The sequence below is a fragment of the Prunus persica genome, chromosome G5, assembly GCF_000346465.2.
Source record: "Prunus persica cultivar Lovell chromosome G5, Prunus_persica_NCBIv2, whole genome shotgun sequence".
NCBI classification, from domain to species: Eukaryota; Viridiplantae; Streptophyta; class Magnoliopsida; order Rosales; family Rosaceae; genus Prunus; species Prunus persica.
Genome location: NC_034013.1, coordinates 368211 through 431073, shown reverse-complemented (window position 1 = coordinate 431073; position 62863 = coordinate 368211). Strand labels below are relative to the sequence as shown.

Sequence of the window (62863 nt, the reverse complement as noted above, 5' to 3'; positions counted from 1 at the left end):
CCCCACCACCCACACCCCCACACCATCCCCCCCCCCCCCAAACAAAAAAAAAACTCTCTTTCCCATTCGAGCTCAAGGAAGGGTAAGGGTGAAGTGGGTAGGCCCCTCTATTTATTAAAATTATTTATTTATTTATTTTAGATTTTATTTTATTTTATTTTATAGTATGTAATTATTTTAACATATATATGACCAATTTGCCCTCATATTTAACCGCAAATTGGATAGATGAGGGAATTGGCAATAAAAATTAGTTCGTGTACTTCATTTTCTAAATAAAAAAAGTTGAGGGTGTAAATTGAAAGTAGCATACAAGTTCAGGGAGTAAATTGATAGTTAACCCTGAAAACTCATATTTTTTAAAAGAACAATAGTTTTTTAATTTACTTTTTTGAATAGAATACCGAACGTGCCCTAAATTTTTCTTTCTTTTGAACTCTTCAAATAAAACATTCTTCAGTGAAAGAAAAAGCATGTGTGCATGAAAACAGATAAAATAATTTAATCTTTAGTTCGAGGTTTCTTTATCAAGCATTGAGCTACATTTTTACAAACTATATACGAAGTGAGAATTTATTTGTCAACGGTGAAAGGAAAGGTTGTATTTTTGGCAGACTGAAATAAGAAATTCTAAAGCAGATTAAAAGGTGTTCTCTTTGCATACACAAACAGTATCATAAACGTAAAAACTCTGTCAAACAAACATATATCACAGGCCATAAGTCTGTTTGCCGATGACTTTCTCAACCTTGAAAAGTAAACACAACCTTAACGTATCCAACTTGAAATTGAAATTCCTAAGCATGTGTAACGCTTTAGAGATAAAGCGTTGATTAAAGAATGTATCACGCAACACTGCTACAAGCAAAATGTTTTTTGCTGTCATCTAGGAAGGCTGTTGGAAGGGAAATTGCGTAAGGGGTCCTCCCGCAACAAATCCGTTTCCCTGCCACAAAGCAACAAAAGCAAATGCTTCTTAGCAGCTTATCAGATTCAAACCAAATGTCTCAACAAACCAGTTCGCTTACCTTTTGAGAGCTCGCTCTTCCTCCTGTCGAAGCTGCAAGGCTGAAGATTTGGCACTCTCAACATTCTTTCTATGTGTCCTGGTAACGAAACTGTAACAAGTCAACAAGGTGATAATAGACCTTAAAAGATTGACTTGCAACCTCCACGTTTGAAAGAGCTTTTAATCAAGAGTTTGGGAACTAAAATGCAGTACCACAGAACAGAAGCTGCTCTAGATTGTTGCCACAACTTAACATGACTTTCGGTTTTTTAAAAAGTACCCAAAATGGGATAAAAAAAAACTAATTGTTGAACTTATAGAAGTCTGTCACATTACTCACTCTTCACATTCTTCATCAACAAAAACCTCAATACAGGCACTACTAGCACCTGCTCCTCCAGTTCTAGATCCAGGTCTCTGTGGAATCTGAAAGAATTAAACCAAGTTTACGGTTGGATAACTCACTGTGAGGATATCAAAGTATCAACTATATATTGGAGCAGGGGAGAGGAGGAAACCTTGTATGATCTCCACTTGGTAGGGATTGCATTATTTTCTTTGTTTCTCTCTGCCCTAGGTCCAAGGCTGTGCCAAGAATTTACGTCTGGCTTTGACACATCTGGATGGTGATGAGAGCCAATATCAGCAGAATTTGAATCCTTATAAATGTTAATGTTAATCGGAGCCAGAACACGATCCCTATAAAACCAGGGCAACATAAGATCTCACGCACCAGTTTGCTAACAGGTCATCAACGCAATAGCATGTCCGCAGGCAAAACAAAGTATGTGCATATATTCACTAATCCACTGAAGGGAAGAAGATTGATAAAAAGAAGAACAAGAAAGAGAGATGACTATGGAATGTACAGAGTCGTGAATAATACGAAGCACAACAAAGCAAAAGGAAGTTTATATGTCCAGAGATAAAAATTGTGAAATAAGTTATGAAAATGGAAAATTTAAATAACCAGAAAAGCTAAATAGATACTTAATTGATCTGCCACTTAGTTGTACAAAGTTATCTATTGCAAAAATATAAATCATGTTATGATTAATTAATGGCATGAAGATGTGTTCAAAATCACTTTCGTTGTACATTACAGAAACCAAACAAAGAAAGCTGAGTTTCTGTGCTATGCTATGCGCATTACTATCAATTTCCATTTTCAAGAAAAAGAAACTGATCAAAACTAAAAACCCATTAACCACCTTCTTTTCAAATCTAATTGCTTGTGCAAAAATTGGCATATTGAACTGATAATGAACATACAGCTTATTTGGGTTTACAGGATACATTAACAAGTTCTTGAGGTTCATTACAGGTCAGTCAAATACTTTTACTCAGAATACTCCAACCAACCTAGAGAAAATAAAGCATTTAAAAAACTATATATGCTCACCCTTTTGGCTTTGAATCCTTCTTAGAAAGATCAGAGCTGTCCAAAGTCTGCATTCCTGCAACATGGCGAGGACATAAATAATGCACTAATATAATAATCCAAAAAATAGCAAGGAAACTTACTATTTTCTCCCCTGGAAAGGACAGTTCCAAAGCTTCGGATGGGTAAGCGTTTCTCCATTGAATCCTCCTACAAGTTCAATAAGATTGAACAGTAAATGGCTTGCAGAAAACAAAACTATAATATGTCCTGCATTAACAGTAAATGGGTTTGCGCACCTCTGAAGCTTTTGGTCTGCTCATTGAGCGAGCAATAAATTTCCTATATGCATCCTTCAATTTTTCTATGGGGCGAGCATTCCTGTAAAGTGGAATAGTTAATGCAGGTCTACAATGTGTAAGAAACATGAGAAGGAGATACCAAAAGCAACATAAGGTAACCTGGAAATTCCAAGATTAAATATTTCATTGGCAGCTTTCATCTTGTTCTTGGATTCCATGACCAAAGCATATGATATGTAGAACACAGAATGTGTCTTCCCAATTTCATTTGCATCGAGAAAACTGTATATGACTTGAGCATCCGCACAATTTTCAGCCTGCAGAACCAATTTCAATCGCAACGTTACTTATTAGACAATTGAGGATCTGAAACTTGCACCTACAAGTGGACGGCTAGAACTAAAAACAAACTAATCTTAGATATGAATATGGGAAAGAAAAAGAACTCACATATTCCAACCAGACTTTGAGATAGCGGAGATCATCCTTGTAGCGGTCTGAATGCCAAAATGTACGCACACATTGCTCGTACATCACAACCAACCCTGAGCAATCTCCACCAGGTGGAAATGCTTCCTGAACCCACTTGATACACCTTTAAGAGAGAGACGGAGAAATTTAAGGAAAATATAAAGGACTGTCTCAAACAAGAACAAAAAATCCTACATCTTTATTTTTTTTCTTTCCTGCAACAAGAACCCATTTACGAAATCGAAAAAATGGAAATGAAATTATTCATAAAATTGAAAATTGAAAGTAGAGAGTAGTCAGTCAGTAGTACTCACTCAAGCCATGGGTGGAGAGGGTCTTCTCCTTTATACTCGTCAATCGCTTGAATCAATCGCCTAATGAGGATTAAATTTTAAAAAAAATTTAAGCTAAACAGGCACACGCATAGAAAAGCATATAAAGATTTGAACTTTGAAGAAGGAAGACCTTCGTTGGTCAAAGAGGGACTTCTTGATGTCATTGTCGTTGTGAGCTTTGAGAGCGTCGTTTAAGATGGCGATTTTGCGGCCTCTCTTCAGGGGCCTTACATTTTCCTTAAACAGCTCCCACTCGTTCCCCGTCTCTCGCTTCGATGCCAGAAACTCCGTCTCTGGATCCAACATCTCTACTTTCTCTATCTCTGTTCCAATATCCGCCATCATCACTCACCCAGTCGCTAGGTCACTGCATAATTTTAAAAGTTAATTTAGATAAATAAATATAACTTCAAAATCCATTCCCTAAAGAAGAATTTAATCTCGAGGGGAAAAAAAAAAAAACCGCTCCTTTTTCTTACCGGGACATAATCAAAATTATTTCAGTAATAAGTTCATGCTTTGTTTCACAAATTTCAACAGTCACGGAAAATGGAGAAATTTTAGTGAAACGTGAAGCTTACCTGCGGACAGGCCAAAAAGGAATCCAACCAAAACTCAGGAATGAAAGATCTGAGAAAAGAGAGAAGAGTGAAGTATCGGACTTTCCGGGAGTGGATAACGACTTGAAACCTCTGGATGGCGGAAGAAAGGATGAGCTTAGATTAGAGATTGATAGGGGCGGTGGGCTGGAAGCCTGAAGAATGTGTGTATGTGTGTGTTTTATTTTTTATTTGTTAATTTGAACTTTGAATAATTTTATGACCGTTTTAAATTGAAAGTTCAAATCCTATACCGCTATCCCGCTCCAACGCTTGATGCCTTTTCTTATGTCTACGGGAGGTCCGTTTTGGTAAACTGCCCTTGGTTAGGTCAAATGTCAAAACATAATGTTCTCGTTTGGTTTGGTTCGGGGGAAGCTTTCCTCCAAACCAAACTTTAGGCCCCATTTGGTTCATAGAATGAATTTGAGGAGAAATCATTTCTCATGTCATTCCTCAAGGAATGGGAAAGAAAGATTCATTTTCCACGTTTGGTAATACTTGGGAAAATAACCGGGAAATATCATTTTATTTCCTTTCCCATGTTTGTTTTGAGTATAAATGAAAAACAAAATTTGTATAAATTTTCAATTATACCCATATTAAATCAAATAAAAAAAAGAATGCATTTAATGATATATTGTAATTCTAAATTGTTAATGGGAATAAAATGATCATAAAAAATATGTATTTAATATTAGCTCATTTTCCCAAACTTTCCCATGATGAGGGAAAACAAAACCCAAGTTGAGAGAATAGCTTCACTTTCCCCCCTACTTTCCCATGAGCCAGGCAACGATTTCCCATACCTAGACTTACCAAACATGGGAAAGCAATTAATTTCTCATTCCCAAGTTTCCTTTCCCGTGAACCAAACTGGCTTGATCTTCCCAAGGGATGGAAAATGTTATTTTTCATGTTTAGTAATGCTGGGAAAGTAACTAGGAAACATCACTTTATTTCCTTTTCCATGTTTGGTTTGTATAGGAATGTAAAACAAATGTTTGTAATTTATCAAATATAAAAAGAACGCATTTAATGTTATATTGTAATTCTAAATTGTTAATGGGGACAAAATGGTCATAAAAATGTGCATTTAATGCTGGCCCATTTTTCCAAAATTTCCCATGGGAATGGAAAATGAAACCCAAGGGGGGAGGAGTGTTATATTTTTCCCCTTATATTCTCATGTGCCAGGCAATTATTTCCCATGCTTGGACTTACCAAACATGGAAAATCAATTAATTTCTCATCCCTAAGCCTCATTTCCCATGAACCAAACATAACCAATGAGTGAATAGCAATCTTACTCGCCAACTATCACGCTAATATGACGTTACCTCTCGATTATCTTCTACCAATTTAATACTCAAACTTATAAGAAATAGCAAATTCTGCCCCTATCAAGTTTTTCGAATTCCAACCAATTTTCTATCAAAAAGCCACACACACTTCTCACATGCGCTATAGTTTTTAAAATTACAAATTACAAATTGTAAATTAAGTAACAAATAAAAAAAGCAGAAGCCCACCCCCAACCTTAACCAGTCCCGACATCCCCTCCCATGCACACGCACCCCTTCCCCCTAACCCTTATACCCGCCGCCACCCTTCCCATCCCCGATATCCCACCAACCTTCCTATCATCAATATCCCATGAACCTTCCCAACCCGATATCCCACCAACCTTGAAGAAGTAGAAGAAAAAGTTGTGAGGACAGGAATGATTTCACTAGTCCCACACACATGGACAGAAGGAATATAATACAATCTTTGAAGGATGTTAATCAATAGGAGAAGATAACCACACACAAAAGTAGTTGCAATTCCTATTTCATCCCCTATGCTCTAATCTAAACACTTTTCCTTACAATAGGTTCCCAGTCCCAAACCCACCACCTCCACAATAATATTAACTTTCAAATCGGATGAGTAATTCTAGAGCAAGAAAAAATATATATATGATGAAATGAATCTCGTGTCTTTTCTTGGACTTTTCTATTGGATTTTTCGCATAACCCCTCCACACACTTATCCTCAAAGCCCTGCTCCTGCACCCTACATGATCCCTAAAAAGTGATGGGTTTCCCTCATTAGTGGAGGAGAGAAAAAGAAGGAAAAATAAATAGTAAAATAAAATGAAAGAAAGGACGGGAGAATTTGAAAAAAAAAAAAAAGAATGGAAGAGAAAATGAGAAAAACTCTCATTCATGCATAGCCACCAATTAGTTAGGAATGTTGGCTATAAAAGGAGTTGCCTTCTTTCAGTTCAATGTATCCCTTAGAAAACCAAAACTTAGAGAGTTCTGAGAGATAAGAAAACCTCACTTGTGTGAGAAAGAAAATCCTCTTAAGAGAAAAACCAAGGGAGTTTAGCCACCGGTGTTTGGTGAGATTATTATTGTATTCCCATTATTTTCATAATGGAAAATATTTAGTGCTATTTTTGCCCTTTTTTTTTACACAAGGCTGGAAAAAGTCAAATCCTGCGACTGCCAAATTTATTTATTGTCTCTTTTATTTTTCACCATCTTTCCCAACAAGTGGTATTAGAGCTTCGGCTTAAAAATTATATTCTTGTGTAATTTAAGATAGAGGAGTCGTGGTCATCATCGTCAGCAACAATGTTAAGATTGACTGCATCTAATTACTCCATTTGGAAGCCAAGAATTGAGGACATCCGTTACTGCAAGGATTTGTATGAGCCCCTTCAATTGCTGGGACAAAAAGCAGAAGGGAAGTCAGACGATATATGGAGCATTCTGAATAGAAAAGCTGTCGGACAAATCCGACAATGGGTGGATCAAAGTGTGTTCCACCATGTGGCATAAGAGATGGATGCATATAAATTATGGACAAAATTATCGTCCATGTAAGAGCAGAAGACCGCTCAAAATAAAGCCTCAGTTATCCGACGGTTGGTAAACCTCAAGTACAAAGATAGTCGAAGTGTTACCAAGCATCTTAGTAACTTCCAAGGTTTGATCAACCAGTTGACGAATATGCAGATGGTGCTTGATGATGGGTTACAAGCACTAGTGTTACTCAGCTCTTTGCCTGATAGCTGGGATACACTAGTAGTGTCCTTAAGCAATTCAGCTCCTCAAGGCGTTCTTACATTGGACATAGTTAAAGATAGCATGTTTAATGAAGAAGCAAGGAGGAAAGAACAAGGTGTAATAGTCAAGTCAGAAGCCCTCATCTCAGAGTATCGTGGAAGAACTAGCTATAGAAAATTTCACATGGGAGACAAGTTAAAGGGCATGTCAAGAGATGGCTCCAGATGGAGGTCCAAGACAAGAAAAGACCTAGAATGTTACCATTGTGGCGAGATAGATCACATGAAAAGAGAGTGCATTCTGTTTAAACGAGAGCAAGATAGAGGTAAAGAAAAGAGCGATGCCAAGCACACAATCGCAACTACCTCTGGTGGAAATGAGGTAATTATTCTATGTGGTGATGGCTTCATTAATTTTTCCTCTCAAGATGCATGCTAGATAGTGGATTTTTGTGCATCATTTCATGTCACCTCACGAAAAGACTTATTTACATCTTACACCAATGGAGATTTTGGTAATGTGAAGATGGGAAATGACAAATTGTCCAAGATCGTGGGAAAATGAGATGTTTTCTTTAAAACCAACACAAGTTGTCACTTGGTTCCCAAGGATGTGAGATATGTTCCAAACATGCGTCTCAATCTAATCTCCACTGGATTACATGATGATGAAAGATACATCAATGTCTTTACTGAAGGGAAATAGAAACTCAGCAAGAACTCTTTTATCCTAGGACGAGAGAAGAAAGAGAACACCCTATACATGATACATGCAAAAGTCAATAATGGGTATGTAAATGCTCTCACAGAAGACTCGATCAAGCTATGACATAAATGGCTTGGTCACATGAGTGAGAAAGGATTGCAAATTCTAGCCAAAAGAGAGGTACTGACTGGGATGAAGAAAGGCATGCCTCTAAAATCATGCATGCATTGCTTGGCTGGAAAGCAGCATATAGCTTTGTTTCAACATGGACCTGCACAATGAAAACTCAATCTATCAGATGTTATGTACTCTGATGTTTTAGTACTCTTGGTGGTGCAAGATATTTTGTTACCTTCATTGACGATCAATCTAGAAAGGTATGGGCTTACGCACTTAGAACAAAAGATCAAGTGTATGAAGTTTTCAAACGGTTTAATGCTAGCGTTAAACGAGATACTGGTAGAAGCTTGAAATGGATTCGCACTAATAACGAAGAAGAATATATGGGGGCGTTCCGAAACTACTGTAGAAGTAATGGAATCAGGCATGAACAATCTATTCCGAAGACTCCTCAGCGTAATGGCATATCTGAGAGAATGAACAGAACAATTGTTAAAAGAATAAGAACAATGTTATCTCATGCCAAGCTACCCAAAAGCTTTTTGGGTGAAGCCCTAATGACTGTGGTTGATCTGTTCAACCTTTCTCCTTAAGCTCTTTTTGAATGGTGATGTCTCGAACAAGTTCTGATCAGGAAAAGACGTTTTCTACAATCATATGAAAGTGTTTAGTTGTAGAGTTTTTGTTCATATTCCTAAAGACAAGAGATCTAAGCTCGATGCAAAGTCGAAAGAATGTATCTTCGTCAGATATGGGAATGAAGAATTCGGTTACAGTTTATGGGAACCTGTAGCTAGAAAGATTATTAGAAGTAGAGATGTTGTCTTCTTTGAAGGGCAGAACATTGAAGACATTCAAAGAGGTGATAAACCTGATAATCCTAGAGAATATCCAGCTAACTTGGATCCAGTTCCTCCTCCATTGGAGCACAATGACAGGCAAGATGAATCTAATGATACTGATAATCCAGCTAATGATCCTATTATTAATGAACCAGTTGATGATGATGTGAGTGATGATCATACAACTGATGGTATAGTAGATGATGTAGCTGATGATGGACTAGAAGCACAAGCCCGCCGAATTCCAACTCAGAAGATCGACCAGGATTTGGAGACCTTCGAGTAGGTATTCTCTAGATGATTACATTATCCTAATAGATGGGGGAGAACCAGAATGCTATGGAGAAGCATTAACTCATGGTCAACAAGATAAGTGGTTAAAAGCCATGCATGAAGAGATGCAATCTCTGCAGATGAACCACACATATGATCTGGTGAACCTACCAAAAGATAGAAGAGCACTCAAGAACAAATAGGTGTATTGACTGAAGACGGAAGAAAATAACTCCAAGCCCAGGTTTAAGGCAAGGCTAGTTGTGAAAAGTTTCAGTCCTAAGAGAGGAATTGACTTTGAAGAGATTTTCTCACCTGTAGTGAGGATGTCATCCATACGAGTTGTACTCGGTTTGACTGCAAGCCTGAATCTCGAGAAGAAACAGCTAGATGTGAAGACAACTTTTCTCTATAGAGATCTTGAAGAAGAAATCTACATGGAGCAGCCAGAAGGATTCAAAGTCAACGACAAAGAAGATTTGGTATACCGTCTGAATAAGAGCTTATATGGACTCAAGCAAGCACCTCGACAATGGTACAAGAAGTTTGATTCCTTCATGATTGAACACAGATGTCGGAGGACTACTTCAGACCATTGTGTATTTGGAAAAGATTTGATGATGGTGAATTCATCATATTTCTTCTCTATGTTGATGACATGTTGATAGTAGGACAAAACAGTGACAAGATCAGCAAGCTGAAGAAAAAGATAAGCAAGTATTTTGCTATGAAAGACTTAGGACTCGTAAAACGAATCCTCGGTATGAGTATATCCCGTGATTGAAAAAATCGGAAGTTGAGGTGTTATATTAAGAAGGTACTAAAGCGGTTTAACATGGATAAAGCAAAACTAATTTCTACTCCATTTCCTAATCACTTCAAGCTTAGTTCGAAGCAGAGCCCTACAAGTGAGAAAGAAAAACAAAACATGCTATGATACCATATTCCTCAACTGTTGGTAGTCTGATGTATGCAATGATTTGCATAAGACCAGACATAACGCACACAATTGGCATTGTAAACAGATTCATATCTAAACCAGGCAAAGAGAATTAGAATATTGTGAAGTGGATTCTCAGATATCTTAGGGGTACTTCCAAAATGAGTTTGTGCTTTGGAGGTGGAAAATCTGAATTGATTGGCTACATAGATGCAGACATGGCAGGAGATCTTGATTCCAGAAAATCTACTTCAGGATACCTAATTACATTTTCAGGGGGAGCAGTTTTGTGGCAATCAAAGTTACAGAAATGTGTTGCTTTATCAACTACAGAGGCAGAGTTTATTGTAGCCACTTAAGCGTGCAAAGAAATGCTCTAGATAAAGCGATTCCTACAAGAATTAGGGCAAGGGCAGCATAAATACATTTTGCATTGTGATAGTCAGAGCGCGATCCACTTAAGCAAGAATCCAAGTTTTTACTCAAGGTCGAAGCACATTGATGTGCGATATCACTGGATACGTGATGTGTTGGAGTCCAAGAAATTACAACTTGAGAATATCCAAACTAATGACAATAGTTCAGATATGATGACCAAGTCCTTACCTAAGGACAATTACGAATTTTGTAGAAGAACAGTTGGACAGTTGGAGCCTTCCACCTAAGTCAGGAGGGGAAGATTGATGGGTTTCCCTCATTAGTAGAGAAGAGAAAAAGAAGGAAAAATAAATAGTAAAATAAAATAAAATAAAGGACGAGAGAATTTGAAGAAAACGAATGGAAGAGAAAAGGTGAAAAACTCTCCTTCATGCATGGCCACCAATTATTTAGGAATGTTGGCTATAAAAGCAGTTGCCTTCTTTCAATTCAATGTATAACTTAGAGAGTTTTGAGAGATAAGAAAACCTCACTTATGTGAGAGAGAAAATCCTCTTGAGAGAAAAACCAAGAGAGAGTTTAGCCACAGGTGTTTGGTGAAATTATTATTGTATTCTCATTATTTTCATAGTGGAAAATATTATGTGTTATTTTTGCCCATTTTATTTACACAAAGTTGGGAAAAGTCAATTCCTGGGACTGCCAAATTTATTTATTGGCTCTTTTATTTTTCACCATCTTTCCCAACAAAAAGCCCCCCAAATCCTATTTGTATCATCAACTTTTAGGACTCCAAGATCTTCTGTCTATACCCCCAATTCAACCATAGAGCGAACCAAAATAAACCCAAGACTAGAATGACAGTTAGGATGAGAATGACAAAGAAGACGACGACCTACAACCATATGAGAAGACTAAACCAGGTTTGTAACTTTGACCAAAAACAAAACTAGGTTCATCATCCACTCAACCTCTTTTTGGGTATTTCAATTTTTTTTAAAATTTTTCACATTTTCTATGTTTTTATTATCAATTTTCCCGGTATTTTACCTTGTACGATGAAAAAGTTTCCCTTAGGCCATCTCCAACTCAAATAGGGCTAAACTCATATTTCTCCCCTAAAAAATATAACTATTCATGTATTGCCTGGACTAGAATTGTTTTTTTCCTCCAACCATGCATACTTATAATTTGAGCCCGCAACTTTATTAAAATTATTTTAAAATGGTTAAACCCTAATTTTTATTTTGTTAATTTTTCTTAACATTATTTTTGTTTCAACATTCATGATTTAATTTTCTGAACACTTTAACCTTAAAAAAATCCAAAATTCAAAACATAAATAATTTCACTTAAAAATCAAAACATATTAAGATAAACTACAATTACAATTAAGATAAATGATATTATTTTGGGTTGACTTTGATTTAGATTAATTGTAAAAATTAATTTTGCCGTTGGATTTAAATTTTAACCATTGAATGTGAATTTTTCCCATTGAGATTGCTTAAAAATATCCTAGCCATTGATTATATGTAGAATGAAAAATAAAAATTGACACAGCAACTTAACGCAGCCGTTGGATTGAAACAAATAGTTATTCTGGGTTGGACAAGTGACGCAAGCAGCATGGGTAAGTTGGCAACAGGTGGTCCATGTAGATGTGGACTTCACATGGTTCCTTGGTTTGATGCAAATTGGGGCCCACAACAATTCCACCTGGACTAGAAAGCTAGGCCAAATATCGCCCAAGATTTTAGTTTGCCCAAAATTCTCCCCCTCCGTATACATGCGTTGGAGATGAAATTGGGCCTAATTTTAGGATTTTTTTGGGTTTAGCCCCATGGTTGGAGAATGCCATATAGTTGAAAGCAAATTGGATGACATTTGATAAATTTTTCGGTAAGGACGAATTGGCTATTTTTAATAAGTAACTGCCGTTTTGCCCCAAACTATTGTCAATTTCCCCCTAAACAATGTTTTCAATAAATTATGGATTTCAACTATATAAAATAGGCCAATTCGGGACTCCCAATCAATTTTTTGGATGTCCATCTAAATTTTAGTCACGTGACTTGCACATGGTCAGTTTTTTAGGAAAAAAATGTCAGAAAAATGAGAAGAAAAATATTAAATAAAAGTTAAAAGAAAAAAGGCAAAAAGTCACACGGTAAAAGTTATCGGGTTGGGACTTTGACCTTATCTCCTAATAGGACGTGGTCTGCACAAAAGAACATAACTGGTCACCCAAGAGGCACCGATGTTATATCGTCCAAGCCCTCCCAAGTTTGAATCCCTCTAGCTTGTACAAAAGAAAAATCACATTAAGTTTTTTTTTTTTTTTTGGGGTCAAACGGTAGGGAGATTTTATATATAAATTATTCCATGAGGGCACTACAAATACAAGGGCCACTACAACTACCCACAAATGAGTTAAGGGGTTACAACCAATGCAAATGGATCCATTGGCAACGTTGAACTCATACAATATACCTCCATTCAAAGCCACATAAGGTTAAAGACAATCCACCATAAACGTCTATCTAGAAAAGCCAAGTATAGCAGCCACATTGCAAACTATAAACGCAATCCTATATAAAGACCACATCAAAGTCAAAAGAGTTGATGTGCTTATTCAATACCAAACAACTCACACCCTAGCAAAGACAATCCAAGCCCACAACTAAGGCTCGGAAGAAGGCAAACTAGCAAAAAAACAAAAGAACAGCCTATCCACCGTTGCTGCAGTTTGGACAAGGTAAACAACGAAACTGCTGCAACCCAAGAACCTACAACAACAAACTAAAAACCAGGGTCCAAAGTTCATAGTACAAGACACATTAACAAGTTCTTGAGGTTCATTATAGGTCAGTCAAATACTTTTACTCAGAAAACTCCAACCAACCTAGAGAAAATAAAGCATTTAAAAAACTATAAATGCTTACCTTTTTGGCTATGAATCCTTCCTAGAAAGATAAGAGTTGTTCAAAGTCTGCATTCCTGCAACATCATGAGGACATAAATAATGCACCAATATAATTATCCAAAAATAGCAAGGACACTTACTATTTTCTCTCCTGAAATGACAGTTCTGAAGCTTTGGATAAGATCGGGTCGACCATCAAGCCAAAATTAAGATTGAGTCTTTGATAAATAGACGGGCAATCTCCTTTGGTGTGGTCGGTGCCTACTAGTTGGTAAGTGCCACATGTCAAGCTATTATTGGGCAGACTGGGCTTGGTTACTACCTTGCGCCAACAAAAAGGAAAAATGAGAGTCCCAACTGTTTGCGTGACTTGTGGATATTGACTTACTTTCCTTACACACCAAGAATTCTTATTATAATTGTAATTGATTTACTTTAATTCCTGATTTCCTACTGCAAATAGATTTAGGAATTTATTATTTACTTACCCATTCAGGTTTCGTTGTATTATAAATATGACCTCCTACAAGGAGAAGAATACACAGAAAATTCCCACAAATAAATATTCTCTCATAGTTTTCATATTTTAGCATGGTATCAGAGCGGCGATCTTGAAATTGCTGACTCTAGTTTCAAACCCCCGTCGCTGCTATGGGGGTTGATGATTTTTTCAACCCTCATGGAGGTAGCACCACCAACTCCTTCTCTCATTCTCCACCAACCATCGTTGAGTTGAGTGCCCAGATGGCTCCGCTCCTACAGATGCAGACTTTGACTCCGAACTCGATCCAGAATCAGGATCCTCTTTTGACGACCCCGACCCCGACTATGACGACGACGACCTCGACCCCGACTCCGAAGACGACCCCGACCCCCACTCCGATGATGACCCCAACCCCGAATTTGTCTCTGATTCAGACCCTGATCCCGATTTCGACTCCGACTCCGGCCCCGACTCAGGCTCAGATTCCGATCCCAATTCCTACTCAACCTGTATCCTATGCATCTTCCGCTGCACAGATTATGACTTCTAGACTAACGACCCCGACACATGGACCAGATTGCGCATATTATGGTGATCCGAGACACACTTGTGAGACTTGTTTTAAATCGCATGGCTACCCCAATTGGTGGGCTACTCTTATAGATCGAGGACAATGCAATATGACCAGTAATGGTACTGGTTATGGATTCCATACTTCCGATAAGATTGATTCCAGGAGCTGGATAATTGATTCCGGTGCAACTGATCATATGACGTTTGATCCTGATGATTTTCTGAATACTACACAACCTCGACGAACCTGTATTGCAAATGCCAATGGTGTTACTTATCCTGTGACAGGGGCTGACACTGTTGCACTCTCATCCTCTCTCACACTGTCTAATACTTTACTTGTTCCATCTTTATCCACTAAATTGTTGTCAGTTAGTCAGCTTACTGAACAATTGAATTGTTGTGTACTCATTTACCCGAGTTTTTGTTTGCTTCAGGATATTCACACTAAGGAGATTTTTGGTCGTGGTACTAAGAGAGGGGGGCTATATTATGTCGATGACTTCAGTCCCGGCATGGCTAACAGCGTGACACATCCCTTTGATAGCAAACAAAAGCAAATCTGGTTGTGGCACCGTCGATTGGGACATCCGTCTTTTAGTTATATGAAGCATCTTATACCAGATTTATTCTCAGGTTTCAAGGACTCTGACTTCACATGTGATACTTGTATTTTGGCCAAGAGTCACCGTGTGCCCTACCCGTTGAGTACGAACAAGTGTACTACTCTATTTACGTTAATTCACTCTGATGTCTGGGGACCTTCTCCTATCACTGCTCCTTCTGGTGTTCGATGGTTTGTCATATTCATCGATGATTGTACACGGATGACATGGCTTTATTTGCTGAAGAATAAAAACGAAGTGTTTTCCTGTTTTCAGTCCTTCCACAAATAGATGAAAACTCAAATCCAGATTCTTCGCTCAGACAATGGTGGAGAATTTGTCAATCATGACTTTTAGACTTACTTCCAACAACATGGAATTATCCATGAGACGACTTGTCCTCAGACACCACAACAAAATGGTGTTGCTGAACGAAAGAATCGACATCTTCTTGAAACCGCCCGAGCACTTCTGATTGGCGCTCATGTTCCTCGCCATCACTGGGATGATGCTATTGTCACCGCAGTTCATCTAATCAACCGCATGCCTTTTGGTGTACTGACCTTTAAAACTCCCTTACAGGTGCTTGCACAACACAGACCTCTGCCTTCTGTTTTGGTACTCATACCCCGAATCTTTGGATGTGTGGCTTTCGTTCATCTCCACAAAAATCAACGTAGCAAACTTGATCCCTGTGCGCTTCGTTGTGTTTTTGTGGGTTATGCCACTCATCAGAAAGGCTACCGCTGTTATCACCCTCATACCCAACGAACCTATGTCACTTTGGATGTGACCTTTCTGGAATCAGAGCTGTTCTTCCATGACCCATCATCCAATTCTACACTTCAGGAGGAGATACGAAGTGAAGAGCAGAATTGGAGCAACTTGAAAAATAAAGAAATTCTCCTTTGTACAGAAATGATTGATCATTCCGAGTCTGGAGCACGAGATTACTCTCTGTCGAAAAGCGACCAATCGCCCATTCATAGCGATCAATTGCCTGACCCACCTGATCCATGCGAAGATATTTCTGATCCGAGTTTCACACCTACAGACAATACAGAACAACAAGATGAAGACCCCCCTCTAACTCAACAGTACCAACAGACCAATCTCCTGAGAATATCCTTGAGGTAACTACTCCTACTAGACTTATGCATTTAGATGATAAAACTATTGGATATCAATTACCTTTCAGGCAAAATTGTGGGAAGCCACCAAACCGTTATTCACCTGATATTGGCAAGACATCCAAGTATCCAATTGCAAATCATGTATCCACTGAGAAGCTGTCTGAACCGCTCAAGGCTTTTGTGCATCAGTTGTCTGCTATCCATATTCCAACTAAGGTCTCTGAAGCATTGAAAGATCCTAAATGGGTCCAAGCTATAAAAGAGGAGATGAAAGCCCTTGAGAAAAATCAAACTTGGACATTGGAGACTATACCCCGAGGAAAAAAGACAATCGGATGTAGATGGGTGTTTACTATAAAACACAATGCAGATGGATCTATCGAGCGATACAAGGCAAGACTTGTGGCAAAAGGGTACACACAGACCTATGGTATAGACTATGAAGAAACATTTGCTCCAGTTGCAAAGTTAAACACCGTCAGAGTCTTATTGTCCCTTGCAGCTAATTTGGATTGGCCACTACACCAGTTTGATGTAAAGAATGCTTTTCTACATGGCGAACTCACGGAGGAGGTGTACATGGACATTCCTCCTGGATATAATACTACTCAAACTGGAGCAGTTTGCAAGTTACGAAAAGCATTGTATGGATTGAAACAGTCACCACATGCATGGTTTGGACAGTTCACCATGGCAATGAAGAACAATGGTTTCAAACAGTGCAACTCAGATCATACTCTGTTCTTGAAACATCGAAAAGGGAAGGTAACAGCATTAATAATCTATGTTGATGACATGATTATTACTGGGAATGATAAACAGGAAATATCACAGCTACAAGACTATCTAGCTACGGAGTTTGAGATGAAGGATCTAGGTGGACTCAAGTATTTCTTGGAAATTGAGGTGGCTCGATCGCAGCAAGGCATATTTCTATCTCAAAGGAAATATGTCTTAGACTTGTTGACAGACACAGGAATGCTAGATTGTAAACCTGCGGACACTCCTATTGTTCAGAATCATCATCTTGGAGAATATCCGGATCAAGTTCCAACTAACAAAGAAAGATACCAAAGGTTAGTGGGAAAATTGATCTATTTGTCACATACTCGACTAGACATTGCTTATGCGGTGAGCGTTGTCAGTCAATTTATGCACTCTCCAAGTGAAGACCATATGAATGCAGTTCTTCGGATACTTAGATATTTGAAGTCTGCACCTGGAAAAAGACTTATGTTCTCAAAGCATGGTCATCTAAATATTGATGGTTATTCAGATGCAGATTGGGCAGGTAATGTAACAGATAGAAAATCCACATCGGGTTACTTCACATTCGTGGGAGGTAATTTGGTGACATGGAGAAGCAAGAAACAAAATGTAGTAGCTTTATCTAGTGCAGAAGCCGAGTTCAGAGGCATGACTAAAGGGATTTGTGAACTTCTTTGGTTAAGAAAGTTGCTTACTGAACTTGGGTATAAACCTACATCCACAATGAATCTCTTTTGTGACAACAAGGCTGCTATAGCCATTGCACAGAATCCAGTTCAGCATGATCGTACTAAACATGTTGAGGTAGATCGACACTTCATCAAACAAAAGCTTGAGGCTAAAGTGTTTCAGTTTCCTTTTGTGAAATCCGAGGATCAATTGGCGGATATTTTGACAAAGGCGATTTCCAATAAAGCATTCCACAATTCACTAGATCAGTTGGGCATTGGCGACATCTATGCACCAACGTGAGGAGGAGTGTTGGCGTGACTTGTGGATATTGACTTACTTTCCTTACACACCAAGAATTCCTATTATAATTGTAATTGATTTACTTTAATTCCTGATTTCCTACTGCAAATAGATTTAGGAATTTATTATTTACTTGCCCATTCAGGTTTCGTTGTATTATAAATATGACCTCTACAAGGAGAAGAATACACAGAAAATTCCCACAAACAAATATTCTCTCATAGTTTTCATATTTTAGCACCAACGACAAGTCCCACTGTTTTCCATGGCCGCTAGTCTTCTCTTACTCTTCCTTCCACTGTTTGCCGACCATGTCATGCCTGAGCATCAATCTCATAATAGTCATAGACCAGTTGGAGATTATCATGTGGCAGTCATGATGATTTCATACTGTTTCATAGGGGTGGTGTGCAAAATAGCTTATGACCCCATCACATCTTGTCTTAGGACGAGTTGTATGTCTACACGTGGAATTGAAGGTGACTGGAACAGTGGTTTTGAAGGACAATGTACTGTCCTCATTCAAGATGGGTCTTGTCATCAACGTGGACCTTTTATGGCCAAGGGTGATGGCATGAACTCTTAGCTAAGACGCCGAGCAGAGAGATTTGTGCGTGTCGATGGATAAGATCGAGTCGACCACCGAGCTAAAATAAAGATAATAGACGAGCGGTTTGCTTTGGTGTGGTCGGTGGTATATCCCTACTGGTCTATAAGTGCCACTTGTCAAGCTATTATTGGGTATACTGGGCTTGGTTACTACCTTGGGTCAACAAAGAGGAAAAATGAGAGTCCCAACAAGAAGTCCCATTGTTTTCCTTGGCCTCCAGTCTTTTCTTCCTCTTCCTTCTCCTTTATCTCTCTCTTATCCCCAAAATTTTATTTAATCTTTCCGCTGCAAATGAAATAGGCTTACTTTTGGTTCATTTGTTCATTTTCTTTGAATTGCAATGATGAGAGAGGGGAGAATTAGAGAAAGAGAAAGGAATAAAAAGAGAAGGAAGAGCGGCGGACCATCGGTCATGGCAAACACGTTGCGGTTGGTGGTTAGGTTGGGAGGGTGTGGTTTCTGGTAGGGGTGGGTTCAGTTTGACCGAACCGAGAGGCACAAACTGACTACCTAACCAACAGTGGTCGGAATGCTAAAAAGGTCACCGCCACTGATGAGGGCAGATTGCCAATTGTCAGTTGGACCATTGGTTTCGGTGTGAGTGGTTCGACGGCCGAAAAACCCGAAAGGCAGAAGAGATGGAGAGAGAAGGAGAGGCGGAGATAGTAGTGGCACTGTAGATCTGAAGCCTTCGCGACGGCGTGGTGGAGCTACAAATCTGGAGTTACCTTGGAAAGAAAGGAACTCGAGATCAAACCAGACGGTCCGGTTTGATCGGTTTCCCGATTCCAATTTGGTTTTTGGTCAAAAATCCCAACCCTAGTTGCTGGAACTCTTATCTTTTTATTTTTATATTTATATTTTATTTTTCTAATTTTAATTTAAATGATAAATATGAAGTGTCAAATCCAACTATAAAAAAAATAATAAAAAAGACAAGTGACAATATTTGAGTGGGACTATCACACACTAACATAGTATATTCGTACTATTATATAATTTCTCCTAAGTTTGAGTCCCCACGACATTTAAAAATAAAAAACCAACCTTGAAATGAAAATTAATGTTAGCATTTAAGTAACTTTGTACTCAAAACTTAGAGCATGTTAAATCCATTGTGGCACTTTTAACAGGTAGAGAAAAAAAAAGCTTAGACTCACTCCAACCAAAATGTTAAGATAATGCTACTCTTACCACATTTATATACCACATCCTATACCATCTTATGTGGCACTTAAGATGGACAGCCACATTAATTAAAATTATTTAATTATTTCTTTTCTTTTATGATTTATTCCAGTATTTGTTTTTCTAATTGTCTTAATTAAAATACACTTCATTGATTTAATTAATGTAGCATATAATATAGACATGCCAGATCAAGTGGTACATAAATGTGGGATAAAAATGTGGTAAGTGTAGCATTACTCAAATGTTAACTCCTACGTGGATTAACATTTCTCTCCCTTGCTGTTATTTTTGGTTGTTTGACCTTGTGATGTTATTTTATTATTTTATTATTATTTTTGAATTAATGTACCTTTATTGTAGTAAACCAATAATAATATGTAATAAAATAATATTTTATTTGACATATCGGGTGAAATGTAAAACTCTATTATATGTCAAATTTTCACACAAGCCATCAAATTAAAATTTAATGTTTGAAGGTTTTTAAATTAAATGGTCCCCAAACTTATACACAATTTACATTTTAGTCCCTCAACTAAATTATTCGTTCAAATAGTCCACATACTCTTTATTATTCGATCATTTGGTTCCACCATAATTTTTTGTCAAATTTAATCAGCACATGCAAAATTTTGTTGGTATATAGGAATTTAATTACCCCAAAAGAAAACCCATCCCACCCCTAACCCAATCTCATTCTCCCCAACTCTGATCCCAACTCCCTAACCCCATCCCCTAGCACATGCAAAATGGATTCAGCTCCAAACCCTCAGATTTATCAGCCATAACTTGAAGCACCATGAACCCAGCTATAACTAAGCAAATTAGACCAAGTCTAGCCACTGACTTGAGAATTGGGAAATTGGGATATTATTGCTTTTGCTTTTGAATATGACGCTATTGCTAAACGACTTAGATTGATGTGGAAGGATGGTCATCTCTCCCCGCCCCTTTCTCTTTCTGAACCTCTAGCTTATTAGTTGGGTTTGATTGATTTTTTAAGTTTGGGAAGATGATGACCTTGTTAGCTGGGGAAGATGATGGCTGGCTAGGAATAAGGATGGATGTTGATGAGGATGTGGGGTTTTACTCTTACATTTGAAGACAACATTGGTGGGACCAAGTGCCCGAATAATAAAGAATATGTGGACCATTTGAACGAATAATTTAGTTAAGGAACTAAAATGCAAATCGTGTATAAATTTAGGGACCATTTGAATTAAAAACCCTAATACTTGGTTTTTAATGTTTGTTTTTTTATATATTTTTTATTGGGAAATCTAATGTTTGATATTTGAGTCTTTAGAAAACAAATAAATAGAAGGGGTCACCCAAAAACCGTGGGCTTTTTTTTGTTTTTTGATTTTTGGTCTATAAAAACCGTGGGCTTTTGTGGGCGCCTGGTTATTAAATGGGATAACAGGAGCACAAGAAAAAAGAGAAGGGAACTTTTTTGTGTTGTGTGATTGGAAGATTTCATCGTGGACTTTATATGAGCAGCTAGAGTTTGTTGTTGTAGATAAGGATATTGCTTGCTTGGTGTCTTGTGACAAATAATGGAATGAACAACCTTATCCTATGCCTGCCATAGGACGTACCAATGATACCCTACCGGAAACAGAGAAAGATAAAAGGAAAGATGTATTTTATTGGGGTATTTAGGTAAATCCGTCAAGGGCCCACTTATTTGAGTAGGGAGCAGGGCACTCAGGTTTAATTAATTAATAGGCCCGTGGAAATTGTTTGTTTGTTTGTTTGGTTGCTGTAGGTAGGAGGCCGCATAGAAGAAGTGAAGTTTGAAGGTTCAATCAGATCAGCAGATGGCTTCTTGTTTATCAGGAGGATCGGGTGTGATGTGTTTGTCTGAAACTTATTTGAAGAAGAAGATTAATGATTTATCATCGCCTTCTTCTTCCTCTTTGTGCCTGAGATCGGACAATAATAATAAGAATAGGATGATAAAATGTGGGACGAAAAGTGGTGGGGTGCAGGGGAAGTTCAAAGGGACGCAGATGAGGGAGAAGCAACTGACGGAGATGATAGAGAAGAAAGTGATGGAAGCAAAGCAAGTGTGCGAGGGAGATCCCATCGCCGACGAGTGCAAGGTCGCCTGGGACGAGGTGGAGGAGGTCAGCCAAGCCAAGGCCGATCTCAGGCTCAAATTGGAGACCAACAAAGATCCTCTCGAGTCCTTCTGTCAAGACAACCCTGAAACCGACGAGTGCCGGATCTACGAAGATTAAAATTGTTTAATTAAGTAGCATGTTGAATTCCCGATCATCATCCACCTTTGTGTTGTATTAATTTCTATGCCCTCTATAGCTAGTATGTGTTTATGTAAGCGTCTTCCTTTGTATGCGTAATGCCCAAATATCCTAATTAGAAATCTGTATTCTATGTTTGGTTGGTGTCCTTGTTTATGATGCCCATTATTGTACATGGATGGATTGGTGTTACATTACAGTTTGCTAACAGTTACTGCCCATCCTTTGTTTTACTCATTAATCTAATCTACGAAGAAAGAAGAAAGGTGGCGGATCCAGGAATATTTCTTGATGGGGCGAAATTAAATGCTGATTAAGCTTTCAACTATTTTTTACATAAGCTGCTGATACTAAAACTAAAAGCACTATGCTAAAGCTAGATGCAGTATCTCATTCATATTTTATTAGCCTTGATAAAAGCTTTTATACAATCAAATTGCATAACGCAACATGTTAATAGTGGAACATGTGGTGTGGGCAGCAATATGCCAATACTTGAATATTGGGGATGTAATCTGTTAGGTTTGCCCTTGTATCAGCCTCCTCCTTTGAGACATTTAGTCGAACACCTTACAGGCTTTTTTCCATTCTTCAAGAAAATAAAAGGGACTTAAATTTGAATGTAAGGACGGACACGCTGCCTTATTTGCAAAATTTGAAGGATTTAAGTAGGCATATAGGAGGCAGGGGTTGAAATCTGTCCAAGTCAAGTCTTGCAAAATCAAACAAAACCGAACAAAAATGCTCTTCCATTTCCACCACCCGCATAACATAACTTATATTTTGATTAAAAAAACAAAACTTAACTTATAAACTTAACTCCGACTAGAATGACAGCATGGCGCTGCTTCAGCCACGAGCTTCGCCTTGTTCAGTTTCCTCTTTCATTCATCATCCTCACTCTCTGGCTCTAAAATCCCCCACCAACCTCACATTTACTAAGCCTCGTTCTTCTGTTTGCAAAGCTTCATGGCAAGAGGTCCGCTCCGCTCTCCCTTTCTGTTATCAGTACCAATTTTTTTGCTATAATTCTTTTTCTTAATTACGTTGCATATGTTTATTGGTGTGAAGCTTGTGGGAGTTGTGGTGTTCTCGGCGATTCCATTCACGGCTGTGAAAGCCATAGCCAACAGCGCAGTCGGAGAGTCGCTGCAGAGGCGATTGGAGGAAAGGAAGAAAGTTGCAGTTGAGAATTCTTCCAGGTTTAGGGGCTTGGCCGAAAAGGCTCGAAAACAGAGGTAATTTTCGGGTAAGCCATTCTCTATTTCTCTACGGAGATAAAATTATCATCACCAGAGACAGTTGTTGGATCCCAATTATCACTTGCAATAGTAGGACATGCCCATCGTTGTAGCCAGCCAATGCCATATAAAAGAGTGTTTGCACTCTGATGGAAAAATGAAATCATGTGTTCTCTCTAGTAGTAGTGACAAGTCTCTCCTATACAAACCCATCGATGATTTATGGAAGCATAGTATCAGTAGCTATTGAGCCTATTTTTGGTGCACATTTCTATCTAAGAATTGGCCTAATCATTTTCTGTATGTCATTTGCTCAGGTCTCATAAAAATATGTCATCATATGGAAAACTAACCATTTGCTGTTTTCATTGAGTACCTTGTTTTGGGGACTAACAAGTATGCTAACTATTAACTGTATATTGACCAAAACAAAAACATTGTGGTTTTAGAAATAAAAATAAAATTATTAATATTATTCGCGAGCTTATGTCAAATTAGAAGATCAGTATAGAATTTGTAACTTATTGTAAACACTGATTCACTATATGGTATATTTTCTGTTTCACAGCTTGTGGTATGGAGAAGAGCGTCCCCGCTGGCTTGGTCCAATTCCTTATGATTATCCTGCATATCTGACTGGAGAACTACCTGGGGATTATGGTTTTGATGTTGTAGGTCTGAGCAGGGATCCTGTGGCTTTCCAAAAATATTTTAAGTAAGTCAGAGTTACTTGGGTCCCTTTATGACACAGGGAATCATCTTGAATATAATCTTCTCACTGAATATCTGTTTCAATTTTACTCCAGAATCCCATATAACTGTTATGCTAATTTTCACAATTTTGAACTTCGGAATAGAATTAGGGTGACAAACTCTTGTACGTTGATTTAGGCTTTGGTAACCATAGTGTTATAAGATATATCCCTTCAACTTTCCCGAATCGCAATATTGTATAGATCTTGTCTAAGTGCTTTCGTATTACTCTGGAGGGTTAAATGTCCAGTTCTGCAATGATTCATCTAAAGGAAGACTGTTTTCAAAGTGTTTTACCATGCTAACTATGTCATTGGTTGTAAATGGCTTTAAATAAATATGTAATGTACCCTGCAGCTTCGAAATACTCCATGCTCGTTGGGCCATGCTAGCAGCCCTTGGTGCCTTGATTCCTGAAATTTTGGACCTCTTAGGAGCCTTTCACTTTGTTGAACCTGTATGGTGGCGAGTTGGCTATTCAAAACTTAAGGTTAGTATTTTCTGCGTTGGACTAACCTTTTTATTGATCAATTTTCTTGGCAAGTATTATTTGGGCCGGCTGTATCATCCCTTTTCTTGTATAATCTAATCATAGGCCACGGCATAGGTTTGCTCAAGAAAATGGAGGCCAGCTTGAGCCTACTGAACCTTGATTTTTCTAGGATGATGACTATATCTACGGAAATGATAGGTGTATAAAATATAAATAAAATAAAATAACTTATGCCAATTTGGTCCAAATTCATGGATAATCAAATAGAGAGTCATTTATGGTGGAGATAGTTTCCAAATGATTTTCAACTGCTAATACATTGGTAGCTTAGTCACAATATGTTTTAGGTTATCAGTTTTCCGGTTTCTGTTTCATCCTACCATGGCGTAGACATAATGTCACAAGTTTTTTAGGTTTGTAAGTCCCTACCTTTTGCAGAGATTTATGGTTTAAATAGTGTTTCATTTGTCTCCAAGCCCTGATTTTGTCTTTTGCAAACTGTTTGTAACTTATTTGTCAGTGTAAGATCCTTACAACATATGGTCAAATGTTTGTGGTAAGGCTCACATGCAGGTATTGTTAAAAGTTGGCATAGAAATGGTAGGGTAGGTCCTTACCAGGCTTGTGATATATCTTGGCATAATTTGCAAGTAGATTGCGGTGGGTTAAGTTTCTCCCTGAAGTGAATAACAGCTGAAAATGCTCAACTATTTCCGATCTATTATAGCTAGGGGATAATTGTTCCTGTATACCCCTGATTTGACTGTCATCTGTCTTACGAGTTTAAATAAACCTCTTATTTAATTTGGGTATGAACATATGTGAGGTGAACTGTTTTTATTAACTTTATTTTCCTTTTGGCTTATCAATGTTCACCAGGGAGATACACTGGACTACCTAGGCATCCCGGGACTGCACGTAGCTGGAAGCCAAGGAGTGATTGTTATAGCCATATGCCAAGCCCTCCTGATGGTAATGAAATTTTAAAGCCCCCATCTTGTCTTACATATTCATGGACTGTACCATATTCCCCTAGAAAGAGCTAGATTTTCAGATTCCATCATTTTAACCAGGTGTTTCCAATTATGCTTAGTTGATGTTAGTTTGCCTGGAATGGGCCTCTTGAAGCTCATTCAAGAACCTGAAAAAACTTATTCTTAAGGATATTGTTCATTCATTTCTGTGATAGAAAATAGCGTGCATAATGTTGGAAATGGAAATTGTTTCCTTGCATAGTCCAGAAAAATTCATTGTCCCACAGGGGAGATTGTCTTTACAGCATAGTCCGGAAGAGTTCATTTTCATGCTTTGTTGATCACATTTACATGCAAAGATTGTGTGTGCATGCTTCTCTGCATTTATGACAACCACACCATTCCAAAGTTGAACCATTCATGGTGTTAAATAGGTAATCTGATAAAAAGGATGAATTGTTAACTAGCTTAATTATCTGAGGTTTTAGGTTCTAAAACCTTTTTCTACTGGCCAAAAGATATAGCCCTGCTTTACAGATTTGCTTCTCATATTTCTGATTGAAGCATGTCTTTCGCAACTTGAAATGTGGACATGTTTTTCATTTATTTCAAACATTTGACGGTGACTAGGTTGGACCAGAATATGCAAGATATTGTGGGATTGAAGCATTAGAGCCTCTGGGAATTTACCTTCCAGGTGATGTTAATTATCCAGGAGGAGAGCTTTTTGATCCCTTGAACCTCTCCCGAGACCCAGTAGCTTTTGAAGAGCTGAAGGTGAAAGAGATCAAAAATGGGCGGCTAGCGATGGTAGCCTGGTTAGGCTTCTACAGTCAAGCAGCATTGACAGGTAAAGGTCCTGTACAGAACCTCCTTGAACACATTTCTGATCCCCTACACAACAACGTGCTTTCAGTACTCAAATTTATGTAATCCTCTTTGGCTTGTATTATTATGTAAATGCTATAAACAACTTTGCAAGTCCAAACGACTGTCGAAAACACAGCAATAGTTTCTGTTGTATAGTCAATAATTAGTAAATTCCTCCCATATCACTGGCATTATTAGATGGTATGAAGTTAATTATCGAAAAGCTTATAGTTTCCCAGCATCCTTATCTTAGAAGAATATGCAACAGGATTATTACTGGTGGCGTGAGTTTTGCAGGCCCACCATAATATGTCCTAAGCCAAGGCCCATGGAATTGTAGACAAGCACTTTGTTCAGATTTTTTATACAAAGCCCGAACCAACCTCTATTGGGCCCAATGTTATGTAGAATTTTAAGATCCAATGTTCCGTACAGCAGGGAAAAACAGCTTAAGCTTGGCCAAGTTGAGGGAAAAGGAAGGCGAGCTTATTGTTTAGGGTTACTTGTAGTTCAAGTATTTAAGAGCATTTATCCATGCACCGAGGGTCTAAGTTCGGTTCCTCATTCTCCAATAATAGCAAAGTTGGCCTACCTATTTACAACAAAAGCAAAATACTCTATGCAAATCTTTTGTATACACTAGTCATCTTCTTCTTTGTCTTCATAATTTTCAGTTATTAGTAATTACATTACATGTGGTTTCATGTGGGAAGCAAGCTTTGGTAGGTTGCTTGCTGCTGCTATTTTCCTTCTGAGACCTAATTTTGTTTTTCCAGCTGTTAATTATCATGCAAATGGGTTTGCGTGCCAGCTTCTATATTTTTTGTTTTGTTTTTATATTGGTATTAGTATAGATAAAGAATAGACTACGCTATATATAGTCTGACTGAGTAAGTGATAGAGTATTTATTTACCTGACTGACGCGGCACGCGGTTACCTATCTTTCACTCTACGATTCTCAATTTCTGTTTCTTATTGTTTGTTGTCCTTCTCTCGCATTTGAAATTGCATGCTACGCATACGCGTTCATTCCCCCATCAATTCTTTTTCTTCTTTTTTGGTTTTATCGAAACATTCTCATCAATTAATTAGCAACTAGCACTGTTAATAGTATCTAGTCCAGTGAAAAATATCTTAATTTACAAATTGGTGGTCTCAAATTTAATCCTTATGATACTGTGTGTTTGAAAAAACCCATCTACCCAAAACACCTCTACCCCTTCCTAATTTTGCCAACCAGAAAAAAGATAGAGGAGAGTCTTTATGCATTAAGCAAGGGACAGAAGGGATTGAGATTTGATTGCAAATACAATTCCCACCTCACCCAAATAATTTGATTTTGATGTTTATTTTTATTTTTTTTTGGTAGAAGCCGTGAGTTTGTATTTATCCTTTTGGGTTATTCGTTTTATTAGTTCCTGAATTTAGACCCGATTTGTATTTGAGTCCCTCAATTTTCAAAATCGTTCCCCTAGTCCTTCAACTTTAGTTTTGTTAGAACAAAAAGTCATACCGTCAATTTTGTTAATTTTTCAGTTAAATGCATGTGTAAAATGGTATTTTTTTATATTTTTATAATTTAAAATTGATTAAAATATGAATAAAATATTAAAAACCAAAAAAAAATTCAAGTTTTTAGGAATACGAACTAATTTTTAATTTTTAGTTTGACTGAGGATTGGAATAAGATTTTTTAATTTTTAATTTTATTTTTTGGGTGAAAGGAATATTCAAAAATTAGAAATTAAAAATAATACAAAAATACTATTTTATTCTTGCATTTAACATAAAAAGTTAACAAAATTGACAGTAAGACCATTTGTCCCTTTTTTTTCGAATAATCAAATACTTTTATTAAAGGCGAACACGAATATTAGCATCTCCAGCTAAGGTATTAAACAACTAATCTTGAGGTACAAAATCCCAATAGTAACTACCACCTACCTTGCACACAAAAGTTGCAATCTCATGAGCAGCTTTGTTGCAGCTGCGAGGTGCAAAAATAAAAATTACTTCTGGAATTCTCGAATCGCTGTCTGGATGTCGAAGAGAATACTATCTACCTCCACAGCCACCACCCTCTCCCCCTTCACCATCTTGATGGAAACTTGGGAATTAGACTCCACCACCACCTGTGAGAAACCCCCATGTTGACAAGCAAACAGAACTGTCCTTATAGCGTCCATCTCTATCATGAGAGCCGACCCATAAAGCATATCTGAAACTTGACATATATTGACATTCCAGGATGGTGTGACATCACCTGAAACTTATAAGGTTTTGGGAACCAACGGTTGCCTTGGATCTTTATGCTTTCTCCATTGCCGACACTCCACCTTACCCTAGCCTCAACGTTACGACTAGGGGTGGGCACTCAAACCGGCGAACCGGAAATCCAAACCAAACCGCACTGAACCAAACCGGAAAAAAACCGAGTTGACCAAAAAGTCAAAAACCGGTCAAAAACCGAACCGAACCGGTTTGGACCGGTTCCAGATCCGGTTCCATGTCTTCAAAAACCGAACCGGGCCGAACTGAACCGGTGAAACTAAAAAAATATATAATTTCAATATATATTTATATTTAATGCTATATTTTTAATTTCACTAAAAAAAACATAATATTTATCCAAGTTCAATGTCAAAATATCTCTATTTTCTCACTTTAATATTTATTTTTTATATGAAATTGAATAATTTGTTAATTTTCAAGTAAAAAAATAATATTTCAGTTGAGAATTGTATTAAAAAGTAATTTAAAAAAATAATTTTTATAATCCGGTTCAAAACCAAACCGAACCGGAACCGGACCGAAACCGGTTCAAACCGAACCGGACAATTTTTGAAATTTTTTTTATTAAAACCGAACCGAACCAAACCGGATGAATAGTATTGGATCGGTTCTAATTTGAGGCAAAAACCGGTCCAAACCGAACCGTGCCCACCCCTAGTTACGACGTCCTTCAATAATTCCTTTCCAGCCCCAAGACGCACCACGACCTACTTTTGCCGATCAAAAGTCAAGTCTAAAAAAATATTTTTCAAATTGAGTCAAAATTTAAGGGCTAATAAAAAGAATAATTCAATTTCAATGAATTGAAAAATTCAAACAATACCCATTTCCAAAATAGCAAGCGTATGAATAAAAATTTTGAGAAAGTCTTTTATTTGCCTATCATTATAGACAATACCTTTCATATTATCTATGAAATTCAAACCCTATTTACGATTTTTTTTTTTTTTCTATCTCATTGGTCCTTATTCTATTCTTTTAGATAATTAAATAGTTGATTTGTTTGTTTGTAAGGTAATAAATGGGTCAAGATTAAAGTTACGTGCTCAATGAGTCAATGTCAATATTAAAGAAGCTACATCATGACCCCACATCTCGTGAACGTGCAGTCGGATCGGCCGATGCCAGATGCCAAAGGCCAAATGCCAATATCAAATATCTTACCAAAAGGTTCCCCAAGCCCCTCCCATGGATTGGAATTTTTAGATGGATCATGGGCGTTGGATATAACGTACAAGGATGGGCACGCTTGCTTAAGAATGGACGATTAAGCAACCCCTTCTTTTAAAAAGAAAAAACGTCTGCCTCATCTGTACAAGTCGCATCCATTGGCTTCTTCCTTAACTTGAAATTATACCCTTTTCTTTTTTTTCTTTTTTTTTTAGCAAGAAACTTGTAGTTAAATTGATCAAGAATATTTACTCTTACAACCGATGTTCTAGATTTGATTTCTCCACTTCCAAAATCGCTTTATCAATAAAAAAGAATACATCAATATTTCTTCAGAAAAAAAACACCACGTTATAATTGGTCTCCTATCAACAAAGCATGAAGTTGGCCTGACGTATGTGCACAAATAATATAAATGAATGAAATAGTGACAGGTGGCAGCGTGTTACACTGACACCTACGTTTTAGGTCAAAAATCAAATGGTTCATATCCAATCATAATGCTTTTTGAAAAAGTCAGCATCTTAAAGTGAGCACTATAACTATAGGACGGACATGCTTGTGGGTCCACTTTCTGAATCAATCATGGCGCTAGCTGTGTGTGCCTGTGCCCATCATCAAACAAATAAGTTTTCAAGCGAAATAAGGATTTTAAGTCATTCCGATGATGACCACAAGGCACAAGTGCTTGCTCATGCTTCAAAAATTTACCTTTTCTTTTTTGTTTTTTCGGAGCCTTAAAAAGTGTGTGTTGTTTTCTGTCTCTTAACTTGTGTATTTGAAAATTTCGTTTATTTTTTTTTTCAATACCAAAAAGAAAAAGAAAAATGCCCTTGAGACAAATTGTTGGTCATTTTTTCTGTCCGTTGTTCCTTTCCGCCGCACACGGGGGTCAGCTCTGCTCTAAGGAACGGAGAAATTCGTTGAATCAACACCAATGCCCCGATCAGATGGTGTCTCTTGGCTTAAAGGGAAAAGATGAGGGTCTGATTTTTACAATTTGGGCCCTCTTATTGATTTATCCTAAAAAGCCCATTAGGGAAAAGATGACATTTTAAGAAAAGACAAACGCTAATGGGTCTGGCTTTATCTTTAAAATATTATTTTAACATTTCAGACCATTTTTGGTCCGTTTACCAAAATTGGGTACAAACACAAATAGTATGATTTACAACCAAAACAAATCATATACAGAAATAGAGAAGAGGTCGGCCCTGGTATGATGCAAGTGAGGCTACTACACAGGGTCCATCGATTTTTGAGGGCTTCTGAAATATTTTTACTTTATAGTATATATATTAATATTATAAAAGTGGTATATATACTCTAGTGTGCAGCACTTTGACACAAAAGTTTCTAGTGCATATTTCTCGGTACAAGGCCCAGGTTCGAGTCATAGTCTTGTCATTATATTTGTATTTTTTATTCTTTTTTCATTATAACAACAAAAATTAAATTAGTTTTTTTAAAAAAAAAAATAGAAGCACGTGAAAAAATACAAAGAGGGAAGATCCAACTAAACTACGTTTGGGAGTGATTCTGAAAGTGCTAAAAGCGTTTTCTGACAACCAAAAACGATTCTTACAGCGTTTGACAGAAAAGTTTAGAAGTGCTTCTAAAGCACCTGTCATGTACTTCTTCAGGAAGCACTCCCAAGTACTTTTCCATGAAGCACTTCCATTTCTTATGAAAATTTCAACATTTTTATAATAAAAGTGTTTTTGCTAGAAGCCCTTTTTAAGTAGAAGTGCTTCCTACATAAGCAGTCCCAAACGAGCCCTAACATTAGTATATATCACATTCATCCGCTTTCTCCTAAAAAACGTACTTTCTTCATACATTAAAAAAAATGTATGAATTTGATTTGTGATTGTTATTACATGCTAACTGATGATGAATTTTAGTTATAAAAAATTATTTTATGACATTAAGTCATGGCAAATTTTTTTATTTATTAGTAATTTTATATTAGATTAGGCTTAGGAATGGGTTGTGTCGTGTCGGGATAATAAACGTGTCAAGAATGCTCAACCCGAACCCGACTCATTTAATAAACGTGTCATGTTGGGTTCGGGTCGTCTTAAACAGGTTACTTGGTTAATAACCTATTTACTCATTCGTAGTTTCCAATAGATTTGTACATTTGCAGGTATTTATAGTTGGATGATAAGTACATTAATATGTGTCATTAAAATTAAAAGAATAAAAAAATAATAAACATATTTATTTCACCTTTAAAAAAAGAGGAAACAAGGGACTAAATGTTAGATCCTACATCAAACCAACGGAGAGGGGGTAATGTGCCTTATATGTGCACACCCGCATCCATCTAGCACGAGGCCTTTTGGGAGTTCACTGGTTTCGGAGTCGTAGGAACTCCGAAGTTAAGCGAGTTGGGGGCTAGAACAATCCCAGGATGGGTGACCCACCGGGAAGTTGCTCATGAGCTCCCAGAAACAAAACCGTGAGGGCCAGAAAGGGGAGGCCCAAAGAGGACAATATCATGCTACGGCGGAGTTGATCCCAGGATGTAACAATTTGGTATCAGAGCCACTCTGCAGTGTGGTGCGAGTGTGCCGACGAGGATGTCAGGCCCTTAAGGGGGTGGATTGTAAAATCCTACATCAAACCCAACGGAGAGGGGGTAATGTGCCTTATATGTGCACACCCGCATCCATCTAGCACGAGGCCTTTTGGGAGCTCACTGGCTTCGGAGTTGTAGGAACTCCGAAGTTAAGCGAGTTGGGGGCTAGAGCAATCCCAGGATGGGTGACCCACTGGGAAGTTGCTCATGAGCTCCCAGAAACAAAACCGTGAATGCCAGAGAGGAGGGCCTAAAGCGGACAATATCGTGCTACGGCGGAGTTGATCCCAGGATGTGACACTAAATTAATTTTTTTTAAAACAACAACATGGCGCGCTTCGTGATTCAACAATAGGAGACTTTAGTTTGGCCTTCTGGATCTCCCCTCTCGGGTTTTCAAGCACCGCTTCTTGGGACTCATCACTTGAGCTTCCAAACATCACTTTCTTAGCTTTAACAAAACTTGGATCTCTTCACACACATTTACCCAGTCAATCCAAGGCCTCGAGCTCCTCCCATATTTGATAGCTTTTGATTCTCTTCCTGCAATATTTCAAGCTGGTATAGCATCTCCTCCAACGTCTTTGCCCTCTCCCTTTTCAATCACCTTATAACACTCTAACAATCTTCAACCAAATTCCATTCTGTCACCAATTGAGCTTTTAGCATTTGCACCTCATGGAATTTCAAAATGAGGTGATGACCCACACTTGCAACTGAAGCCGCACTTTGCACGCTCAGTGCCATGACATCACTTACCACCTAGTTACCATCCATTGTTCCTAGCATGCGCACATCCCTAGGAGTCACCAAACTCTTTGCAACTCAAATGGCAACATCGTTTGTCTAGGAGTAATGAATCGTTTACAATAACTGGTCCTCATGAGAAAGCAAAGTAAGGCATCCATATTGGTGCAGCCCTTTGCCTCCATGTCTGTGTTGGCGAAGCTAAGTTTAGATTGAGAGAAAATGTGAATGAAGAGGCCATTTTATTTCTAAGTTGGAGGAGATAGGTTTAGATTGAGAGAAATGGGAAGGAAGAAAACTGGTAGAGCTAAGTGTTTTGTTTTCTAAGTTGTGATTTTTTTCTCTCATTGTTTCTTTTTATAGCCATCCATTATGACACCCGTTTCTAATTTTTTTCTCCACACCTCCGTAATTTTCGCTCTATAATTTCCGATTCGGAATTTACAGGTGAGGAAACAACTGTCATAATTTTTAATATAATTAATATATAAAAAAAAGTTAATAGTCATAATTTTTAATTTAATTAGCGGGGCGGCTCCGTAAAAAAAAAAGAAAAAAAAAAAGAGGAGATAAATTCTGAGGTCAGCCAAAACGAATATTCATAGATAAATTAGATGCCTGAATATTCGAAGATGCCTGAATGAGGTCAAGCAAAACGCTTGTCGCGCTGTCAAATGTTAGTCCACATATCTACCATATATTTCCTGTATGTTAGGCTGCCACTGGTAGTCATATTATCAAAAAATTCATCATCAATCGCAACAATTAGCTGGATGGCAACTTTGGCCAGGCCAGGCCGATATGTGTGGCTAAGAGCAGTATTAGACTAGTTCAACCTTTGCCAAAACTATACTTGGTTTAAGATTCCTCCTAGGGTATATCCACTTGACTTGAGTTCAGATCTTCCCTTTTCTTTTTTTCTTTTTTTCTTTTTTCCTTTCTTTCTGGGTAAATATAAAACCCACTGGATCAATCAACTTGGTCTTCCCAGTCTTCCATCCCTGCTGTCTGTCAACCACATGGATCATGCTCTAATTCAGACTTAAATATTCAATTGGCAAGACCTGAATTTTTAAAAAAAACATATAGACTTCTGGAGACATGAATTGGCAAGACCTCAAACTGTCAAAAGATTAACCACGCAGGCGCACACACACAGAACCGCTCCAGCCTCAGCCCTCATGAGGTTTTCTCTCTGCTGCATGTATGCTTATAACTGATGATGAAGAGACCTTAGTGGTAAATTATAAAAAGAAACACAGGTCCCTCATCTTTTCCGAAAAACAAAAAAAAAGTTTTATCTTTTTGGGAAAATAAATATGATCCTTATCTGATGTCAAACCAGGAAAAAAACAGAGAAGCCCCCGGTGCCTCCTCTTTTGACATTTCATATTTGAGTTGGGCCCAGACATTTCCCTCTTTTATGTTTTCACGCGTTTGTTGCATTTGATTCTAGGTCCCACCATATCGCTTGGATTTTGGGGTCTCATTAAATTAAAATTAAAAACTTTTTTCACTTTACTATATAATTATGTGATAAGCGTAGCATTTTTCTATTAACTACGGGTGAGATTTGCCCATATGCTCTTTGTTTGTCTTTCATATACAAGGAATGACTGAATGAACATAAAACAATTGACAACCAACGAAGAAAATCTTATCTTATTCATATCACGAATCATGATTGACGAGCTATTTGCTATCTTCTTTTTTTTATGGACAAAGGAAATTACAAAAGACCATTCTCTTCTAACTTTATGTTGAAAAAAAAACAAATTTAACGGCCGAATGATTGCTATTTTGTACTATTTGCCATACCATTGTGCAACTATTCAACCCTACGAAACTCAAATCAAACCTAACCCCCTCGCACAAATGCATACAACAATTTCAAACCTAACTGCTTCTTAAAAAAATCGTATTTTCCTTTTGAGTTGATATTAGATAATAAACAATTACATTCGATTGATTTTTATAAGTATCAATTTCGCAATGAATAAAAGGCCGTACGTTGGATTTTCGAATCTCTTCAATCTACAAACAGAAAGCATAATTTAGGTTGGGATAGAAGAAAGATTTATAACATGTAGGAGTGGAAGGGGTGCAGTGCAGTGCATCAAGGAGTTTAACATGTTCCAATGTTATCCAAATATTTGTTTTTCTGAAAATATTAAATAATATATAATATAATACAATTATATTTATAAAAATAAAAATAAAAATAAAAAATTTGGGCCCCTTTCATAATGGGCCCAGACAGTAGCACTTCCAGCCCCTGCCCAGAATGGCAATACCAGACTTGCACATGGTTTGGAAAACTGCTATTAAGCTCAACCAAAACTCCCTACATAATACGATACTATTTACTTTACACAGTCCTGATTTCTTGGACTACAGGGATTCAAGAGATTTGTGGTTACTCACCGTTGGATGTAAATTCAACGGTTCACTCACTCTTACACTACTTTACATTATACTAGCGATGCATGCGTCAATTGATTTTCTTTTATCTTTTATATTTTATTTTTAGAATTAAGAAAAGATAACATGAGTAGTTATGTTCTATAAAAACAGGACATATTATCTGATTTTCTTTTTAATTTTAAAATTTTAATATATAAAAAATGTGAATTTACCATATTATTCTTATTTAATTAATAATTTCAATTCTTAATGTTTGAATTAACCAAGGGTATTTTCTGGTATTTTGAATGTTTCACCATTCTCTGCATTTTGCTTTATATATATAGATTTAGGAATTTATTAAAAATATTAAGGTATCCTACTCAAAAAATTAAACTTAAAAACTTGATTCTTTAAAAAAAAAAAAAGTTTTCAAATAGTGATTTTAAGATCTAAAAACTTGTTTGGTATTGAACTCCAAACTATTTTTAAAATCTATAAAAAAAATTAAAATTAAAAAAAAAATCTAAATTCTCAAATTGAAATTACCAAAAGAAAAGGAAAATTTTGTGTGGTTTCAATGGAAACCCTAGAAACCTAAAACATGAAAAGATTTTGGGTGGGGTCGGGTCAGACTAAGGAGGTAGTGGATGAAGGAGACCTTGACGGAGTTGCAAATGACGTCAACCCAAAACCACCAAGTGACGAGAGAGGGAGGGGAAAGAGAGAGACATATGAGAGAGGGAGGGGAAAGAAAGAGAGAGAGACATGTGAGAGAGAGAAAATAAAAACTCTAAAATCTCACCGGGTGTTTTTGAGTTTTTTTGGATTTAGGTTTTAAAAAATGAGCCTACCAAATGGATTTTTTAAGGTTTGAATTTACAGGACTCGTTTAGAAGTGACTCTGGATAGACCAGAATAATGAGTTGCATCAATGATTCGATTCTCTTCAATATAACCAAAAAAAAACTTCAAATAGTGTCGAATTGAAGTGAATTGGATGAACTGAATTAGTAGTATACAAATTTCATGAAAAGTGAAATACTAGTAGTATACAGATTTCACGAAAACTAGTCATACATTATGAAGCATGAAATAGTTCTTTTTAACGGGTGAAATAATTCAATACATATTGAAAAGGGAAATGGACAGTGAATATTGAATATTGATAGGGAGAGACAAACGGTGGGCGATGGATGAGGAAAAAATAAAAACAAAAGCATGTGAGAAAAAAAGGAAAAACGTGTGGACATATCTTTGATTTTTGAATCCAAATTAATTACTAACACAAGGAGCCGCATAAGGATTAAAGTAGAAGGAGAAAGGTACAATACAAATGGATTTGCTATTTAGTGAGAGTCTCTAGCGACCAAAAGTTGTAACACAAACACAAACATAACACACAATCACAAGTTCACAACACAAACTCTCTCTCTCTCTACTGCTCTTCTTCCCTCGCCAGCTGTTTCTCTTGTTCCAAATCCAATCTACAATTTCACATCTCTCTCTCTCTCTCTCTCTTGGCTGTAGCTTATTTTCCCAATTCCCAAACACCCACCTCATACATTATACAATACATACAAAGATTCATCCAGTCTTTAAAATCTACCACATTGATGTCGGTTGGCTGATCTAGCTCTCGATCTGCTCGGCTCGATTGCATTCACACCCGTTGCTTCGATCTGCACCGGTAAGTCCATCTGATCTCCTTACATTAGATCTTGCACTGCTTTGACGCTTTCTTCAATTTTCATTCACTCTAAATTATCAATTCAGTTGCTTTTAACGGAATTATAAATAAATAAATGCAAATTAACTTTGAAATTTTGTAACTTTGTCTGTGAAATAGATACATATCGTTGTGGTTGTGGTTGGATTTAGATTTAGATCACAATGACGGCAGAGGTGGATGTGCACCGCGATGCCTGTGAATCTGAGGTGTCTAAAGGTGAGGTTTTGAATGTGAATGTGAATGTGAATGTGAACGTGAACGAGAACGAGAATGAGAATGGGAATGGTAGTGTTAATGGGAATGGGATTTCCAAGGACGACGCCGACTCCTCTTATGTGTTTGTGACCGGAGGCGATGCCATCATATCTGAGGATCCTGTTGAGTCGTCTGATCTCAACGGCGGCAGGGTTCAAAAAAATGGCAGCCTTCACATGGAGGTCAAGGTGGGAGAGAGTGTTTCTTCTCAGGAGGATAGTCCCCAACTTCATTCACCAAACAAGGCTGCCGACGGGGAGATGTCGATTGAGGTTGCAGAGTCCATTCCACAGAATTCTCTTACAAATTGTGATATTCAAAGTGATGAAGATCCCAAACTGGTCAAGGAGGTGCCCGTGGAAGATGCTTCAAGGGATCTCGGCCCAGAGTCGAAGCATGATTCAATTCCAACTCCGCTTGATAAGCAAGTTGTGAGTGATCCTGTGTCCAAGGTAATTGTGGACGGCTTGCCTGCTTGTCCTGCTCATGATAGCACTCCAGGAAATCCAGCTGAACAAAATGTATCTTCTGAAAATGGCCAAGCCTTGCCTGCCCCGGTCATTTGTGAAAACGCCTCCTTCCAAGTTGAGAACAAGTTGGCAGCAGAAGTTGGCAATGGCACTGTCCCTGATCAAAGTACTGAAGATGGCTTGCTTATTGTTCATGCTCAAGAGGGCATTTCAGAGCCCGTAGTTACAGTTGACTTGGTTGATGCACCTGATGAGAACGGGTCATGTGAAAATGCTGAGAGCTGTGAGAAAATGCCTACTGAAAATGGTGAAAGCTTTTCAACTGTTGCTGATAATGATACAACAGGAAATCCAGATGTTGAAAACGAGGTTTCTCTACCTACTGAAGATGTTTCAACTTGCACTGTTGACGATGGGATGGCAGGGACTGATGCTGTAAACCTAAATGAGAAGAGTAGTGAAAGCCCTAGTCCTTGCCTTCTTGAGCATTCAAAATCAGAAATTGAAGCTGAGGGTGGGCCTGGTATAGAGGATACCTTGTCAAGTTTCCCAGTTAATGATGCAATATCAGAACCGAATTCCAAATTAGAAATTGAACCTGAGATTGTGCCCATTGGGGATGTTACTCTGTCAACTTGCCCAGAAAGTGATGCAATCTCCCAACCCAATTTAAAATCAGAAGTTGAACCTGAGACTGCGCCCATTGTGGATGATACTCCGTCAAGTTGCCCAGCTAATCCTGCAATATCAGAACCCAAATCAAAATCTGAAGTAGACTTTGAGAGTGTGCCAATTGTGGATGATACTCTGTCAAGTTGCCCAGCTAATACTGCAATATCAGAACCCAAATCAAAATCTGAAGTAGACTTTGAGAGTGTGCCAATTGTGGATGAAGCTCTGTCAAGTTGCCCAGCTAATGATGCAATACCAGAACCCAATTCAAAATCAGAAGTTGAATTTGAGAGTGCACCCATTGTGAGTGATACTCTGTCAAGTTGTCCAGCTAATGATGTGATATCAGAACCCAAGACCAGCCAGGATGGTTGTGAAGAAAAGATATCTAATGATGCCGTAGATGTAGATTCTGGCTTGTCAAATTTGGAGGTTGAATGTGCTGCTAGCCCCCCTTTATCTGTTGCTGAAAACAATTCTAATGAAGCTAGCTTGCCTGCTAAACCAGATGCTGATGACAAACCAGGGTCTGAAGTTCACAGTACATCTGCTCTGAGAAGCAGAGATGTTCCTGAAGATGATGGTACCACATCTGAATCCAGGATTCTGAATGACTCTTCTAAGGAGAGTGGCAGGCCACTAAATTGCAACTTGGATGATGTACAAATTGATAGTGACGTTAAACCGACATGTGAGGTGGTGGAGTCCACTGACGGAATTCATAGATCTGAAGCCTCAACATCTTCCCAGGAAGTTTCCACTACTGATGATTTGGAAGGACAGAATAAAGGTGCTGAGGTAGAAAAGAGGCCATTCTACTTCTTGATTAGGGTTCCAAGATATGATGACGAAAATTTGAAAGAACAGATTAAACAAGCTCAGTTACACGTTGAAGAAAAAACTAAAAGCCGGGATACTTTTCGTTCCAAAATCCAAATGGAAAGGGTGAGGAATCTTTTGGAAATATCTTCAACTGTATTTTGTAGTTAGATTTTAGTATCTTCTCACATTAACTGTTGGGGTTCTTTCATGGCCAGGCCACTTGTAAGGAGTATTTTGACAATTTTGAAGCTGCTAGATCTGAAGAGAGAGCTGCACGAGACCTGTTTAAGGCCAAACGCCATGAAATGGATACTGTTCAATTAATGATTAACAAAGTGAAGAATGCCATGTCTGTTGAGGATATGGATAGCAAAGTAAGCAATTTGATCGTCTATCCCTCAACACTATTGATTGCTGCCCTAGATTTATATAGCATATTTGAATATGTTTGTAAGTATTGAATGTCTGTATTTTTTTAATCTTTGTTTCATGAATAGATACGCAATATGGAACATACTATGCAGCATGAGACCCTGCCTTTGAAGGAAGAAAAGCAATATATTCGCGAAATCAAGCAAATGAAGCAACTTCGTGAACAGCTCTCTTCTAGCCTGGGTAAGCAGGATGAAGTTCAACAAGCTTTAGACCAGAAAGACCATATTGAAGAGCGCTCAAAGGTAGTGTTTTCTAATTGTTTGTTATTTTCTTTTTCTTATCTAGCCAGCATGGGGGATTGTTGTGTTAAATTGTTCATATGGTGGTCATCATGAGATCTAATTCACTTAGAAACAACTAATCACCTTTGAATTTTAGTATACATTTTCTAGTAACCAAAAATAGAGATAAGACTGTTTGATACTGTAAGAGTTAGACAAAGTCTTGTCAGTGCCGCAGATGAGCTGTTCAGTTATTTATCTGATTTTCCATTATTACAGGTTCTGAGGAAGGAGATGGATCTACTCAGAAATAATCTTCTGAAAGCAGAGACAGTCACTCAAGCTGCTAAAAAGAAATTTAATGAAGAAAACAATATGCTGAATGAATTACTTTCTCAGTTTAGAGCTGCAGATGACATTCGTCAAGAAGCTTATGCGCATTTACAGAGTTTGAGGAAACAACAATATGACAAGGTGTTTGTATTCCCTAATTGCTTATTAGGATTATACTCTCACTCTCTCTCTCTCTCTCTACACATGCACACACAGACAGACTGCGAACATGTTTTACTGTTCCTTGTATAATGTCACATGTAAGGGGACATGTTTGAGGTTGCTTATACATGTTTTTCCAGTTGATAAATCATGTTTTTAATTGTACAATGCCTTTATCTCTTTGTTAACTTCACCCTTGAAATAAATAGATGCAAATTTAGAAAAGAAATACTAACCCCTTATTCCTTGAATCTGCAGAACAAATATTTTTGGAGGTACAAGGATGATGCAAAGGTTGCTAATAATTTAGCATTGAGTGGAGATAGGGAACAACTGCAACATTTTTGTATCAATCAGGTTAGCTCATGGAGTCCTGTTTTGTGTGTGCGTGTGTGTGTTTCCCCAACCTATTTTGTTGAAGAATCTGGAAAAACAGCTTATATGTGCATTGGCTGAAACTCAATTGTTTAGGTGGAAACGATTATGGAACTCTGGAATAAAAATGATGATTTCCGTAAAGAATATGTCAGATGCAACAACAGGAGTACGCTGAGGAGACTGAGAACCTCAGATGGGCGCTCACTTGGTCCTGATGAGGAGCCCCCTATAATACCTGATATTGTTAGAGCAACCAAGGATAATTTGGCAACAGTGGTTTCTACTCCTGAACAAGCAAAACGAGTTGCCCCTGTGGAATCTGAAAAGCCAGATGACAAATCTGCAAAGAAGGTTGGTCAGCCAAAAATTGAGATAGCTAAAATCAAGAAGCCTGTGAAACCTGCTTTATCTGAAATTAGCCCAGCAACTGCTTCTGGAAGAAATGAGATTGAAGATGAAAAAGTAGAAGAACCTAAACTAACAAAGGAGGAAGAAGAGGTGGCCAGAAAGGCAGAGGAATTGAGAAAGGAAGAAGCAGCAGCTAGGTTGAGAGAGCAGCGTAGGCTGGAGGAGAAGGCCAAAGCCAAGGAAGCACAAGAGAGGAAGAAAAGAATAGCGGAGAAGGCCCAAGCCAGAGCTGCCATAAGAGCACAGAAGGAAGCTGAGGAGAAAGAGAAGGTAAAATTTCATCACTTTCTTTTCAGCGCTATAAACTTCTCATAGGCATTGTAGATTTAGACATGTGGATCTCTGTTCCACCTGATGCAATATTCTTGCCTTCTAAGTATTGGCCCTGCACGACTTGTATCTTTTGCAGGAAAGGGAGAAGAGGGTGAAGAAGAAGGAAAGAAAGAAGGCAACTACAACAAAGGCCACAAATGGTATTAGTGAAGGAGAATCTGCTCCAGAACCAAGCTCGGAAACCCCAACTGAAACTCCAGAGCAGTCTGAAACTAAAGAGAAACCTATCACCGTAACAAAGAGGTCTCAGAAATCATCGCAGTTCACAAAGCAAACAAAGGTAAAATCCATCCCCCTGCCTCTTCGCAACCGCAGTAAGAGAAGGATGCAGCCTTGGATGTGGGTCCTCCTTACAGTTCTGGTTGTCTTGGCCTTGTTTTTCTTGGGCAATGGCGGCAGCTCCCATTTTAAATCTCTGCTTGATAAGTTTTTCTGAATACATGCACGTATTTAAGTAGGTATTTAACAGAGTTTGTTGGGACATTCCCATAATATATAGGCAAATTCTTTTGTGCCCATCTGGGGATTTGTTTTCCTCTTGGTTTGCATTTAAGTGGCTTTTTCTTTCACACACTGATATAGATTGGTTTTCTTTATATATGCGTGAAGAACAAAATGTCAAAAAAGAAAAAAAGGAACATTCAGTATGATAATAAATATTAATTATTTTTAGTTTGTTTCTGTCTGTGTTCTCTCCACGTACGCTGCTCAAATTACATGAATGCTGTGAGTTCTTTTGCATTCTTTGCATGAATATTGTTTTTATTGGCGTGGAACACAACGATTAAAGAGCAGAGCCCTTGTGAATATCTCATAAAAGAAGACTAAAAAGTTCTGAAGTTACTCCTTTTGACTTGCACTTTCTCATGTTATGACGCCCAAGAACAAAATTGAACAACTATAAAAATTCAAGCTCTCCAAACATTTTTAATAATACACAAATCCATCAATAATGTATATATGGAATGAGCTTTTATTGAGGGATCTCTTAAATAAGTTTATTTGAGGAGAACTCTTGTAGGGTCCACTCCGTATTATATTTTACTAATCCAAACTGTCTATTTTGTAGATTTTCATTCAAAGATTATCTCTACAAAAAATCACTTGAATCCAATATCGTTATATATATATATATATATATTATCTCTACAAAAATTCACTCAAATACCACTATTAATGTACCAAAATTCTCAAATAGCATTATTAGTGTAACAAATATTCCTACTATATTATCCCATTATTTTGATAGCAAGCAATCTCATTAGAGTTTCACAATTCCGTTCCATAAAGTTATTCCTAATAATCCTACTAATTTTGGAGAAATTCTAAGGTGTGAGCGTAATAATGTCATCTGGAACTATAAATGAAATAAATAAATACATAAATCAGAAAGATACTTTGTTGATTAAAAATTATAGCAAAATACAATTCACATAGGAGTAAAAAAATAAAAACTGAAGCAATATGATAATGACCTCATTAAAAAAGTCGCAAAGCATCTGTATATTATTAAAATGGAATGTTAATAATATATAGATACACGCGTTAGATACATTGGGGGTGTTACCGACCAGATGCATAGTAATTGTTAGTGCTGTATGAGTAGAGTAGAGCTGGACTGACTTATTCCCATCCCACACGTCGGCTGTATGAGTCCGGACCGGGACGCTGAGACTTTTCTTTTATTTTATTTTTTTCTTTTATTTTATTTTCTTTCATTTTTATCAAAGAAAAAGGGAGAATTTGAATCGTTTAATTCTTCAATTCAAAGAGGCAATACGCAATAGGAAATAGGCAATAGGAAATAGCAATAGGCATGCCATCAGAACCGGAGGAGACAAAACTTTACTTGTCCATCTTTATCATCTTATGACACACATTTCATTCATTCATGGAATCGAGCCAACTAATTTCTTAATTAGTTATTAGATGATTAATTTGTTAGTTAATTAGATGGCTAATGTGTGAATTCAGCCGGATCATTCGGAGCAGGACTTGGGCAGCACTTTACGTGCCAACGACACCAAAGGACGCGGATGCGGCTTCTTCTTGTGTTATCTCTCTATTATATATATACTAGCTTTTTGAAACGCGCTTTCGCACCTGCGATAGGTTTTTTTTTTTTTTTTTTTTTTAATTTTTAAATTTAAATTTATTAAATAAAAAGATAATGGGTAATTGTGTTCCATAAAAATAAGATTCATTATCTAATTTTTCTTTTAATTTTAATTTTTTTAATATGAAAAATATGAATTTACCATATTATCCTTATTTAATTAATAATTTCAATTCTTAATGTTTGCATTAATCAAGGGCATTTTCTGGTATTTCGAATATTTCACCATTCTTTGCCTTTTGCTTTATATATAATGGGTAGTTGTGTTCCATAAAAATAGGATCCATTATCTAATTTTTTTTAATATGAAAAAGTGTGAATTTACTATATTTTTCTCATTTAATTAATAATTTCAATTCTTAATGTTTGCATTAACCAATGACATTTTCTGGTATTTCGAATGTTTCACCATTCTTTGTCTTTTGTTTTATATATATACAGAGCGCTTCCACTGAGGAATTCTTCAAATTAGTTTATTTGAGGGACATCTTTGTAGGGCTCACTTCGTATTGTATTTCATTAATCCAAACTGTCTATTTTGTAAATAATTATTCAAAGATCATCTCTACAAAAAATAACTTGAATCCGATATCATTTGACTACCCAATTAAGTTATTGAAATTTTAGTACTTTCTTGAAATACCGTGTTAATTAATTTTGTATGATACAATTGATATCGAAACGATTTCCAATTTATCTAATTTTTTGTAAAAATAATTTATGAATGTATATCTAAAAAATAAATAATTTGAATCGTTGAAAATAAATTCGTAATGTACCTTAAAGGCGTCATAAATTTTTCTGCTCTTCGTTGGTTGGGTGGATCTTGGATTGGACTCGTGTAGGAAAGGTAAATGAATCCAACAATGCATGCCCACACCACATATTCACAGAATAAATTTAACACCCGAAGAAACAGTTTGCATTTTGTTTGCACGGAATGGACTGGAATGAATGAATCACTTTCGTATTTTTGTGAAATGACGAATGACCAGTAAGTACTTGTGTATGCATTCCAGCTGGAACGTGGCAGACATACAAGTACAATTACAACACATACATGCATGAAGGATCCCAAGCAACATCCCTATTTTGCATATATATTATTTAAATAAATTTATTCTTGTAAGGCCCATTTTAGATTGTATTTCACTAATCCAAACTGTCTATTTTGTAGATACTCCTTCAAAGATCATCTATACAAATAATCACTTGAATCCGATATCATTTAACCATTCAATTGAGTTATTGAAATTTTAGTACTTTCTTGAAGTACCGTGTTCATTGATTTTGTAGGACACAATTGGATGTTGAAACGGTTTTCAATTTGTCTAATTTTTTGTAAAGATGATTTATGAATAAAAACCTAAAAAATAGATGATTTGGATCATTGGGAAAAAAAATTGTAGGATAACCTAAAAGGCGTCTTTTAAATAAAATTATTGGAGGAATCCCTCAATAGAAAGAGACTCTATATATAAGATCCTCTTAAGTAATTATCTCTTTATTTATCAAAATCTCGACATTGAAGACCCAAAATGTAAAAATAAAAACAGAAAAAATATCCTTAATAAACAAAATTACTCATCATTTGACTTGAGTCATCGCCCCAACTTGTGTGAGTAGGTGATATATTTTCTACTATCTAGAAGGCCAAGCCAAGACGTTAACCCCAGAATTCCACTGCACAGTAATTAAGGAGAAATGTTCATACTTATGTAAGTTATCAAAATTGAAAAACAAAACAACTTTTATTATATCTTTTGTGGAGGAAAGGTGTGTTTGAATTCATTGGCCCTTCCCATTTTATGCATTTTTATTTTCAGAAAACTATATATCTATGCATTACCCTCTTTTTTCTTCAACTCTAAAATTCAGTTTCACTTATCTGCAAAAGAGAAAAGAAGAAGAAGAAGAAGAAAAATAGATATGTTTCGGTTTTATGTGGGAAGAAGAAAAGAAAAGCCAGCAGATTTCGTCATGAAATAAAATGAGGTCTTTGTGTGGGTTCTGATTCATAAGTTATAAGGAGAGTTGAATCGTTCTTCTCTCTTCACCAGTATTGTTAACGATGTGTTAGTTGTTACAAGAGTCAAGCAGATCTTAATAGACAAAATTCCAACACCCGACTTCGAGTGTAAACTTAGGAGGTTGAATTCGACTGAATTTGTCCTTTTCTGGAAAAAATTGTTGAATTTAACTTTTCATATTTGACAACCAGGTAAAGGACATTAACTTTGTTTTCAACAAAGAAATAAGACATCAAATTAGTTTACTATTCTATAAGTAACTAGTTTGGCAATGAAGTTAAGAATATTTATTATTGTCATCACATTCACATTCACATTCACCATCACACACACACAATTTCATTCACATCACGTATACTGTATACAGTAACAGTAACAGTGGTTAGTAGGGAATTAGGAAAGTGGACTGGGAATGGAATGATCTGGTCTGCCTGCAGCATGCAAACCATGGCCCCCAAGTCGTCCCCTCTACAGTATAAGGCTAGTTTCGTAAATTGTTGCTTATATGGAATTTGTCAGAAGCCCCTCCTTCCCAATCCTCATCTCAATCCCAATCCTCATATGATGTTATCTCGTTTACTAGAGATATTATAGAAAAGTACGGTAGCATAAACACGCAGTGTTCACATGTTAAAATAAAAATGAATATCTATTAATATTATTTTGTATCATTTGCTTCAGTTATAACATACGATCGTAATATCGTACAATTCTATAATTTTCTTATTATTTATAAAGTCAAAGGGGAAGAAAGAGTAAAAGGGGATGATAAATAATTTTTTCGGTCGAAAGAGAGAGATAAATAAAAATTGGTAGTGTTGTTTTTGTTTATGGTTCACCTTACAACACGCAGCGCGAGTGAGCTTGAAAAAATCGTCATTGCTCTTTACGCCTTTGGACCTTCCTTCCATCCACATAAAAAAATAAAAATGTTGGGAAAAATAATAATAAAAATAAAATAGAAAAATGAAAAAAGGTAGTTCATCAGAAGACGATAAAATAATGGTTAATAGTACATTAGTACATTTGAGAAATACTAATAATATAGGTGGTGGTGTGGTGGAAGCAAGCAAGGAAAGGTCTTGGATTCTTCGTTTGGTCCTTGGGACGGCCCTCAATTCCACCTCAAGATTTCTCGAATTTACGCTTTGCTGCCATTCACCGAAAGAAAAAGTTTGTTGCAAGCAAGGACAGAGAGAAGAAGAAAAAAAAAAGTTAGGGACTTGGAGTCTGGAGAGAGAAAAGTAGAAGAGAAGTTTGCCCAAGACACAGAGAGAGAGATAGAGAAGACAAGAGAAGAAAAGAGAAGAGATTTGAGTTTGTTCTCATCAGCTGGATCTTCAGATTTGCAGCTGTTAACGGTTTCAGATTTGGTTTGTTATCGGACGAAGACGCAGACGCAGAATCAGTCTTTTGATTTCTTCTGTTATTGTTTCTGCGATTTACAAGAGAAGAGGCAGCTAGCTACGTAGCTTTGTTGGTGTTGGTGTTGGTGTTGGTGTTGCTGTTTTTGTGCTGAGATGACCAGTCAAAAGAAGAAGACTCAGAACTTGGATGACATTTAGATCGGACGTCGATCGGAGTTTATCTAAAGCGAAGAGGGTTTGGTTTTGATTGTTCATTTTTCAGTGACAGTTTTTCAGTTTATTTCTCTGGAGACCCAAAGTGAAGATTTTTGGGTAAAAAGATGTGGATAGATTGTAGATTTCTGTGAAGGTATGCAATTTATTTCGCTAAATTTTCTCCGATTTGGTATGCAGCAAGCTTTGCTTTTTATTCGCCGACTCACACACCTATTTCTTTGAACTAAGCTGAAAACAGAAAATAAAAATAAAAATAAAAATAAAATGGTTTCCGTCAGATAAAAAAAATATTTAGGAACTACTCAATCTTTGCGTGAAACTTGCGTGCATGACTTGAAATGATTTGTTGTGTAGGATGAAGGTTGATAGTTTATGGTCTGTAGCTTTTGAGTTGTGAATGATTTGTTCAAAGCAGTTATTGACTTTGTCCAATTTTTGTGCTGCCTAGAATTTTCTGTGTTTTGGGTTGTCTTGAATCTGGGATGGAAGACGTTGGTGGCCAAGTTGCTGCCCCAATTTTCATTCATCAAACGCTCTCGGGCCGGTTCTGCGATGTGCCGGCTATGGCGAGGAAGCGCGATCTCCCTTACCAGGGCTCCAATTATCAACACCCTCACTCGCAGCAGCCGCGCTTCACAACCGCAGGGAACAACTGGAATCCTAACGTATGGGACTGGGACAACGTTAGATTCGTTGCCAAGCCACTGGACGCTGAGATGCTGCATCTGGGTAGTTCCAGAACAGAGCAGGGGAAGAAAGAGGAAGCTTCTGGGGCTGTGAAGAACACTGCGGAAGATGAAGATGATGAAAGCCTTCAATTAAATCTCGCCGGGGGCTTGACCTCTGTGGAGGAGCCCATGCCCCGGCCCAACAAAAGGGTCCGCTCTGGATCTCCAGGGAATGGCAGCTATCCTATGTGCCAAGTTGATAACTGTAAGGAAGATCTGTCGAATGCCAAGGACTACCATCGCCGGCATAAAGTTTGTGAGATTCACAGTAAAGCCACCAAAGCCCCTGTTGCCAAGCAGATGCAGAGGTTCTGCCAGCAGTGCAGCAGGTTAAATATCCAATCCTTTTGCCCTCAATTTCTTAATGATTGTATTTGTCTCTACTGATTTCCTGATTTGATTTCGCCCATACCAAAAGATCCCTCAACTTATAGATCTTTTTAGAAGTTCTCTTTATCTATTATTTTGCAAGAAGTTTGGTTTACATAAATGGCAAATGTTTTTTTTTTGTTTGTTTTGGTTTCTTTCTATTTCCTTTTCCTTTTTATGGGGCGATTTTGCTTGCTCCAAAGTTGTAATCTTTGTTGGTTGTTGCAGGTTTCACCCCCTTTCAGAGTTTGATGAGGGGAAGAGAAGTTGTAGACGGAGACTTGCTGGGCATAACCGGCGAAGAAGGAAAACCCAACCAGAGGATGTTACCTCACGGCTCACTCTCCCTGGAGACGGGGATACCAAAAGCATTGGAAATTTGGATATAGTCAACTTGCTAGCTGCTATAGCTCGTCCACAAGGTAAAAAGACTATGGTTGAGTACGTTGATACTATGGTTGAGTTCATTGATGTTATCTCTCCAGTGGTCCGATGCTAAATTTATGTACTCAAATTTATAGGGAAAAATGATGTCAGAAATATCAACTGCTCATCAGTACTGGACAGAGAGCAGCTCCTTCAGATTCTTAGTAAGATAAATTCATTACCTTTGCCAGCAGACCTTGCTGCAAAGTTGCCTAATCTCGGAAGTTTAAATAGGAAAGCTGTGGAACTACTTGCTTTAGATCTTCAAAACAAATTGAATGGAAGAACATCTGCATCAACTGTTGACTTGCTTACTGTACTATCAGCTACTCTAGCAGCTTCTTCTCCTGAAGCTCTCGCAATGTTATCTCAAAAGAGCAGCCAGAGCAGTGACAGTGAGAAAACTAAGTTGACCTGCTCTGACCAGGCAGCTGGTCCCAATTTGCACAAGATACCTACACAGGAGTTTAATTCCGCTGGGGGAGAGAGAAGTAGTACTAGTTACCAGTCTCCCATGGAGGATTCAGACTGCCAGGTTCAAGAAACTCGCGTTAATTTACCTTTACAGCTATTTAGCTCTTCACCTGAGAATGATAGCCCGCCAAAACTGGCTTCTTCTAGAAAGTATTTCTCTTCTGACAGTAGTAATCCGACCGAGGATAGGTCTCCTTCATCTTCCCCTCCTGTAGTGCAAACTCTGTTTCCAATGAAGAGTATGGCTGAAACTGTGAAGTCTGAGAAATTGTCAATAAGCAAAGAGGTTAATGCAAACCCTGACTCTAGCAGGACTCGTGGCTGTAACATGCCTTTTGATCTTTTTAGAGGGTCAAATAGAGGCGCTGATGCTAGCTCCATTCAAAGTTTTCCGCATCAAGCTGGTTATACTTCTTCTGGTTCAGATCATTCACCTTCTAGCTTGAATTCTGATCCTCAGGTACTGATGAATTACAACCTTTTGCTTTATATATGTACTTTGGTTTACTTCAAGTCTGTATGTGAACCTATTGGATGTTGGTCTACCAGTTATTGTGGGATTGAGTTGATTGTATTGTCCCTTGACAGGATCGCACTGGAAGAATATTATTTAAACTATTTGATAAGGATCCAAGCCATTTACCAGGGTCATTGCGAGCACAGGTGAAGAGTTTATGGTTCATTTTGATTCACTCTTCTTGTTTCGATTGTCATCATAAACTTGTAAAATTTATTTTACGGGAAGTATCTTACACTGTTAGTTTCTCTATTCTCTTAGATATACAATTGGCTTTCCAACAGTCCATCTGAAATGGAGAGCTACATAAGGCCTGGTTGTGTGGTTCTATCAGTTTATGTGTCAATGTCGTCTGCTGCCTGGGAGCAAGTGAGTGAATTGTTGTAATGCTGATCAGCAGTTTTTTTGTTAGTTCTTTGGCTGACAACTTGTAGGGCATGTTTATTATTTCAGTTTGAAGGAAACCTGGGTCAGCGTGTCAGTTCTTTGGTTCAAAGTTCAGATTCTGATTTTTGGAGAAGTGGGAGGTTTTTAGTTCATACAGGCAGGCAATTAGCATCACACAAAGATGGTAAGCACTATTCGGTAGTGGTGGTTTCTGATTACTTTGTTTAATGCTTTTGGGATTGTTTTCAACAAGGTGCTTGCACTTTTTGTTTCTAAAGAGCACCTAACTGAGTGATTCTACTTATTTTCAGTAGCTCTTATACAATTGGAGAAAACACTACTTTAATAACTTTTTCTTCAGCAGCTTCTTAAAAGCCATAGCAATCCTAAGATGGAGTATTATTCTGTTCACCTTTAATTGTTGATGTTTTCCAAAGTGGTTTAGGATGATATATACTGCATATGAATTGTAGGAGAGAGTGGTTATATGCAGTCAAATATAAAAGTATGACTTGTGTGTCATTGCCTTGTAATTTTCTCCTGAGTTTTGTTCATGTGGAATCAATTTTCAGGAAAGATTCGTATATGCAAAGCCTGGAGATCATGTAGTTCCCCAGAGTTGATCTCTGTGTCCCCTTTGGCTGTTGTGGGTGGGCAAGAAACCTCTCTTGTATTAAGGGGCAGAAATCTGACTAATCTTGGCACCAGGTAAGTACAATTTTCTTTCTGTTTGAGATTCTTATGTTAATTTTTTCTGTGTTTCTGAAAGTGTTAGTTTCCAATCGTGCAGGATTCATTGCACATATCTGGGTGGTTACACATCAAAGGAGGCTACGGGATCAACATATCATGGAACAATGTATGATGAGATAAACTTGGGCAGTTTCCAAGTTCATGATGCATCTCCTGGTGTTCTAGGTCGCTGTTTCATAGAGGTAACACTCTAAAGAACAATTAATTTGTTTGTAATTGTTGTTTTGGAAATCTGAAGTAGAATGCTTAATAAGTTTGTGTTGTACTGACCTTTGCTAATATAAACAGGTGGAAAATGGTTTTAAGGGCAACGGCTTTCCGGTGATAATAGCTGATGCTACAATCTGTAGAGAATTGAGACTCCTTGAGTCGGTCTTTGATGCAGAAGCAAAAGCATGTGATGTAATTTCAGAAGATGAAAATCGTGATTATGGACGGCCCACGTCAAGGGAGGAAGTCCTCCACTTCTTGAATGAGCTTGGGTGGCTCTTTCAACGCAAAAGGATCTGTTCAATGCTTCAAGAGCCCCGTTGTTCACTCAGCCGTTTCAAATTCTTACTGACATTCACTGTTGAGAAAGACTGTTGTGTGTTGGTCAAAACTCTTCTAGACATACTGTTTGAAAGAAATTTAGATGGTGATGGGCTGTCGGGAGAGTCATTGGGGATGCTGTCAGACATCCAGCTTTTGAACCGGGCAGTAAAAAGGAGGTGTAGGAAGATGGTTGACTTGCTTGTTAATTATTCTGTAATTAGCAGTGACAAGAGATATATTTTTCCACCCAATCTTGCTGGACCTGGTGGCATGACACCTCTTCATTTGGCTGCTTGTATGTCGAATACGGATGACATGATTGATGCTTTGACAAATGACCCGCAGGAGGTAATAAAAAATAACTGTTGGCTCTTTCTGTGGGTTGCTCGTCCAAAGTTGTTTGAACATAATGCCTGATTCCATTTTATAGATTTTGATTGTATGCTTTTCTGATGGATGCTATAAAACTTATTATCAGTTTTACAGATACGCTGACATAGATTATGATATTTCCTTTTGTTTCACCTTTTCCCTCTAGATTGGATTGAACTGCTGGAATTCCCTTTTGGATGCTAATGGGCAGTCTCCATATGCTTATTCTCTGATGAGGAATAACTACTCGTATAACAAGTTGGTGGCTCGTAAACTTGCTGACAGAAGAAATAGTCAGGTTACTGTGACAATTGGAAATGAGATAGAGCAACCTCAGATGACTATGGAGCTGGAGCATAGGACAAGTACGCGATTCAGACAAGGTAGTGGATCATGTGCCAAGTGTGCAATGGCAGCATCAAAATACAGGAGGAGGGTTCCAGGTGCTCAGGGCTTGCTTCAGCGCCCCTTCATTCATTCTATGCTTGCCATAGCTGCTGTTTGTGTATGTGTCTGCCTGTTCTTGAGAGGCTCCCCAGACATTGGTTTAGTTGCTCCTTTCAAGTGGGAGAATTTGGATTTCGGCACAATTTAATCTTTATAGGATAAGAATTACGGATTAAGAAAAGAGCGGCGAACTTTGGGTTGATGGGCACCTTCCAGATTAGCTTGCATGTCATGATGCAAATCTGGATAAAAGAAAGGATTTGTGCCAAAAACCCATTAAAGAGAGAACCTAGGGGTTGGGCTGGGGCTGGGGCTGTGATGGCAAGTTTGATAAGCAACACAATTCTGGGTCAGCAGAGGTATTTGGTGATTTCGATGCTGCATGTTTATTTCTAACAGATCTGAGATTTGGGCAATCTTGGGTTATGCTGTTCCTTTTGCTCATTTGCGTTGGAAAATAGGTGAATTTCTTTGTCTTTCTCCCCTTTAAACGTAGAAACTCTTCCGCTCTCAGAGACCCCCGCCCATATGTAATGTATGTATCATGTTGGAAGATGAAACAATGGAGATGGGGCAGATGGTAAAATTGTTCATGGGAAGCATGGAAACGTGGATGAAGGAAAACTACTGGAGACCCGAAGAGAGAAAAAGTGAAGGTGGATAAAAACTAAGCAGTTATATCGTAATTAGAGGTTTGACATGGTAAAAATATATATGGGTTTTCCCTTCTAGATTTCGTTGCTATTTAATTTATGGACATAAGTCTTGAGTTATTTGTGTATTGATTTTGTCACTGTAGAGTTGATCTGTGGAGGATCAATCACAGAGAGGACAATTTCATCGTATGACAGATTTTTTTTTGCATTCTAGATTTTATTTTCATTTTTTGGGTGTAAATTTCAAGAGATTGATATTATTTAACAAGCTGGGAAGGCGTTCTCTTTCTTCTTGGACTTTGCTTTTTTGATGGGTACGATTAGTTGGTTGCAAAATCATATGCAAATTGCTAAATGTAGACCGACTTTTAAGAGGTAAAAAAAACTATAGGTTCGGTATTAGGGATGGGCATCAATCTGGCCGAATTGATTAAATCAACTGCTATAAATCGTAATTACTGGTTTAGTATGGTTTTAACTAAGAAAAAGTCAAACTTCAAAAATCAAATTTAGTGTATATGATTTGATTTGGTTCGGTTTTGAGTTTTTGTAAATCGACCTAAATTAAGGTGGACCGTACGTGTATATTTGTTTATTTATATTTTGTTTTACAAGTGTAGTCCTCTAATTAGATAATAACTAGATACAGATATTGAATTTGAAGTTTGATGAACTTTTGGAGTAATTGATATTTGAATTGTAGCTTTACGATCGTTTATGGCATGTTGAGTTTTATGATGGTTTCATACGGCATAAAATGGAAAAAATATGTTGCAAGTTGTGAATTTTTGGGCTCGTAATTGGGCTAACAATGTTGAAAAATACAAAAGGAAAAAGAATTAAGCATAGGCCCAAATTAGCCTAACCAAACCGAATCAAATCGACCAAACCATCTTAAATTAATTTGGTTTGGTTCGGTTTCCTCAGTGATTTTGTTAAAAAAAAAAGGTTAATTGGATTTGCTCGAAATCAATTTTAGTCGCATTGATTTCAATTTTCCTGATATCATCACTGTACTTGCAGTCGTTAACAAATCATGTCACATCTCTTAATTTCGTTAGTTTAATTGCACGTGTTAAATGAGTGCAGGGGCAAAATTGTATTTCCACCATTTAAATAATTAATAAATAAAATGAAAAAAAAAAAAACCACCGAGCCGTTTCTCCCACCCCCATCCACCATCCCTATATCCCCAAATCCTTCCTCATTTCTCTTCTCTTTGCAACCAACCACCCCACCATCATCCATAACCAAACAAACCCACCCAACCCCCCATCCACCATCCAAATCTGAAGCCATCATGGCACAAGTGGGTACGTAATGGCTCTCGCTCTCTCATCGCCCCCAAGCCCAAATCTTGGATCTTTAATTGTAGTATTGGCTCCAACGCCTTATTCTTTCAAATCCAATCACGGCCACACATCTCTAATGAAGACCACACAATGCATGTAGCGTCTCCAGTTCTTGAAAGCACACCCATTTCCAAACCCTAACTCTGCCGCAAAAGAACCACCCAGTTGAAGTCCTAGCCAGAATTCGAGATTAGCTAGATGGAAAAGAACCACAAACAACATTGGTTCTATAGATCAATCCTCAAAAGCAGAGCATTCGTGTCCATGCTGATTTTGGGTACCGAGATTTCACTCCCAACGAGGTTTCCTTATAGGAAGAAGACGATTTGGGTGGTTATGGACGATAGTGGGATGGTTGGTTGCAAAGAGAGGAGAAAGGAGGAAGGATTTGCGAATAGGGATGGTGGGGGGGTGGGAGAAACGGCTCGGTTGTTTTGTTTTGTTTTTTTTCCTTCATATTATTTATTAATAGCAACTTTCTTTATAACTTTCTCTATTTTTTATTTGAGATTTCTCATTTTTCTTACACTTAAAATAATAATATAATAATATATTATACAAGTTAACTTTTATTTTCCAAATTTACTCTTATTAAATGTATTCAATTTATCCAAAAAATATTTCACAACTTTCTTACCATTTTATTAAAATTTTTTTGAACGTAAATTATTTTTTTATAAAGAAAATATTTGCTTTTAAAAAAAAGAGAAAATGTCATTTTTTTAATTTTATTTATAATTAAAAAAAAAAATCTAAACTTGAAGTTAAAAAAAAGGGACACTTCCTCTTTTTAAAAAAAGCAGACATTTTCTTAAATAAAAAAAATTTGATGTTAAAAAAAAAAAAGTTTGTAAAAAAGTCATGAAATTTTTTTGGATAAATTGAATACATTTAATAAGGATAAACTTGAAAATCAAAAGTTAGCTTGTATAATATATTAATGACATTATTTTAAGTGTAAATAGAATGACACATGTCAAGCAAAAAATAAAGAAAGTCAAAAAGAGAAGGTTAGAGAGAAGGTTGCTAGTATTTCTCCCATGCCTAACTTCTATCCTGAATTCTACTTGGATGTATCCGTTTCTATATGAGTTAATGAAATTACTTATTCTGGTTTAGACAAAAAAAATACGTACCTAGCCACATGTGTAGATCTACATAATGAGACAACAAGATTAAATTAATTAAGCGTATATATAAATCATCATAATTTACATAAAAAGCAAATATTCTTCACTCCCACTTCTTGTCCTATATAATATATATATATATATATATATCTCTGAGCCCATCAGCTGTTTACAGTGATATTAATCAATCGTAATAAACATATGTGGGTAATAATAATTAATTCATTTATATAGACTCCACAGTCCAGGGCTTCATCAATATTATTGTGCATTCCATTCTTCATTATAATATTATAGGGTGGTGAACTGAAGCATGTAGTTCCACTCAGTTGTTGTTGGATCTGCCATTGGCTCTTCCTGATCTGGCAATATTGTCAACAAAGACTTCAGCAACTCCTTCCCCAAGCCCCTCAATGAGGCCGCCGATGAATTCAATGACGACTTGGGATGCAAGGCGAGCAGCAGTCCCGAACACACTCGGCTTCTCTCGGCCTTTGTGGCCGTTGTCATGAAGCCCATTGATCATGTCCTTAGCACAAACTGCATGAACATGGTAATTGCAGACGGTGCAGTGGTACACTCTCCCTGACCTCTTCCTTCTGCATTCTCCACAAACAAAACTACTGCTACTATTAGGGTCCCCGTTTGATGATGACGTTGCTGGCAAAAGCCTGAGGGTATGAGGATGGGTTTGCAAGTTGATTTCTGAAGACAGCATAGCACAGCAAGGATGCATCTGGAAGCTACATGTGCTGCATCTGAAAGCATAGCCTTTGGCGGGCTTGTGGCAAATATCACACTTCGATTGTGCAATTCCTCCTTTGACTAATTTCATAATTTCCAAGAAATTAATATTTCAGTCATCGTCAGAGGTATAAATACATATAAAAGAAAATGTATACATATGTACAAAGTAATGTTCACTTGCCAGACATATGCTTATATGTTGCTTGTCGATATATGAACCTCATATTCAGGTCTAATCAATAGTTGAAATTCAGAGTCTATATATATATATATATAGTAAGAGAACATTTATGCGTATGTATGTATAACTAGCTGGCTAGCTTGGATTTGTTTCAAAATGAACTTTGGAAAAAGCTAGATGATGAAATAAATTTGATATGCATGCCACATGTAAGTGTGAAAAAGAGAATTCACCTGATTTAGAATACAAAACAAGTTGGTGTTGGAAGTGAAAGGGGTGGCTATTTAGAGCAGGAGGAGCCAAGGCACAAAAATCATGTAGCTGAAAGTCACATTGCTGGCAGACGAACCTCTTGCCTGCACCATACTCTTTGCAGCCAGCACAGGTGAAAAGGTCAGGTAGGTTAACTTGGGACAGAGGATGCTGTGGGTGACCGAAGTGAAGCATCTCCTCCCCAAATATCAGTTGAGGAGAGGTGGGGAATTCGACCACAGGAGACTTTCTAGGGACAAATTCTGTGGGTTGCTGCATTGATTCTGACCTCTTAAGGAGAAAAGTTCTTGTCTTCCTCAACGGTTTATTGCTTATCATGGTTTGTTTCATTTTTCTCCCCACTCTGCTCTAATTCTCTTGTTTGGTGGTGGGAATTGCAAATCAGAAGGAGAATTTATGCTAAAAAAGTTGACACTGTTTAGGGAACAATGTAGAAAGAAGGTGCCACTTAGAGACATTGAATAAGTTGCATCTGATAATCATTGGATCATTACAGTTTCCATGGACAATAAAAAAAAATTACTGAACAAAAGAAAGAGATGAGGCACCTTGTACGTCACCCAATATATATGTGTTGTCTATGTGTTATGCTTTAAATTTCGCCCCACCTGAAGTGACGTGTGAGAATGTGAGGAAATGTCTCACATCAGAAAGTTAAGGGACTTAGCGTGGGCATATAATTAAAGGATTGTGCTACTATAATTTAGGTTCTTGTTACATTCTCTCTTCCACCCAAAACAAATTGGTAATGGAAGCAGTAACACCAACTCCTTATAAGACAAAGTTTTAAATTTCATGAAGAGAAAGATTAGGCAATAAGTATGGATTAAATAGTGATCATGTGAGTAATTATGTTCATAATGATAGAGATGTGGTGCTCCTTTCTGAAGGCAGCCTCGATGGCCACGATAGTAAACAAAAGTTGTGCACACTCAAGGACACCAATTAAACAAAAAATAAAAAAATAAAAAGTTGCATATATAGTTAAGGTTCCGTTCAAAGTCACCAACAAAAGGAAAATAAGTTTAGTTTAGGTTTAGGGTCCAAAACACGATATTAAATCAAAGTATTTCTGTAGCAAAAAAGAAGATACCGTCGCACCAAAGTCAAAGTGTCTCTTTAAACTTTAGTCCGGGGCAATTGCATGTGATAAGTAAGAAACTTTTCCCACAGGTTCTTCGACTTTCTTGTCCCAAACACCTGTATAAATGTGAAATGATCCAAAGAGAGTTGTAATATTCGATATAAAAGTGCAATCGAAGAAAATTTTGCTTCCTAATTTGAATTAAGTTTTCTGAGATTCATCAAGGATGGAGATGGGCACTCAAAATTTTATTTTTCTTTCTTTTAGTCCCATCTCTTATTTTCTTTGTTGAGTTGTAGAGCATCTTACGACAAATATTAAAAAGGATGCCTTTTTCTCAATTTCTTCATGGAGTCAGTCAGTGATGCCTAATTATTAGTTTGTATTTAGCAAGTGATTCGCTTTGATTGTACTTGCTTTCTATCACCTTTACACCAAGAAATACACAAACGAAACTACATATGAAGAAAAACATGATATTCCCTCCAAACGTGTCTCTCTTTAATAAGATGTTAAGCTATATATCTCTACTTTTATTAACACTGCTTTTGATATCCAGTATATTACACCATACAGTGACCATTTTAAGAGGTTGCCAATTCTCCAATCAGATCTGAGTTGTTTGATCCTTATCCACGGAAAAGAACGGAATTATTGAAGCTTAATCAAGATAAAACAGATACTAGAGTTTGGGATAATTTCAATGTGTATTCCTCTCTCTTAGAAGATCAATATATATATATATATATAGGAATACAAAGTTGACTTAGTAGGCAAGAAATCCTAATAATGACAAGAAATCCTAATTGTACAATAATTACCAAAATTATCTCCTAATCATACTAGGAGAGTTGACTCGTGCTAACTGACAAGACCCGCTCTGAATTTTCTCAGAATCCAGGACAAATTCTGTGGTGTTTCGGATATCAAACTGATGCCGGGCCCACTTACTAACATCAAGCCTCTTTTTCCAAATTAAGGAAAAGAGGAACTACTCGGCAGAATCTCCCCTGAAAAACGGACATTTCCCAAAAATTTAACATGTCAAATGCATTAATAAATCCCATCCAGCAACATGCACAATGTAGTAACACACAATTTACGTAATAGGCTTCTGGCCTTACATCCAACCCTAACATGGGCGATAACAGACCATATCTAAAAGAAGACTTCAGTTTACAACCGAATGAAGTTCAATGGAAATTAAACAAATAGAAATGCCCAACCAAAGTAATAGTTTAAGTTGCAGCTGCACGTAGGTGAAACCTTAGGCTACCTACGTACCCCTTAGTGAGGGATCAAGCCACATGTAGTTCTTATATCAACAACCATGATTTAGATAATATTCGATTATTTAAAGTAATGCCAATGATTTAATTTAGATTCATTACAACATCAAATTCGACAAGGCAACCACTGAACACTTTATGAGTTCCTTTCCTTTTATCAGTTCTTTCCCACAACCATACCCTATCCAAGGCATACGTTGCCGAACAACACTTTCCAAACTATAAATCAGACTTTCATACTTATGCAGATACTCACGAAGCACCACTTCAAGAATCGCAACCCAAAAACGAATCCACACACACACACACACATATCAATACACACACCTCACACCATCATCATGTACCAGGGGAAGAACAATCCAATTCGGGGATCATTTGACTAGACCACATGGAGGAATCCTCAACAACAATGTGGCTAGAGATGAGCCGTAGAACCGGGGGACTGGGTTGACCATCACGCACAACAGAATTAGTATCCAAGGGGAGGTACATATGATAGTACATATCATGTACCGGGGAAAACAATACAACGCGGAAATCGTTTGGCTGAACCACACCGAGGAATCCTCAACAACCATGTGGCCAGGGATGAGCTATCTAACCGGGAGACTGTGCTCACCAGCAAGCACAACAGAATCATCAATACTCGTGCGCCTGTGATAAGTCCTACGTGTGCAGACTACCCCGCTAAGGATCTACGGTAACACCCTGTCAAGGGTGCTTGGGTTCCGACATATCCAATCCATAACCACAGTTTCTAAGTATCCATCAATTCTAGAATCAGTATCAAAAGGGGGTACATGAGATGGCGTGCCATCGCCAAGATCCAAAGTGCACTTTCATAAACTAATATATAATAAAGATAATACTATCAAAATCAAATTTCCAAAACAAATCGTTTCCATATAACAAAAATATATATAATAAAATAATACCCATACTTCCTTTTTAAAAACCATAATTAAGAAAAACATCGAGACTAAATAAGCCCATTCGATTTAATTAATATTCAAATCACTATTCATATACTTATGAAATATACAACCTCTGAAAATCCCACAAGACAAGATAATAAAATCCAAAACACCATATTTAAATTTCCCAAAACCATAGCCCATCAATATATACATACTAATTCCGACATTCTCAAAGATATTGCAAATCAAAGTCCGATAACCACATAAACTAATGCACCAAAATCAAAATCCATAACATACCCAAAGTCACCATAACCCTTATTATTCACTTTCCAAGACACCATTTTTAAAACCCGCATCGATATCCAATGTACCCACAACTCAAACACATAAACGTATATTTGAGTGTAAACATGTAATCGACATTTAATTAGATCCTTACTGTCACTAAACCCCTTTATCAAGCCATTAGTGAATTATAATAACAATCATCAAAATAAAGAGATATAATAATATTAATAATAACAACAATGATAATAATAATAATAATAATAATAATAATAAAAATACTAACAAAAGTAATCCTTGGAAATCCCATCATCATATCTTCCAAACGCGTACTCCAAAACTAAGAGCTACGTAATTAGGTCCCTGATGCGTTCAAGCTAATGTATAGAAATCTCTTTCTTTCTAGTTTATCATAGAATTATAGTGAGCCTCTCGCCACCTACTTTCCGTTCCATCTTATTCACATTTTGCTTAAACATATTGCTTATTGATATGTAATTTGACTTTTCCTAGCATATCAAAAGGCACAAATACATCTTGCATAACAGAATTATAAATTCTTTCTTTCTAGTTTAGTGATGAAGATTTGGGGATTCAAACTTGAAATCTATTCCGAAAGACGGGATGGTCTCAAAAGACCCGTGGTCAATAGTTTAATCAAACTTTCCATTTTTGGTCAACGGGGCTTGCGGGGCCCAAGACCTCCGAATTCAAATCCGAAAGTTCCTAGAGGTCCAACAAAGTCTTCTGAGCACGTTCTGAAAGTTTGGCCTTGATCGAGCCGTCGAATTGCTCAGAATCGCACAATTGGAGGTCACAGTTTTAAGCAAATTTTGAGTCATTGAATCGGAGCATCCGGAACTCCGATTCTCGATCTGTGAATTCCTACATGATCCTAGAGGTACTTAGATCAACATATTTGAAAAATGAATCGATCCAACGGTCTGAATATCGAACCCGAATAATGCCTAAAATTCATATATCTGTTCGACTGTCAAACGATAACCAAATTCAAATCCGAGCATACCGTCATTCTCGGGACGACATGGGGAGCATTCTAGGACCAAATGGGTTACCCAAACATGGTCCACGCACCACCACATGCGCCAGTGACTTGAGAAAATTTCGGAGACCGAAAAATTCTCAAAACACCCATCAATACCTATACCTTCATGATCAGGACAACGAGTGGAGTAACTTTTGTTCTTGGGCCACGACCAAAAAGTGACTGAAACTTGCCGGAAACTCGAGGCAAATACCGGCTAAAACTTTGATTCAAAAAACGAGTTTCAAACCTTCAAAATCAATCCTAATCAACCCAACCATCAGTTAGAGCACATTGAAAGTAAGGCTCGTCAATGGGCCGGGCTTTAAAGAGGAGAGAAAAAATATTGGGCAGGGCTGGGCCGGGCAGAGTTTTTTTAGAAAATTCAAAGTCCAAGCCCGACCCATGAGTCGTGCGTGAGAAAGCCGATCGGGCGGGCCGGGCCTAAATGGGCCTACTTCATTAAAAAAAAATCATAAACTTAATCATAAGGGCATTTTAGTCCAAATTTGAGATTAAACTCACTTAATTCTAATATTTTCACATCAAACCAAATTTCATAAAGCACCCAATAAAGTCACACAACTTATAAGATTTGTCACAAAAATAATAAAACCAAGTATTATTTTTGAGGTTATTACATAATTAGATCATAATACGTTTTAAGAAATAATTTTAAAAAATAATAAGTATCAAAAAAATATTTTTTTAAAGGATGGTATGAATAAATATGCAAATATTTTGTGATGTGTTCAAGAAAAGCATGATTATATTTGGTGGTACGATTATGTTTCGTGATATGATTATATTTGGTGATGTGATATGTTGTTCATCTTATATATATATATATATTTATAAGTTGAATTAATAATTGACACAAAGTAATGTGCTAATCATCTAATTATAAACTAGGAATGAGTAAAGAAAAGTAAATGAAATGAAACAAATTATATGTGATTTAAGTGATATAATCCTAAACCTAAACTCTTATTTATACATAATTATATATGTATGCGGGCCTAACAGGCCGGGATTTTGTGAGCGGGCCGGGTTGGGCTTTCTTGGGCTTAATCGGGCCGGGCCTATGGGTCGGGTTGGGCTTCAGACATCCAAGCCCAAGCCTAGCTCGGCCCAAGGCGGGCCGGGCCATCTCAAAGCCCATAACGGGCCGGGTCGGGCTTTTTTTCAATGGGCCGGACGGGCCCCCATCAGCCCATGAGCCCGCGGGCTAAATAATGAGGCCTAGTTGACAGGATGAGAGAGCACACATCGATCGACAAATTTGGTAGCCGGAATCGTCGGAATCGACGACGGAAAATTTATGTAAAATTTGGTGGTTTTGAGCAGTTTCTGGCGGCTGGGAAGGCGGGTTTCGTCGGAGTGGGGTGGGTCGGGTAGAAGAAGAGCCCGGTCGTTTTGGTACCGACCTCGTCGGATTTGTGGCCGGATTAGAGACTGCTGGCTAATAAATGG

At 37.4% G+C, this 62863-nt stretch overlaps 6 protein-coding genes across 7 annotated transcripts; 4 read left to right on the top strand and 2 right to left on the bottom strand.

Annotated features, from left to right (window-relative positions):
• LOC18776585 (mitotic spindle checkpoint protein BUBR1) lies at positions 622–4377 on the bottom strand. 2 transcript variants are annotated; one of them, XM_020563443.1, is made up of 12 exons: positions 4080–4377; positions 3629–3865; positions 3478–3537; positions 3143–3287; positions 2852–3009; positions 2690–2771; positions 2534–2600; positions 2412–2466; positions 1528–1708; positions 1350–1435; positions 1029–1118; positions 622–946 (listed from the first exon to the last, which is right to left on the bottom strand). In XM_020563443.1, exons 2-12 carry the CDS (start codon positions 3841–3843, stop codon positions 883–885), a joined length of 1203 nt encoding a protein of 400 aa, XP_020419032.1. In that variant the 5' UTR covers positions 3844–3865; positions 4080–4377; the 3' UTR covers positions 622–882. The 2 variants fall into 2 exon arrangements, with proteins under 2 accessions (XP_020419032.1, XP_020419033.1); XM_020563444.1 differs by having other exon boundaries at positions 1029–1106.
• On the top strand, positions 21226–22150 carry LOC18776213 (calvin cycle protein CP12-3, chloroplastic). Its single transcript, XM_007209689.2, has one exon. The coding sequence runs from the start codon at positions 21497–21499 to the stop codon at positions 21917–21919; it is 423 nt and encodes a 140-aa protein (XP_007209751.1). The 5' UTR covers positions 21226–21496; the 3' UTR covers positions 21920–22150.
• Positions 22611–26494, top strand: LOC18777437 (chlorophyll a-b binding protein of LHCII type 1). Its single transcript, XM_007209287.2, has 6 exons — positions 22611–22919; positions 23012–23178; positions 23750–23896; positions 24292–24424; positions 25307–25399; positions 26032–26494. The coding sequence occupies exons 1-6, from the start codon at positions 22779–22781 to the stop codon at positions 26332–26334; spliced, it is 984 nt and encodes a 327-aa protein (XP_007209349.1). The 5' UTR covers positions 22611–22778; the 3' UTR covers positions 26335–26494.
• On the top strand, positions 36525–42368 carry LOC18777718. The gene is made up of 8 exons (XM_007210364.2): positions 36525–37158; positions 37318–39542; positions 39635–39793; positions 39917–40096; positions 40355–40549; positions 40829–40927; positions 41042–41626; positions 41766–42368. The coding sequence occupies exons 2-8, from the start codon at positions 37362–37364 to the stop codon at positions 42123–42125; spliced, it is 3759 nt and encodes a 1252-aa protein (XP_007210426.1). The 5' UTR covers positions 36525–37158; positions 37318–37361; the 3' UTR covers positions 42126–42368.
• On the top strand, positions 46833–53374 carry LOC18778077 (squamosa promoter-binding-like protein 14). Its single transcript, XM_020563295.1, has 11 exons — positions 46833–47551; positions 47867–48475; positions 48744–48937; positions 49037–49875; positions 50004–50078; positions 50194–50301; positions 50386–50503; positions 50892–51027; positions 51110–51254; positions 51361–51954; positions 52145–53374. The coding sequence occupies exons 2-11, from the start codon at positions 47901–47903 to the stop codon at positions 52571–52573; spliced, it is 3213 nt and encodes a 1070-aa protein (XP_020418884.1). The 5' UTR covers positions 46833–47551; positions 47867–47900; the 3' UTR covers positions 52574–53374.
• LOC18777820 (diacylglycerol kinase theta) lies at positions 55609–57165 on the bottom strand. The gene is made up of 2 exons (XM_007211210.2): positions 56725–57165; positions 55609–56388 (listed from the first exon to the last, which is right to left on the bottom strand). The coding sequence occupies exons 1-2, from the start codon at positions 57092–57094 to the stop codon at positions 55889–55891; spliced, it is 870 nt and encodes a 289-aa protein (XP_007211272.2). The 5' UTR covers positions 57095–57165; the 3' UTR covers positions 55609–55888.

Coding starts and splice junctions, on each gene's coding strand:
- LOC18776585 (XM_020563443.1), bottom strand. CDS start 3,843: ATGATGGCGGATATTGGAACAGAGATAGAGAAAGTAGAGATGTTGGAT. Junction 3,538..3,628: donor TCCCTCTTTGACCAACGAAG/GTCTTCCTTCTT, acceptor AATCCTCATTAG/GCGATTGATTCAAGCGATTG. Junction 2,601..2,689: donor GCAGACCAAAAGCTTCAGAG/GTGCGCAAACCC, acceptor TTGAACTTGTAG/GAGGATTCAATGGAGAAACG.
- LOC18776213 (XM_007209689.2), top strand. CDS start 21,497: ATGGCTTCTTGTTTATCAGGAGGATCGGGTGTGATGTGTTTGTCTGAA.
- LOC18777820 (XM_007211210.2), bottom strand. CDS start 57,094: ATGAAACAAACCATGATAAGCAATAAACCGTTGAGGAAGACAAGAACT. Junction 56,389..56,724: donor TGTTTTGTATTCTAAATCAG/GTGAATTCTCTT, acceptor TTATGAAATTAG/TCAAAGGAGGAATTGCACAA.
- LOC18777718 (XM_007210364.2), top strand. CDS start 37,362: ATGACGGCAGAGGTGGATGTGCACCGCGATGCCTGTGAATCTGAGGTG. Junction 40,097..40,354: donor ATATTGAAGAGCGCTCAAAG/GTAGTGTTTTCT, acceptor CCATTATTACAG/GTTCTGAGGAAGGAGATGGA. Junction 40,928..41,041: donor AACATTTTTGTATCAATCAG/GTTAGCTCATGG, acceptor TCAATTGTTTAG/GTGGAAACGATTATGGAACT.
- LOC18778077 (XM_020563295.1), top strand. CDS start 47,901: ATGGAAGACGTTGGTGGCCAAGTTGCTGCCCCAATTTTCATTCATCAA. Junction 48,938..49,036: donor TGCTATAGCTCGTCCACAAG/GTAAAAAGACTA, acceptor TCAAATTTATAG/GGAAAAATGATGTCAGAAAT. Junction 49,876..50,003: donor GCTTGAATTCTGATCCTCAG/GTACTGATGAAT, acceptor GTCCCTTGACAG/GATCGCACTGGAAGAATATT.
- LOC18777437 (XM_007209287.2), top strand. CDS start 22,779: ATGGCGCTGCTTCAGCCACGAGCTTCGCCTTGTTCAGTTTCCTCTTTC. Junction 22,920..23,011: donor GCAAAGCTTCATGGCAAGAG/GTCCGCTCCGCT, acceptor ATTGGTGTGAAG/CTTGTGGGAGTTGTGGTGTT. Junction 24,425..25,306: donor TTGGCTATTCAAAACTTAAG/GTTAGTATTTTC, acceptor AATGTTCACCAG/GGAGATACACTGGACTACCT.